This window comes from Ornithorhynchus anatinus, chromosome 8, assembly GCF_004115215.2.
Source record: "Ornithorhynchus anatinus isolate Pmale09 chromosome 8, mOrnAna1.pri.v4, whole genome shotgun sequence".
Taxonomy (NCBI): Eukaryota; Metazoa; Chordata; class Mammalia; order Monotremata; family Ornithorhynchidae; genus Ornithorhynchus; species Ornithorhynchus anatinus.
The window spans coordinates 56547732-56619820 of record NC_041735.1 but is presented as its reverse complement, the minus strand read 5'-3'; the positions used below and the strand labels follow the sequence as shown (position 1 = coordinate 56619820).

Here is a 72089-nt window from a genome sequence, read left to right as displayed (position 1 = left end):
TTCATATGAGGAGAAAAAAAATTGATGAAGCAAGATAAACTCTACTGGCTTTTCTCTGGGACAGTCTACAGATGGCTTAGCTGTGACTGGTATTTTACTTCTCCCCTTTCTCAACCTCCCCCTAAATCATGGAATTCCTAAAATTTAGAGTAATTGGAAAAAGGAAAAATAACATCCCTACAAAATCTTTACTTTGAGGAAAAATAAAATGTCAAAAATTGCTCACTAAAAAGAAGAGAGGGTCCCAATTGGCAGGTATAATGATGGTTTCTCTAGGCAGGATTATCCATGACGATAATAATGTCAAAACATGCCCCAGAGAGTAATGTTTCAGTCAAATGTGGCCAACAAACAAGCACAGAATGTAATTATGTTATTTTTCTCCTCAGAAACCCCTCACTCACATTGGGTCTCCTTTCCAAGACTCCTTCTGGGAAGCACCAACTCATTTCAGAAGGCAATCCATATATCAGAGACTTGAGGGTTGAGTTTTGCAGGACTTTTGGATCTGTCTGTACCTTTCAGCCCAGCAGCAGTTGAATAGCTATGCCTGGATTTTGCCCTGAGCTGAAAGATGCCACCTCTAATATACAGCACTGTCATGAATTTGCTTTTTGTCATAAATGAAGCATGGGGCTGGACTTTAATTTTCCTCACTGCCCTCCGTCAGGTAATAACCATAAATATTGTCCTGAATCATTAAGTCACAACCTGAAATGTGATCTTGCCCAGCTCCCAATCAGATGGCCATCTGGAAGATGAAAGAAGTCTATTTTAGTTTCAGAATGAACCAGACTCTAATTTGTAGTAACGGTCTTAACAAGCTGTTTCAGAGACATTAAACAGAGACGGGTCTCAGTTACTCAAGGAAGGCACAGTGTACACGATCTTAAGCGTTAGCTGCGAGGTGAATTTTGGACTGTGGGTGCTCAAAACTGCCAGCCTCAGGGGCTTTCAATCAAATGCCCCCTTCTTACATGGGCTTAGAGATTCTACCCAAAGGCAAATGATAGAGTTCATCCACGACATCATATCAACAAATATTACCTGTGTCATAAGAAGAGTAAACACTTCGGGAGAGGAAAAACAAATTGTGACTTCTACAAGCTAACAACAACTCTAAATGATATATGCCATTTTTCATATACCCCGAGGTTACTTTCACAGAAAAAATAAACAGATTGAGTCTCCCTAACCGAAGTCAATAAGTTCTATCGTAAAGGGGAAAATTCTGTATTCCAATAGAAGGACTGTATGCTTCACAGAAAATAATTATGTGATTGGTCAAGAAAATGGTTTGTTAGGTGATTCTCTTTCATTATTCTCTTTGCAGGCCAAATAAATTCAATCTGAATCACAAACTTGATCCATGCCAGGGAAAACAATTGAGCAGAGGAAAAAAGATAATGGAGGCATATGAGTTTCTGAGAAAAATATATCATAATTCACAGAAGTGACACCTGATCTTGGGCTGACGAGTATTTAAAATGTATTTCTGCTCAGGGTCCACTAAGAAAGGCAAAAAGGATCTCACCCAGTCACATGGTTTGAAACCCTGCAGATCCTAAATTAACAACCACCCCTGCCACCTCCCTGAATGGATGTAGCCTCATCTCCTTCTTAACAAACTTCAAGAAAGGAAATTGAACAAACCTTGAAAGTTGTCTGTACTCCTCTCTTGTGACTTGCACACACATTTCCACTCTTTCAAAAACCCCAGTTGATATCCAGTCTTTCAAGCAGAAATTCCAGATGCTTGCAAAGCTTCCTTTAAAAAAAAAAGGTATTTGTTATGTGCTTACTATATGTCGAGCAATATTCTAATCGCTGGGGTAGATTCAAGCTAATTCGGTTGGACAGTCACTGTCCCACATAGGGTGGGGGGACACAGTCTTAATCCATTTTACAGATGAGATAACTGAGGCTCATAGAAGTGAAGTGATTTACCCACGGTCACAGTGCAGATAAGTGGGAGAGCCAGTCTTAGAACCCAGGTCCTTCTGGCTCACAGGTCCGTGATCTATCCACTAGGCCAAGCTGCTTATCTCCCACACAAATCAGTCAAACTACAGCTCTCTTCATCTTCAAAGCCCTTTTAAAATCTTGTATCTTCTCAAAGATCTTCTCCATGAATTCTCTCTTCCCCAAAGATTACGTCCCCCAAACTACACCTCAGAACTTCTGAACTTCTGGACCAACTACATACTCTCTTGTTCACTCAGCCACCTCTGGCACAAGTTGTATTATAAATTATTTATTTAGATTATTTTATAATCTTGTTGTCGATAGGGAACGTGTCTGACAAATCTGTTATAGTCTACTTGCCCAAGCGCTTAGTACCGTGCTCTGCTCATAGTGTGTTCAATAAATATCACCGAAAATATTATTATTATTATTAATAATAATAATGATGGTATTTGTTAAGTGCTTACTATGTGCCAAGTACTACTCTAAGTACTTAAAAGTGCCTAGGACAGTGCTCTCCACATAGTAAGTGCTCAATAAATATGATTGATTGATTCACTGCGGAAGACAAGAGACTGCTAGATTATTTTGGCAAATGTTTCAGAGACAAGCTCCAATTAAGCCACAAACCCCCACCTGCCCCCCGGCCTCAGTTCCCAGCAGATCCCAACTCCACCCTGGTCAGCTTGCCCTTTGCCCTGTTTTTCCCTGGGCCTCCTTCCCCTTTGCATACCTCACCCAGCCTCAAACTCCACTCCAGCAATAATCAATTCATCACTGGTCTAAGAGCTTGGGTGAGTACAATAGAGCTGGTAGACACGATCCCTCCTCTCAAGGAGTTTACAGTCTAGACAACTTGCCTTTACTGACCGCTTGGGACCAGCCTTGACGGCGATCAGAAACAAAGGGTCAAGAGGCTGACCTCTCATGACCCGTTTTTATCCCCCTCTTAATTCCTCTTATTCATCTTATTCAGAGGAGCAGCGTGGCTCGGTGGAAAGAGCATGGGCTTGGGAGTTAGAAATCATGGGTTCTAATCCCAGCTCCATCATTTGTCAGCTGTGTGACTTTGGGCAAGCCACTTAACTTCTCTGTGCCTCAGTTCCCTCATCTGTAACATGGGGATTGAGACTGTGAACCCCACATGGGACAACCTGATTACCTTGTCTCTCCCTCAGTGCTTAGAACAGTGCTTGGCACATAGTAAGCGCTAACAAATACTATCATCATCTCTTTTCTGTCTTCCGTCTGCATTTCCTCACCACCTAAGTAAGCACTAAATCATTTAATGTCTTTCTTCCCCTCTAGACTACAAGCTCGTTGTGGGCAGGGAATGTGTCTACCAACTCTGTTATGTTACATTCTCCCAAGCATTTAGTAATCGTTCACTAAGAGCCACTGGTGATGATGACGATGTTGAAGTACTCAGGACCCATCGTAGCACTTGGGCTCATATCTTATATACTCTAGAACTTCATCTATCAGCAGTCAATCAATGGTATTTATTGAGCGCTTACTCTGTGCGGAGCCCTGAACTAAGCACTTGCGAGAGTACAAAACAAAATTAGCAGGTACGTTCCCTGCCCTTAATGAGTTTTCTGTATTATAGTTTAGCGTCTGTCTCCCCTGCCAGACTGTCAGGTTCTTGAGGACAGGGATCATATCTGCTAACTCCGCTATTCTCTCCCAAATGCTCAGAATGGAGCTCAGTAAATACTACGGATGGATGGATTTTGTGGTAATGCAGTGATAGCTGCCTGTTTGGACAGAGTGAAGCTCTCCCTTGAAAAGCTGGGTAGCAGACAGGCAATTAGCGTTGAATCTGCATGATCATTTGGACAGATTCTGATGTTCTAGAATTTCCTGTCTTTGAATGTCCCATCTTTGTTCTCTAACAGTAAGGGCCCAATGCACCTGAGAGACAATCTTCCGAGGATTGAGCAAATCTAAGGAAATATGATTGCTTCAAAAGAACTGCGATCAAAACATCCAACTGCCTCTGAAAATACTTCTAACAAGGATGACCTGGGACTATTATTTCACACTGAAGAACTTTCCCATCCTCAAATGGGCCTGGCAACGCAGGAATAAGCACACTATGACTGTCACTTCACTACCTCTAACTCAGGATCTCTTTCCAATCCCCCTCAGCTGCTGCTGTTGTTGCTCTTCCTCCAAAACTCTGTTACTCTGTTTTAAACAACCAGTGTTCTTTTTTCAAAGGTCCCTTTCGCTTGGCTTGCCGGACACGAGCAAATCATATATTTTTGTGAAAAGCAAACATCAACACGTCAAAGAACAGTCTTTATGGGTGCCCGGTGGGATTGCAAATCCACATCGTGCCTTTTCAGGCACAAACACACATAAACAGGTGAATTTCTTAGTCTTTGAGAGGTGTGTGTGTCCATGTGTGTGTGTGTTTACATGGGTTCACTGCTACTTCCCGAACTTTACTTCACCTGAAAGTATCCAAAATATACATTTGGTTTGCAATTAAATTTCTGGAATTAGAAACAACTTCTGGTGTTTAAAATTAATTCCTGCCCAGGTATAGTGGTTTTCTTGACACGGTTGTATTACAAGCACCCAGCTCTTTAAAAGTTAGGGTTGGGGTAGATGGACATGCCAAAAAAGCTCATTCCTGATGAAGACTAGTAAAATGAACTGCTCTAAACCTCGACCTCCTTAATGGGAGCTTAAACTTTTTAGTGCTGACACAGCTTTGATTTTCAACAGCTTGGGAAGGTATTGAAGAGATGTCTACAACTGGGTTTACCCGGCAATCAATCAATTGTATTTATTGAGTGCTAATTGTGTGCTGAGCACTGTACTAAGCACTTGGGAGAGTACAACATAGAGTTGGAATACATATTCCCTGTCCACAATGAGCTTATATTCTAGAGTCTAGCAGCAAAGTTAAATCATCTGGAATGGGGATCTTTAGGATCATAGGGAATATGGTTCAGTTACCTGAAAAGTCAATAAAAATAAAGTAACAAGAAACACATACGACAACATGCTGAATGACACCAAGTGATTAAACAAAAGTCTGGTATCAAGATATTGGCTTCCCCTTTCCAAGTCCTAGAGGGTAATAGTTTGAAGCAGCATGGCCCAGTGGAAAAACCATGGTCCTGAGAGTCAGAGGACCTTGGTTCTAATCCTGCCTCTGCCACTTGCATGCTGGGTGCCTTTGAGCAAGTCAGTGAACTTCTCTGTGCCTCAGTTTCTTCAATTGTAAAATGGGGATTCAATGCCTGATCTCCCTCTTAGACTGTGAGGCCCATGTGGGACAGGGACTGTGTCTGACCTGATTAACTATCTACTCCAGCACTTAGAATAGTTCTTGACATATAAAAAGTACTTAATAAATACCAGAATTACTCTAATTAGCAGATAAAGGATGTTCTTGTCCATAAATTGACACGCTGGTAGCAAAATCTATTGACATCCCCCTTGGACCTTGACTTTTCTAAATCAGCATCCAGAGATGTTGTTATAATGACTGCTTATCAGAGGAGATGCAAAATAACTGATGAAAATCATCTTAGTTGCTGCTGCCACTCCACATGGGCACGTAATAGTGGGGTTTTATGTTGTCCATGCTAAGAGAAAATGATTATTAACTTGTTGAGGGCAGGGACCATGTCTACCAACTCTATTGCACTGTATTCTTCCAAATGCATAGTACAGTGCTCTGTACACAGTTAGTGCTCAATTAATACCATTAATCCATTGATTGGTGTTTGGGTAGGCTTTTGTGGACAGCAAGCTGAAATTAAAAGTCAAACTGTCCACACAGTTTTTACTCTGGTTCCCCAGCACGTGATCTGAACTGATATCTTCTTCAGGAAAAACAAAATATCATGTTCTGCCAGAAGAGGGGAAAGGGAGCACATGTTCATTAGTTGAGGCAGCTATTTGAATAGTTGACCTAAAATAACCTGCTTTCAAGGAAAAAGAAGGGACTTGGACAGGGTGATTTAGATTGGACTTACCCAAATAATTGGTTAAACTCTCTTCTTTGTCTGTATGGACCCACAGGTTTAAAATAAACACTTGGGAGATTTAATATAACATGCATTCCAACTTTTTCAGACATCTGCCATCTATCTAAAAATCACCATGGAAATCTTAAGAAAAAGTAAAGCTTATGCTTGTTCTAGTCTTAACTGCTTCCCATGATACCAGGCCTACAAGGAGGACAGACCTGCTCCCTTGCTTTTGCTTCAGTGAACCAGAGTTGTGTCAGATCTGAGAAGAGTTGAGATGCTTTAAAAAACACTAAAATATTCTTACATCTTGGTCAAAGTTTGTTTGAACTCTGTGTGAAGTTTCAGGTCAATTCAGTTTCACCCGAGCTAATGTACCCAGTCTTCTATTTTTCTTACTTCGGTTTCTGCTCTAACAGAGCTGTAGCCCTAAATCCCTATGACCCTATGCTGTGAATGTGTGGCATTTTTTGATAGAAATTCTTATATTACTGTTATGTTCACCCCTATTAGAATGCTTTATTCCTTAGCCAGTCCTTATTATAAAACCTGCAAAATAATACAAACCCAAACAAATGAAAAAATCTATTTGGAACAGTACAGTAAAAGTGTGGAGAATCTGCGAAACTTAGCAGCATCACACTTTGACCGACACCACAACATGTGCCCAACCATTTCTTCCTATACCAAATATACCAAATCTTGTGCCAGTTTGTGGACTGTGTTATAGTGGGACCGACTCATGTTATAGGACTCCCATTCCCTAGTTTTTCCATGGCATTATATCCAAATCATGTAATGAAAATCTATGATATAGCAGAACTGATTGTGTTTTCTGGCCAGGGTCTGGGCCCCAGAACCTAAGCCTTCAGATAGCGAGGTGCCGTGGTCAAGAAGATAATCTGGACTCACATCTGAGAGCAGCCAGTGAAAGAATTCATCTTAGGGGTTCTCCAACTCAACTCCTGCTTTAATGGCCTGCCATCCTCCGTAGACCTCCAGCACTTATGAACATATCGGCAAATTTATGTAAAGATTTTATGCTGCTTTGCCTCCCAATTTAGACAATATGACACCAAGCTGAAAGGCTATAAAGCTATAGTGGTGGTTGCTAACAATTCTATGGACTTGAGACTGAAGCTATTGCAGAAGACACAGCCAGCTTCTCTATTTCACCCTTATCTGTGAGCTGTATTCAACACCACTTGACAAGACAAGACACTGACACGGAGGTCTTGGAAGATAGTCAACACACCTTGACAAGACAAGACAAGGCACTGACACCGAGGTCTTGGAAGATAGTCAACACACCTGCATTGAAGTAGGTTCCCTAGGGAGAGAATGGGTGATAGCAGGATACGCGAGCAGCTATGGTCAGCTGCCTTTGGGCAGGAAGTGTATCTGCTTATTGTTACGTTGTACTCTCCCAAGAGCTTAGTACAGTGCTCTGCACACAGTGAGAGCTCCATAAATACAGCTGATTGACTGACTGACTGAAGTTTCCTGAAACAGGGCAACCAGGGACAGGAATGACAGAACCAACGGAATCTCTGCCTCAAATGATGTGAGACTTTGCTTTACTATTTTATAAGTACTCTCAGCACCTATTGTAGACTGTTGCTCTCAGAGAGGTGCTAAGTAGTTCCCCACTATTTCCAACCCCTACTCACCTCTTGTTACACTGTTTTCGCTCCACCCAAGGATATGAGAATGATGAGGAGGAGGAGGAGGACGAAGAGGAGGAGGAGGATGAAGTCTCCTGCCCAGAATGATGACTGAGCTTTGGCCCTGAAACTTAAAGACGGAGAACCTGAATGAAAAAGGTGACTACAGTATTAGAGATTTGTAGAATGCCTTTTGTGATCTCTTATCCTTGTAAACTGGTTTACATTGAGATACAGAATATAACCGATGAGAAGGCTCTGCCAGTTGTTTGCTGTGCAAGTTACTTAACGTGTCCAAGCCTCAGTTACCTCATCTGTAAAAAGGAGACTAAGGCTGTGACCTTCACGTGGGACAACCTGATTGCCTTGTATCTACCCCAGCACTTAGAACGGTGCTTGGCACATAGTAAGTGCTTAACAAATACCATAATTATTATTATTACTAAGGTGAGCCAGGGAGTGGCACATTGAAAAACTCATGAACAGATTTAGTATATTCAAGATCTAATGTATGTTGGAGGAGGCTGCAGTTTTGCTATAATATGGCGTAGTTTCGGAAGGAAGTAGCCCCTGAGCGGCCTTGGTAGCCACCCATATCAACAAGTTATTTTTAAGGATCCTGTTGGATCTGTCCACCTCACTGTAGCACAGAGTCAAAAAACTTCACCACTGCAGACATTACCCTATTTGAAGAACTAGGTCTAGTTGGAACCCTGGACTCAAGAGTCCCTCAAGGGACCCCCAGCACAGAATAGTTGGAAAGATATAAGCTTTCCAACAACATCTTAGAGGCTCAGCGTTAGTTTCCCCGAAGTGCTGCTTTTCAGTGACAACTCTCGTTACAACATTTCCAAAACACTGTAAACTTGGAAATTGTTTCAGAAAAATGGTTGGGGGCCAAAGGCAAAAAGGAGAGAGCCCGAATAATTTCACAGGAAATCAGACTCTGAAGCCCATTTCTATAATCTTACAGACATCTGTTTGGGGTTCTCCTGGAGAACAAAAGAATCTTCACCGTTCAAAATGAGCAGATTTTAATCCCTACTATTTACTCAGCATCCTGGGGATCTTGGCAATACAGCAGGGCTGCTCCATTGAGCTATATAATTTCAACTGCTCTATAGGATTAATAACACTTCACACTGGGATTGATAGTGCTTCTCATTTATCAGTCACAAAGGCCTCAGATGAGTAGTGATCATTTCCATTCGAGTGATGAGGAGTTGGCTTTCCCAGCTACAGAAACATAGTCACCACAGAATCCAGGAGCCCCCAAACTCCACCCATTAGAAAATATGGTCCAAATATCTATTTTAAAACCAGATCTTCAGTCAAAGAGACAGTCTCATTGACTTCAATAATTTCCAGTCTCAGGAATGACTTTCTAGAATACTTTATATATTCCCCATGGGTGAAATACTTTGAGTGTCTGAAACGCAGTCTGTCCCAACCCTAGTATTCTAAGATGATGACAGAATTCCGATCTTATCCCACACGATGCACACAGTCCAAGGAGAACTGAGAGATCAGTGTGGAAAGAGTTTCTTTAATCATCGTGTCTTGCAAATGGAAATCCAACTCCCAAGGTTGAATTTCTTCTTGCCGATAAACCGTACAAATTCCCACGATGCCTGGACACTCAGCAGAGTTTCAGGTGGAGCCGTGCTTTCCAGAAATTGGTGACAGTGCTGAGTACAGTGCCCGGCACATAGTAAGCACTTAACAAATACCGTCATTATTACGTCACCTGGGGACTTGTTTTAATATGGACCAGTGACATTAGAGGCTAAGTGTAGGGGGTGACTCTTCAGCCAGTGGGTACTCCACTACCAGATCCCACAAATTTATCCCTTGTGAATTACTCTCCTCCAGACTCAGAGTTCCTCAGTTTATAATTCTCCCATCCCCAAATTGTTCTGTGCTTTTCTGGGTTGAGGGTTTAATCCATCTTCCCTATTGTAGCTGTAGGAGTTGCTGTTTCATATGCTTGTATTCACCTGCCTGACTGAGAAAGTGTAAACGGCATAGTCTTGCTGAACACAACTAGAAAGGATAAAGTCAATGATAACCAAAACTGAGAGTCAAACAGCTCTATGCTTTAAAAAATATCAATTTTTATCTCAGGCCATCCCAGCCCCACAGCACTTATGTACATACCTGTCATTTATTCATTTATTTATATTCATGTCTGCCTCCCCCTCTAGACTGTAAGATTATGAGCAGGGAATACGTGTTTATTGTTATAGTACTCTCCCAAGTGTTTAGTACAGTGCTCTGCACAAAGTAAGCACTCAATAAATATGATTGACTGACTGACCACTAAAATTTGAAAATAAGAATGCTCATTTCCCATTGCCCTCTATGGTAGTTTTCACAGAGATTTCCCTTAGAGAATGCCTGAACTAGTCTTCTTGAGATGACTGTATTTTCTCGTCTAACTCTGGGAACTCTGCTTGCATTCTTCAAAGGAAAAAGGTTTTACAAGAGCACGATTTGGGCAAACTGCAGTTGTGATGATGGTGGGGTTGGGGGAGAGAGAAGGTGGGTGGAGGAGGGAGCTCTCTGGCTCTCTCCATACTCTTCTGCCATAATAATGAAGGCATTAAATTACTAGGTCAGAGGCCCCATTTCACAAAGAAATAATATCAGTTTATTATTTCTAATCTTATTAAGTTAGAAAATAGTCTTGAGATGTAATGTCAACCTGGAAATGGCTGAAGTATTGATTGTATGAACCCAGTGCTCATGGATAATTCAAGGAGTCTGATTTCATTTAATTTCTGTAATTTTTAAAACAGCCCAACGATATTTCTGTGTAGCAAATAATCCTAAATTATTCTTATAAATAATGTAGATGTATTATCTGATTTGCCCACACTTTGCATTATGAGTTGGAGAAAAACATTATTTTTAATCCTTTTTACTTAATCCCCAGTGTCTTGGAGGCAAATAAGCCTCTTTTAAAAAATTGCATTGCAATTTAAAAAATAAATATGGAAGTTATCAATATCCCGAGTCTGGGTCTAGTCAGTTGCTGCTGTCATTTCCTTGTTCACAATTGTATTATGTCCATCTCTGGAACAGCATCATAATGGGATGTGAGATTGTATGAGATACCAGAAGAACTCAACCGAGGTATACATTTACTACTATTAATGCATGCCGATTTCGTATACTAGGCTGATTTTTTTTCTAAACTAATTTCTGAAAACCTTTCTAGGCCAGACTCCCTCTCCCCTCCAGTCCTTTATTTGCATTTTTTATGCTGAAAATGGAAGCCTTCAGTCTTTTTAGTCCTGATTTCTTCAGGTAAAAAGCACAGCACAAGAACTAAATTAACACGACAAGTTACTGACAAAATAGAGGCTCACACCTTCAGAGATCTTTCCTATAAGAATATTTATTAGTTCAGAAGACATGTGTGGGCAGACCACATTATTTAGTGACCTGCAATGCCCAAATAATGATCACAATAAATCAGACCTCGTTATTATGTGAAGGAGGGCTGGATGGAGCAACTGGCTGGATAATGAGGTCTAATTTAGAGGCCGGGAATGATTCTACGCATGTTGGGTGGGAAATGAGGGGAAGGCCCAGGAATGAGGGCCTGGGTTCTAATCCCAGCTCTGCTAATAGCTTGTTGTGTGACCTTGGGCAAGTCACTTAGCTTCTCTGTGCCTCAGTTTCCTTAATTATAAAATAAAGAGTAAATACCTGAATTCATTCATTTATTCATTCAATTGTATTTATTGAGCACTTACTATGTGCAGAGCACTGTACTGAGCACTTGAAAAGCACAATTAGGCAACAAATAGAGACAATCCCTGCCCACAGTGGGCTCACAGTCTAGAAGGGGGGAGACAGACGTCAAAGCAATTTAAGAGGCATCAGTAACATCAATATAAATAAATAGAATTATTAATATATACACAACATTAATATAAATAAACAAATGAACCTGTAATTAGACTGTGAGTGCCATGGGGGGGACAGGGACTGAGTCTAACCAAATAAAGTGGTGCTTAGTACAATGTTAAATGCTTAGAATGGGCTTAATAAATACCGCAAAAAAGGCTGCATTGATTTTGGTTCTTCAGTGACTTCAGTGTGATGTTAAGGGTCAGACAGTCAGTTTGGTTGGCAACACTTGGTCACTCAAAGTGAGTTACAATCAAACACTGCAGATCCTCTAACACCAGGCTAAACAGGAAGAGCTGATAGCCATGATCAAGGATAATGAGCGTCAGAGGAAATGCCGCCGACTGGAAACTATTTCAGAGACATGAAACAGAAAAAGGAAACCACATCCTGACTGACAGTGTCCAAAGCCCTTTACAATGTAATGACATTGATGGAGAGGTAGTCCACTGATGGATTTTTGAAAATCCGTGATCGGTCTTCCTCAAGAAGTTGTTTTATCACTGATGGAGGAAAATTCTATCAAGAAAGGAAGCTGCATTCTAGTATTTGGAGGGCACAGCCACGATGGGCCAATGTCTTGCCATTCAGAGCTCCATCACTATTTGTGGTTTTAATTCTTCATGCACAGCTTTTTCCATTAATCACCTAACGTCATTAGTTTTGGTCATTCCATCCAAAAGTCAGTGGAGAGATCAATTTTAGCCATATAGAATTGTTTATCTTCCTCTCTCCAAATCATAAATTTTTGACCACCTTTGTTGTCTAGGAGACTCTTCATGTGGTTTTTGGGTAGCTCAATGGGGCAGTGCCCCCTTCCCCACAAAGGGAGACCACCTTGGAGACCGCAGTTTGGTCATTTATCTGGTCCTCAGAGAGGGCCATTACCCAGCAAAAGTGTAATAAAGATTCAACTATTTCTTCACCAAGACCATCAGTTTACACTGGGGATTTTCAGAGTTTTTCAGGTAGAAATCCCTCTGAGGTTCTCTCTTGACTCCTCCCCATCCATTTGCCCCCATCAAAACACACTTCAGGCAACAAGCAGGGAAAGAATCAGTCAATCGATTTAATGTATTGAACACTTACTGTGTGCAGAACAACATACTAATTGCTTGGGAGAGTTCAATGCAGAATTGGTAGATACAAGCCCTGCCCACGCAGAGCTCACAGTCTAAAGGAGGAGATGGATGTTAACATAATTAAATGACAGATATGTACATAAGTACTGTGGGGCTGTTCCTCTCAGAGTCACACCTGCAGAGTTCCCAGCACGCTACCAGTCTCAACTACAGGAAGGAGAATGAGGCAGAGGCATAACCATTTCATTCCTACCTTGGGCAGTGGCTAGTGAGTGGAAGACAATCTGCTACAAGTCAAAATTCACCTGCGCTGGGCAGCAGTGGTGTGGGAGAGAATCAAGGGTGAAGACTCAAGTTTACTGTGTGGAAGGAGTCAATGGTAAATGCTTCCATATTTTCTTTGGAAACACTACCAGAATGATTGCAGATGGAGGGGCCGGGCGTTCTGGGAGAGATGTGTCCATGACGTCTCTATGGGTCGAAGACACCTTGGCGACATAAGACAAGACTATGGGGCTGAGGTAGAGGTGAATAAAGGGAGCAGATCAGGTTGATGCAGAAAGAGTGGGGGAAAAGGAAACGAGGGTTTAGTTAGATAAGGCTTCTTGGGGAATATGTGCCTTCAATAAGGCTTTGTAGATGGTCAGAGTAATTGCCAAAAAGGAAGAAGGAGGGCATTCCAGGCCAGAGGAAGTTTGTGGGTGAGAGGTCGGCGCAAGATAGACGAGATCAAGGTAGAGTAAGTGGGCTGGCATTAGAGGAGCAAAATGTGTGGACTGGGTTGTAATAGGAGAGCAGTGAGGAAAGATAAGTGGGGGCAAGGAGATTGAGTGCCTTAAAGCTGAAGTTAAGGAGCTTCTCCTTGATGAGGAGGTGGATGGGTAACCACTGGAGGTTCTTGAGGAGTGGGGAAACATGGACTGAACGTTTTTGTAGAAAATGGATCTGGTGAGCAGAGTGAAGTATGGACTGGAGAGGGGAGAGACAGGAGGCAGGGATGTCAGCAAGGAGGCTGTTACAGTCATCAAGATGGGATAGGATAAGTGCTTGGATTAACATGGTAGCAGTTTGGATAGACAGGAAAGGGTGGATTTTAACGATATCGTGAAGGTTGAACAGACAGGATTCAGTGATAGATTGAATATGTGGGTTAATTGAGAGAGGAGAGCCAAGGAGAATGCCATGTTCATGGGCTTGCGAGACGGGAAAGATGGTGGTACAGTCTACAGTGACAGGAAAATCAGGGGGAGACAGGGTCTGGGTGGGAAGATGAGTTCTGTTTTGAACCTGTTAAATTTGAGGTGAAGGTGGGAGATCCAAGTAAAGTTGTCTTGAAGGCAAGAGGAAATGGGAGGCTGCCGAGCGGGATAGAGACCAGAGCTGGAAATGTAGGTTTGCGCATCATTCATACATTCAGTAATATTTATTGAGCGCTTACTGTGTGAAGAGCACTGTACTAAGTGCTTGGAAAGTACAATTCAGCCAAAAATAGAGACAATCTTTACCCAACAACTGGCTCACAGTCTAGAATCATCTGCATCGAGGTGATAGTTGAAGCCATGGGAGCGAATGAGTTCTACAAGAGAGTGGGTGTAGATGAAGAATAGAAGGGAACCCAGAACTGATCCCAGAGGGACTTCCTCAGTTAAAGAATGGAAGACAGGAGGAGAATGCAGGATGGTGGTGGAGGGAAACAGAAGATTAAAAAGGTGGACTTGCTCTATTCCTGTACACCCTGGTTTTCTGCAGCTAAGGCCAAATGGGAGTTGATAGCTCTAAAGCAACAAACTCAATCTTCCCTCTTGGAATTCTTCCATCATCCTCTTGGGCCTCATAACCATTATTTAACACCAGAATCCCCTCTCAACTGGAACTCCCAATGAGGTTTATGAGAAGCAGTGTGACCTAGTGAAAAGATCATGGGCCTGGGATTCAGAGGACCTGGATCCTAATCCCAGCTCTACCTCTGGTCTCCTGTGTGACCTGTACTTCACCTGGGTAACTGTACTTCAGGTACCTCACCTGTAAAATGAGACTGTGAGCCCTATGTGAGACAAGGATTGTATCCAACCTGATTATCTTGTATAGAGTTCAGTGCACATAGTAAGTACATAACAAACACCACAAAAAATGGAATTGAATTTGAGGTGCCTGTGATCATTACCTGGAACCTCGGGTCGGGGGGGAGGGGGGCATTCATTACGCTGCAATCTGAAAAATCAACAAAATATACAATAGCTTTTCCAGCTATGTACAACCCAACATCAATCAGGAACTCAACTGCTACTCAACCCAAATGAACAGCCTCTATTTCCCTTTGCTTGTCTTTATGTGTTCAGTCTTTCCTCATGTGTCCCACTGTCTACCTATGAGCAATTCCTTCTATAGTGTGAGCCCCCTGGCAGATTTCCCACTTAATGCATTGCTTTGCACACAGTAGCCACTCAGAAAATAACAATGAATCAATTAATTATTTAATTAATGGAAATTTTCAAGATCCAGCTTCTCCTCTGTTAGGTTGTATGTTCCTTGTGGTCGGGAAATAAATCTGCTGGTCTGCTATACTTTTTCAAGTGCATAATACAGCACATCTCATTCAGTAGGTGCTCAATAAAACTATTACTCTGACGACCCTTACTTCTACTACTATTACAATTGATTCTCCTTGTGTGTAAATAGCCCACTTCCTAGAAGTAAGAGTATGGCTTTTGGAAAACATATGAATTCTTTTAGACCCCTAGGGTAACCAGCCAAATTGCTCTTTCAGTGTCCCGACTCCCTCCTAAATTCTAGGTTAGATTGGGGTTTAATCCTTCTTTTCTGTAGACAGAGAACAGAGGGAGGCATAGAGATCGACACTCGACTCATTAGTGGTATGCTTCCAGGGCATGGAAGTCAGGCAGTGCATGACGAACCAGAAATCTGAGCATGGGGAAGTATACTGTACAATAGAATATCTGTAATAGCGTAGCATGCATTCATTATGCTTATTTGCCTTGGGCAAGAGTAGTTACGAAGGTGCTGCCTTGCCTCAAGTAATGCTGTGTGCCTTCAGTAGCTTCCAACTTCTTTTTTAATAGTATTCCTTAAGCGCTTACTATGTGCCAGGTAATATACTAAGCGCTGGGCACTGTGCTGTACTGTACTAAACACAGTAACACTAACACCTCTCCACACATGCCCAATCCCATTCGCTCTTTCTCTCTCTCTGCCTCTCTTTCTCTGTCTCTCCCTCATCACTCCATCCTTCTCCTTCATTACGTCAGCCTTGGGTCCTGATACTTACCAGTTGATGTTTCCAATCTTCATATAGTTGTCCTCCTCCTTCTTCTGACGAGGAGAGTCACCGATGGGTGCCTATATGGCAGAAAAGATTGAAGCAACATGGCCTAGTGGAAAGTACACGGGCCTGGGAGTCAGAGGACCTGAGTTCTGATCCCAGCTCCGCCACTTGTCTGCTGTGTGACCTTGGGCAGTTCACTTCACTTCTCTGTGCCTGTTACCTCATCTATAAATTGGGGAATAAGATTGCGAGTCCCATGTGGGACAAGGACTCTGTCTTCCCTCTAGACTGTAAGCTGGGCAGGGAATGTATCTGTTTACTGTTGTACTGGACTCTCCCAAGCACTTAATACAGTGCTTTACGCACACTAAATGCTGATTAAATACAATTGAATGAATGAACGAATACCCCAGGGCTTAGAACAGTGCCTGGCACATAGTAAACGCTTAGTCAATACCATTAAAAAAATGTATAGGCTCCTCAGTTCTGGCCACAGCGTGAAAGGGTTAAATGTTCCTGTTATATTGATATTAGCCCTGGATCTCCCATCTGAGGTAGGAGCACACATGACATACGGAGTGGCAGATAGAGGATCAAGATGGACTTGTGAACTTCCATGGTTCTTCTACAGCAGGGTTTAGTCTATTGACTTTGGTTGGTTTTATTTCCCTCTGGGGTGCTGAAGAGACTGTTGGAAGATAGATTTACAGCCTTCTCTTTATTCCAGGTCTCCCTCTTCTCCTATCTCCCACGTTTCCTCACCCTGTCTCCTTGCAGATGCACCGAGTTTTATGGCGCTTTGGATATCTTCTCACTGGCAGGAAGGGAGTCTGGGGTGGGAGAGCTGTTGGTATTATGCCTGGGACTGATCATTCTTTATTTCTTGGCTCGTTGGAAGGTGGACTCCTGCTACTGTCCATGGGGAGGCACCTCTACAAAAAGAGAAGAAAAATGACAAAATTCATTTCGGCAAAGTCGTAATTTCTTGTGATTTTAAACGTAACTCATGAAGTTAGAATTCATTAAGCAGATGCTGCAGAAAGTTTGGTGCTCAATGTGGGGAAATCATGGAAGGCACCAATGAATGACTCCTTTGTTATTTCAGTATCTCAAAGTACACTCCCTAGCACACAACTGATAATGGTGCTTTTTGAAGGTAGAATTCTCTTTCTCCCCTGTCCCTCTTTCTCTTTCTCTCTCTCTCTCTCTGATACCTCTGTCTCTCCCTCTCCCTCTTTCTCTTGTCTTTCTCACTATATCTCCCTCCTTACCCCACCCCCCCCCCGACTCTCTGTCTCTCTCCCTTTCTCTGTGGGTCTCCCAGAACCTCCCTCTCTTTTCTCCCTCTCTAACCCTCTCTCCCTCTTTCTGAATCTCTCTGTCTCTCTCTTTCTCTCTGCATTCTCCTCCCTTTCTCTTGCCCTCTCTCTCTCCTTTCTGCTTTTTTATGATACATATTAAGTGCTTACTGTGTATCAAACACTATTTTAAGCACTGGGGTTAGTTCATGGGGGCTCACAGTTTAAGTACGAGGGAAACAGGTATGTCATTCCCACTTTACAGTTGAGGAAACTGAGAAACAGAGAATCAATCAGTCATATTTATTCAGCACTCACCGTGCACCGGGCAGGGCACTAAGCACTTGGGAGAGTACAGCTCAACAATATAACAGACACATTCCCTGCCCACAATGAGCTTACAACCTAGAGAAGTTAAGTGACTTGTCCGGGGTCACACAGCAAATGCAGCAAGCAATTGGCAGAGCCGGGACTAGAACTCAGGTCCTGTGACTTCCTGGCCCATGCTCTTTCCACTAGTCCATGCCAGTTCTCAGCTACCCACTTCCTTCCATTCAGCATCAGAAGAATGCTCTTGTTGGAGTTAGGTTTTTCTGGCTGGAAGAACCGCCTAGGAGGTGTCACCCCCTTATTGACAAGCTGCAGTAATAATAATAATAATGCTGGTATTTGTTAAGCACTTACAACGTGCCAAGCACTGTTCTAAACACTGGGGTAGATACAAGGTAATTTGGTTGTCCACATGGGGCTCACAGTCTTAATCTCCATTTCCCAGATGAGGAACTGAGGCACAGAGAAGTTAAGTGACTTGCCCAAAGTCACACAGCTGATAAGTGGAGTCAAGATTAGAATCCATGACCTCTGGTTCCCAAGCCCATGCTCTTTCCGCTAAGCCATGCTGCTTCTTTACTTAATGACGGTACAGGTGGTACCTGCCTGGTTAAATAGAGAAAACTAACAGCAGGACATCCAAAAAGATTCTTTCTTGGGATGAATGTGCATGACATTTGCAGCTGTTAGAGACTGCAGACTCAGGAGTAATTTGATTTTCTACATGAGAAGGGTCGAGAGGCAGTCCTACAATCAGTCAATCAATAAACTAATCATCAGTATTTATTCATTCATTCAATAGTATTTATTGAGCGCTTACTATGTGCAGAGCACTGTACTAAGCACTTGGAATGTACAATTCGGCAACAGATAGAGACAATCCCTGCCCAATGATGGGCTCACATGAGTGTTTACTGTGTGTAGAACCCTGAACTAAGCACTTGGGAGGGTATTAGTATTATTATTGTTACTAATCATATTTATTGAGCACTTACTGTGTGCTAAGCACTGTAGTAAGCACTTGGAGGAGTACAACATAACATCAGACAGATTCCCTGCCCACAACGAGCTCACAGTCTAGAGGGGGAGACAGACAATAAAATCAATTATGAATAGGTAGAGAAGTGCTGTAGGGCTGAAGACCGGGGGAAATATCAAGTGCCTCTTAGGGGAGGTGTGATTTTAATAAGGCTTGAAAGATAGGAAGAGTGTTGGGGGAGCGGGGGTGGTCTGCTATATATGAAGGGAGACGAAGTTCCAGGCATGAGGGAGGACATGGGCGAAGGGAGAATGCAAAAAGAATGAGAGGCAGAGAGGCCTGGGTCCCAGTTCTGATCCTGCCACTTGCTTCCTGTGTGACTTTAGGTGAATCATTTCATTTATCTGGGCCTAAATTCCTTCATCTGTACAATGGGAATAAAATCCTATTTTCCCTCCCTTTTAGACTGTAAGCCCCATGCGGGTCAAGGACTCTGTCTGATCTGATTATCTTGTCTCTACCCCAACCCTAGAGCTTGCCACATAGTAAGAGAATAATAAGTACCGTTGAATAGAAAGAGATCATTTCTTGCAAACTTTATGCCTTTATGGCCCCAGTGGCATCAAAGTACGTGTTGCTCCGTCAGTGGTGGCTAAAGGTGGGGGAGCTATGTTTGCAGTAGTGATGATGGTTTAGTCTGAGCTTGCCATAATAAACTTCATAATTAGAATGACCATAAGTATTGACTTCACAGTTCAGAAGTCTGACCTAGGAATCCCCAAATCATCCCTAAAAGTCTTTAAATGTACCCTGGATTCCAAAGATCAAGAAAGTATTTGGGAGGGGTATAGCTCTAGAAACCCAAATTTCTCCTCCGCTTTATGTTTCTGGTATTTTAACTCCCACAAACACTAGGGGCATTTGGTGCTTCTCCTTATGATTTCTGAGTGGTCTGAATTCCAGGAGTCCGAATTAACATCCAAGACCAGTGTGACACAGCCACAGTGGGATCTCCTTCCCTTCCATGCGAGGGTGTCGAGGAGCTGGAGCAGCCGGGAGGTCTAAAATTCCAAAGAATTCCCCTTTCCAACTTCCTGAGGAGGCGGAAGTGATGAATTGGGAGTTAGGGCCTAGGCTGGGATGTAAGAGCCGGAAAATTCTCAAGACATCTCCTATCTTGGAGAGGATTCTGATTTGAGCTCTCCAAACTGTGGTTGTATATCCACAGTGTAGCCACAGAGGAAAGGAAAGAAGAATATTATTTTTGTTTCTGGTCCCAAATCAGGAATATTTTCTGAATGGTTCAGTGCTAACACCCTGGCTCTAATACACCCGAAATGCTGCCAAGGAGGTTCTTGTGATACAAAGGAAATACTGCAGTCAGTTTTCAGTCATTCAGGATAGACTTTTCCCTTTTCAGTGATCTAGATCTTTGATCGCTTTTCCTCATCTTTCGCTCATTTACCTCTCATTTGCATCTCCACCAGCAGGTTCATTCATTTATTCAATCATATTTACTGAGCGCTTACTGTGTGCAGAGCACTGAACTAAGCGGTTGGGAGAGCACAGGCTTTGTGACACTCAGAGGTCATGAGTTCGAATCCCAGCTCTGCCACTTGTCTGCTGTGTGACCTTGGGCAAGTCACTTCACTTCTCTGTGCCTCAGTTCCCTCATCTGTAAAATAGGGATGAAGACTGTGAGCCCCACGTGGGACAACCTGATTCCCATGTGTCTAGCCCAGCGCTTAGAACAGTGCTCTGCAGATAGTGAACGCTTAACAAATACCAACATTATTATAAACTTAACCAGTGTATTGGGTTCCTTTAGAGCAAGATCTGAGGGGACTCTGGGACAAAATCAAATTCTTAGAATTGCTGTAGATTTCAGCTAGAGCTGCTCTTCCGGCCCCATATTCCCCTGGTTAGCTGTCCCACGCATGCAAAACTCTTCTAGATCAATGGTTCTGACCTCTGCCCATAAAATCAAGGACATGTGGGGCCTTCATTTTGGCAAGGAAATTTGAGGTTGTGACAGATGGATGAAGTTTCTACTCTTCAAGATGGTCCCTGATGATCCTCATGAATACCAAACAAGGAGACTCGGGTGACATTACCTGTATTACACAGAACATACAGCATAATGTGATGACATCATTTTTTAATGATATTTGTTAAATGCTTACTATACAAACAAATGCTTACAATGTACCTGGTACTGTTCCAAACTCTGGGGCAGACACAAATTACTCGGTTTGGACGTAGACCATGATCCACATGGGACTCATAGTCTCAATTCGCATTTTGCAGATAAGGTAACTGAAGCACGGAGATGTTAAGTGACTTGCCCAAGGTCACCCTGCAGACCCGTGGCAGAGCCGGGATTAGAGTCCAGGTCTTTCTGACTTCCAGGCCCGTGCTCTATCCATTAGGTCATGCTGCTTCTATGGAACATCATGATATGGAATGTTTTACAGAAACTTCCCAAAACTAGAATGTGTCTCCAAGGGGAACTCTGTGTCCCACTTCCTCCAGAGCCCTGGCATTCTCCTCCCTGATCCATGCAAACATGGACACTACTTCCGAGATTCAGGACTCAGAAGTGGACTCAAGGTGTAGAGAGACTAGATGCTAAAAATAAAAAATAACGGACATGAAAGGATCCACTGTCATTATATGCACTTGACTGTCTATGTGTGCTATGTCTGAATGCTTCATCACTCCTGGTTTATCTCCAATCCCTTCTCCCTGCTTAAACCTTTAGATTGAGAGCCTCCGAGGAATGGGAATTCTGATTTTTTTGTAAATGGCATTTATTTTAAGCACCTACTATGTGCCACACACTGAACTAAATGATACGATAGACACAGACTAATAAGGTTGAACACTGTTCCTGTCCCACATGGGGTTCCCAGTCTTTGTCCCTATTTTACATATGAGGTACCTGAGGCACAGAGAACCTGAGTGACTTCCCCAGGGTCACACAACACTAGACTGTAAGCTCTTTGTGGGCAGGGAATGTGACTGTTTATTGTTACACTGTACTTTCCTAAGCTCTTAGTACAGTGCTCTACACAGAGCAAGCGCTCAGTAAATACAACTGAATGAATGAATGAACAAACAAGTGGGGGAGCAAGGATTAGAACCCAAGTCCTCTGAGTCCCAGGCCTGGGCTCTATCCACAACTCCACTCTGCTTCTCAATACTTAATTCCCACCAGTGTTTTCTCTCCCAGCACTCAGTAAAGTGCTCAGTACAGTAAGTGCTTATTATTAATAATAATAATAATGGTATTTGTTAAGTGCTTACTACATGCCAAGCACTGTTCTAAACACAGGTCGTTACAAGGTAATCAGGTTGTCCCATGTGGGGCTCACAGTCTTAATCCCCATTTTCCAGATGAGGTAACTGAGGCACAGAGAAGTGAAGTGACTTGCCCAAGGTCACACAGCAGACAAGTGGCAAAGCCGGGATTAGAACCCACATGCTCTGACTCCCAAGCCCGTGCTCTTGCCACTAGGCCATAATACTCCTACTACTGGAAATGGACAGATTAGCTGAAAATCCAGTTGTTCAGTGTAAAACTGGATGATTGTCCCCCAACCCACTAGGTAATTTTGCTGCTTTGAAATTCAGTGTTGCCTCTTTCATAATTAGAAAAATAGCAATATTGGTTAAGCCCTCCTCATGTGTCAGTATATGCACATTAGACCAGTCAATTATAGAGTTCACAGTCTAGGCAGGGGGAGAACAGGTATCTAATCCTCATCTGTATCAGATGAAGAATCTGATACACTTATCATTTAAGTGATTTGCCCAAGTTTACGCAGCGGGTAAGTGGCGGCGCCGGATTTAGAACCCAGGCCCCCTGAATCCAAGGCCTGTGCTTGTTCCACTAGGCCATGCTGCTTCTCGGGTAGAATTGGTAGAAAATCTGCTATGAAAGGGCTACGTAGTGGCAATTGTTTTCGGGTTGAAAAATATTCCGTAACCTTGGAATTGTTCAATTAGCTGACTAGTTGAGTTTTTGGCTGCCTGGTGGTCAGTCTATGTTTGGTAAATTTCTAATCTGCAACAGTATATTGGCCTTTACATACCCTCCCCTTATGGCCCACTGCCGGGGAATCTCAACTATCGTCAGGCCACGTGACTGAATTGTTCATCTCGTCAAGCGACCTTATGATGAAGCATCATGACAGTGGTCCTCATCCATTCATTCAATATTTGGTAATGAGCACTTACTGTGTGTGGTTAAAGTATGATCACGGGAGTCAGAGACCCGGAGTTCTGATCTCAGCTCCCCCAGTTGTCTGCTGCGTGACCTTGGACAAGTCACTTTACTTCTCTGGGTCTCGGTTAACTCATCTGTAATATGGGGATTGAGAATCTGAGCCCCATGGGGGTGAAGGACTGCATCCAACCTGATTAGCTTGCATTCATTCATTCAATCAGTCGTATTTATTGAGCGTTTACTGTGTGCAGAGCACTGTATTAAGTGCTTGGAAAGTACAATTCAGCAACAAATACATACAATCCCTGCCCAACCATGGGCTCACAGTCTCGAAGGGTGAGGAGACAGACAACAAAACAAGTAAGCAGGCATCAGTGGCATCATTATAAACAAATAAAATTAAATCTATCTCAGTGCTGAGTAGAGTGCCTGGCACATAGTAAGTGCTTAACAAATACCTTTAAAAAAATACTACTGAGCAGGAGATTTAAAGAACAGCTGGGTGGTAAAAATATTTCCATCGTCCAATTTAGAAGGCAAGAGTGAACATTAGGTAGAAACCCCCTTCTCCCATATATTCATCTTACATAATTTATGATTTTACATTTCTGGAACCCGTGATTTACTGCTCCTAAACACATAATCAAACTCCACCTGTCCAAGATGGGTAACGGGTGTGAGTCTACTACTGAAGCCTGCCTCACTTTTGTTCACTTTAAAATTGTTTATTATGGGTCCCACAAAAAAACCTCCAAACAAAATCAGGAGTAAGCGGAAGCAACTCTAGGGAGCGGGCAGAGACAGAGAAAGGTGACGGCTTCTCGCCGCCGTTAGCATGCAACAAATTGAGATATTGTAGTTTTATCTCTTAACAGAAAAATCTAGGGAAAAAAAAAAAGAAAGAAAAGGGGGGAAAAAAAGCAGGAGCCCCACCGTCTCATTTTTAACAAGGACCAGCTGAAAAATGAAGGCAAGCAGCACACAAACCATCTTATGTCTGCCAATTCATTTCCTGGCCCCAAGGAAAAAAAAAAAAAAAACAACCCTCTTGTTTCCTCTCTTGCAGGCTAAACATGGCAGAGCACCAAGGGAATTCTGAATGGAATCAATTGCACTTGTTACTAACTGAGTTTTCTTTTATTCTTATATTACCAAGGGCTGGATACTCAGCTGCAAGCAATTATAATGAAGAGTTACTGAGTAATGGTTTCCAGATTGCTCCATGATGGGGCATTAATTGAAAGGGACAATTTAAGAGCTTAGGCCATGTAAATGCATTTCTTATTCTGTCAAATGGAGAAATTTCTGGATGCAAAAGGCTGAATTGCTCAGTACTGATAAAGACTTAATAGGGTGCACTGAAACCTGCATTTTAAAAACCGTTTTCACGTTCAAAGAACTGAGGATAATTAAAATAAAATGTCTGGGCAATGGTTCTATCGTTAATATAAAATCAGTATAAAAGTATGTTAATATATTCCCATATCATATAAAACACTTGGGAAAGAACACTATCTGAGCAGGCATTGACCGTGTGTGTCACTTAAGGTTTGTGGTTACAAATTTCAATTTTTTAAACCATTTAATTCTCTTGTAAGAATATCCCAAGTAGGCTGTATACCTTTTATGACAAGAGACCCTACAGAATAAGACTCAGGTGAATCAAACTCAAACAAAGGTTCAGCTCAAAGTTGCAAGTCTTCTAAAATTTTGCAGGCTGCGATGATTTGGGCTTTTTTTCAGTGCTCTGACACACTTTAAAATTGGCTTGAATCTCTCTGCATTCAACACCAGATTTCTAGGAAGAAATCCACTGATACACTAATGCTTGAATACATGCTACTTGAAATTCGAAATGAAGCTGAGTAATGGATAGTCTTAGAAAAATATTTCACTCTATCGATAGTGAGGGTTTAATTCATGTGTGGATAAAAAGATCAATGTGCCAACGGCATTTTACATCCTGCTTAGAGAAGCTGGAAGGCAATCTCCAAGACCTAAAATTTTGCTATTTGTAATCTTACGGTTACAAAATTGTCACTGTTTAGAAGCTGGGTTCAGCCATGCGGTCTGATAAGTGAAAGAGTGAGCTGATGTTTATAAGCTGGTGGTTGGTGCATGAAGTGAGGAGGAAAGGACTGAAAGACTATTAATAACAATGACGATATTATCAATAATAATCATATTGGTTGAATTTAACTTTCCAATCCCGCCGATCCAATGATCGTCTTCCACAATTCATCATCATGGCTTCTTTCTGCACGGAAATCTTCAGTGAAAATAAGCTCATCAGAAGTTGGTGCTGTCACAGTGAGTATATTCAGATCCTTGTAGAAGCTTGCTTTGTCCTCATCTATGTCTGATATGGAAGGGAGTGACATTCAATCCCGATTTCTAATCTCTGTTTTAATCCAGGCTCCGATTAAAGTTCAAATTCTATTTAGGAAATAGAATTACACTTATTTAGAATTACACTACACTTAAAAATTTGGTGACAAATCTTTATCCAAAATGGTCACTCCTAGGCTTTCACATTTGATCAGAACCAGGTTTATAGGGGTACCTATGTTCACTCACAGAACCGAGAAACTTCTGCTTGTTTTCCTCCTCGGCATTAGGTTCTTATTCCAATAAGAAACAGGAAGTTCAGCCAATTGTGATTTAGTAAGCAAAGTGTACGAGGTCATCAGTGAAATAGTCCGGTGGTCTTTCAGCTCATATTGAAGCAAAGTCCAATCCTCATCAAAAACTCTCAGCCCGCAGAGTAGCTATGACAAAAATGCCTGGGGTAGAAAACCAAAACACCTTGCAAGTGGGTGGTTATTTAGGGTCAGGGTCAGGGACCCTCACAGGCAATAAATTCATCAAAATTAATTCTTCAAAAGGAGCTTTGCAAAAAACCAGAATGAATTGGAGCAGACATTGTTGGATAAAAACAGAGGAGGTCCTAGAGGCATGTTTCCTCTGACTCGTGTCAACATCGGGGGTGGATCCAAGTTGCCAGCAGCTAGTAAGGGCTCTGATATCTAAGACTGTCACTAATATAAACCAAAAAAACCAATTACTTTTACGCTCTTTGTTTTACTTTCCCTATACAGTGCAGAAAGCTGATTCTAAACAAAATCATTAAAATCCAAAAGTGTCAGATCACAGTTCCAAGCTTCTGTCTCTGTTGCTAGGATATGAAAAAAAAAAAATGTGGATATTTGATTCCCTAGCTGAATTGAATAAAATATATGCCATGGAAGATCTCGTACTAGGCAGATTGGACTAGTTGCAAGAGCATAGGCCTGAGAATCAGAGGACCTGTGTTCTAATCCCAGGTTTTTCACTTTTTTTGAATTTTATGGTATTTGTTAAGTGCTTATTATGTGCCAGGCACTGTTCTAAGTGCTGGGGTAGATACAAAGTAATCAGGTTGGGCATAGTCCATGTCCTACATGGGGCTCACAGTCTTAATCCTCATTTTGCAGATGAAGGAACTGAAGCACAGAGGAGCTAAGTGACTTACCCGAGGTCACACAACAGAGAAGTGACAGAGCTGGGGTTAGAACCCAGGTCCTTCTGACTTCCAGGCCCATACTCTATCCTCTAAGCCTTGTTGCTTCTCTCCTGCTTGCCTGCTATGTTACCTTGGGCAAGTCACTTCACTTCTCTGTGCCTCAGTTTCCTCTTCTGAAGCAAACAGGAATTCAATACCTATTGTCCCTCCAATTTAGACTGTGGGGTCCACTGGGACAGGAACTGTGACCAGCCTGACTTGTAGCAACCCCATCACTTAGAACAATGATTGACACAATATTATAATTCTCATAATTGTATCTTCTAAGTTTCCTCTTTTTAATAATGGATTATCTCAAATTATAGCCTTACTCTGAGAAATGGGAAGGACCGGTGATGATTCTGGATTTGGGGTTTGTTTCACTGTAAAGTATACCTGCACAAATGCAGTGAACCCCTGATCAATGATTGGATATTGGGTACGGACAAGACGGATCAACAAGAAATGCTTCCGTCTTCCAAATATACCCTGTATATTTGAGGTTCTTTGCTTTCAACCATGTACCATACGTTTGAAAAAAGAGCATAACTGTGTGCTTCCACATCCAATTTTGAAAGTGCCTGATATGAAAAACATAAGGAAAAATTTACACCTGAGAGTTGATCTGTACTGTATGGGGAGTCTGGGGTGTACGAGTTCCTATATTATTTTTTTTATATATAATTTCAAGGCATTAGGGTTACAGCTGCTGCATCTTAAAGGGTTGCTCAGAGGACCTGTGAACGTTTGGAATTTGTTATCCTTGTAAGATCTGCATGCCAGGAAATGAAAGTGCCAATAATTTTACGATATTGGTACCAAGAGAAAATACCCCTCGACACAGGTTCACAGTAACCACTTAAAAGAAGCAGCACTATTTTAGGGAGATTAACAAACTACCAAAACCCAAAAAATACATGTTCATAAAGGGGGTGGGATTTCTCCTTGGTCCAGTTTACGCCAAACATAATGGGACCCAGACTTATGTCCAACAACCTTCTAAATGCCAAATGGCGGGAAGGGTTTTCTATGGGATCACTCCCTTAAGTAAAACAAAGGTTTGTTTACTGCTACAATTTAATTAAGGACTTTTGAAAGAGGGATTTTCTGCAAGCTGAGGATTTCATGTGTGTTTGGAGGGAGAGGGGAGGGGGGCCTGTTGTTTGTTTATTGGTATAATTTTCCCTGAAGTTAAAATACACTTTGAAATGTAACATGTCATTATGTAATTTGTAGTTACAAAGTGCAGACACTTGCCCATGACAGTAAGCAGGGCTGCTCTAGCTAACAGAACATACTACAGTCCTCACACCCTCTCCCCAACCCCCACAAAACCCCACCCCACCCACCCTCTAAATCTGATTAACAGCCAGTGTAAACATGCAGCCAACTAGAACATTGTCCAACACACGGTTTGGTCAACTCTAAGGCTGCCAATAACATACAGAAGCAAGAGTTTCCACCAAATTCTTCATTGAGGAAAAAATGAATCCAACTCTATACTAAATGAATTTGATAACCATGCGGGAGTGACCTGAGATTATCATTAATCACATACACACTGGGGTGGAGGATGCTACTGAGGGAGAAATGTTTAATAATGGCGGTGAGAAATGCAAAGAGGAGCCAGAGGGCAAATAAGATTCTAATGCTCAAAGGAAAAGAGAGAGAAAAAACGGGGCATTTGAGGAAATTTTACAGTAAGTCATAGGAGTGGTTGAAAGAGTCACTGTTCTTGGAGGTCCAATATGGCTCCTCCTTCTCCATGCAGTATAAATATTTTTCTGTTTGTGTAGGACAAGCTAATGTGTGTCCAGAGAGTGTGGAAATTAATAGACTACACACAAAGAAGTGTTTTGTATTTTCCAAACGTTGCATTTCTTTTGGCAAAAAATCTCAGGCTCATCACATAATGGAAAGTTTGAGGTCTTCCACATATATCAAATGATTAAAAAGAGAAGTCCTTATAAATTTCTGTAAAAAGATACCCTCACAAGGTGATTCCTTGTTTTTTCTGGCTTGGGTCAACATTATACGGTTGGTTTGGGATGGAGTCTGGACCATGAGAAAGCCACCTTTACTTATTGTTTGTTTTTTGCCCTTCTTTAAAAAATAGTGAGCTAACAATTTCAACCCCAAGTAAATAGGCCTCAGTTGGATTCCACTTCCTGCCTCTGGCCTGAATGCCTTCTACCCTCAAATCTGACAACAATTATTCTCCTCCACTTCAAAGCCTTATTGAAGGCACCTCTCCTCCAAGAAGCCTTCCCAGACTAATCCCCACTTTTCTTCATCTCCTATTCCCTTTGGTGTTGCCTTGTCTTGCTCCCTTTGCTCGTCCCCCCTCCCAGCCTCACAGCACTTACGTACACATCTGTAATTTTATTTGTATTGATGTCTGTCTCCCCCCCGTTGCCCTCCCCCAGACTGTAAATTCATTGTGGGCAGAGAATGTGACTGTCTCTAGTCATATTGTAGTTTCCCAAGTGCTTAATACAATGCTCTACACATGGTAAGCAGTCATTAAATATGAATGAATGACTGAATTAATTAATTCCCTGCCCAAACTGACACCATGAAATGTTGGTTACAGTCCGCTGCAGGTAAGAGGGAGGATGTGCAGGCTGGGCACCAGAGAAAGAGGGCATGACGTGGGTGGGGAGGGGCAGAGTGGGCAGAGCAGAGCCTCTTCCAACTTTGCACCAAAAGATTTCCTTTGGGTTTCTCTCTACAAACTTCCCATGGGATTCCCTCCCCCTTTTTATCGGACTGATCACCACTCTCCCTATATTCAAAGCCTTACATCTCCAAGAAGCCTACCCTGACTAATTTCTCATCTCCCCATCCTATTTTCCCTCCCTAATGCATCACCTTACACACTTGACTCTATATCCCCAAAGATTTAGGTACTCACCCCATCCCCTCACCCCACAGAACTTACGTATATAGCCTCATTTTCAGTTCCATCCCCTTCCTATAATTTATTTTGATTGTCTCCCCTGCTAAATTGTAAACTCCTTGAGGGCAGGGATGGAGTCTATGTACTCTAGTGAATGCTCCCAAGCACTTAGTACAGCGTTCTGAACACCGTAAGAGCTCAATAAATAAATACCTTTGATTGATCGACTGACAGAAGAGGGGCTTTATATATGGCTAGATGCCTGCAGGCTTTTGGGAATAAACTACAAGTCTCAGGACAGGCTATCAATCAATCAATCACTTGTATTTATTGAGTACTTACTGTGTGTAGAGCACTGTACTAAGTGCTAGGAGGAGTAAAATATAACAGAATTAGTAGACTTGTTTCCTGTACACAAGGAACCGATGGTCTAGAGGAAAGTTACATCTTCTGAACCTCAATCCATCATATTTACTGAGCACTCACTGTATGCAGAGCACTGTATTAAGAGCTTGGGAGAGCACAATATAACGGAGGCGGTAGACATGGTCCCTGCCTATAAAGAGCTTACACTTGGCTAAAATCAGGTGCTACCTCTCCTTCTGTGTCCTTTACTCACTCAATTCCAAACTACCACTGACTATGGAAAGCAGACTGTACCCCTAAATAGGGAGTTGAGGAATGAGTTCCTTCAAAGACTGTAAATAAATACATTATTACATTTGCACAGCTCACAATGGTTTCTAGAACTGAGACCAAACAAAAATCAGAAGCAATCTCCAAAATGCTCTGTTTCTCTCAAATCCAACTATTCACTGCATTTTTTTCTTGCCTCTCCCCCTGGTGACCTCTTGATCCCTCCCCCCCACTGCCTGAAATTCCCTCCCTTTTTCTAACCAGCAGACCACTGCTCTCCCCATGTTCAAAGCCCTTCGGAAATCATATCTCTTCCACGAGCCTGTCTCGCCTGCCCACCTCAAGCTCTCAAATAATAATAATAATAATAATAATACTGCACTTCACCAATTTTGTGTCCCTAAGCACTTGGAGAGTCACACCCCACCCTCATATCCTGTCTTTATTCTCTATGCCTTACTTGGAGAAGCAGCGTGGCTCAGTGGAAAGAGCCTGGGCTTCAGAGTCAGAAGTCATGAGTTCGACTCCCGGCTCTGCCACTTGTCAGCTGTGTGACGGTGGGCAAGTCACTTAATTTCTCTGTGCCTCAGTTCCCTCATCTGTAAAATGGGGATTAAAAGTGTGTGAGCCCCACGTGGGACAACCTGATTACCCTGCATCTCCCCCAGCGCTTAGAACAGTGCTCGGCACCTAGTAAGCGCTTAACAAATACCAACATTATTATTATTACTTTCCCCTTCTAGTAATTTATTGCAGTGTCCGTTTCCCTCCCTCCAGAATGTAAGCTCCTTGAGGGTAGGGATCATTTCTACTATACTGTACTCTCCTAGGCATTCAAACAGTGCTCTGTACACAGCAAGCACTCAATAAATGCCATTTACTGATTATAAGAGTGGTACATTTTACATACCCTGCCAGAAGCACTTTGTTATGCCCAGACATTTCACACTGGCACAAGGACTTACACTGAAAAGACAAACTCCATGCTGGTCCCACTCTTTGCCTGTAGAACAGAACTTAGGCTGGGTGTTCTTCCTCCTAGCTTATGAAGTGCACTGGAAGGTCAACGAAATGCCGAGGCACATGTCATCACTTGTTAGGAGTTCATTCTTCGCCCTGAACCAAACTACAAGCCTGGCCTACGATCTCCTAGAATGAAATGTCTTTTCTAGAACACAGGCTACTGTAAGAGAGATATGTCACCAAATTGGGTCCACCAGAATGTGTCTAATGCGCACAGTAAGTGCTCAATAAATACAATTGATTGATTGATGTCACCCAGACCACTGTTTACACTCCAGTGTAGTGATGATTGGCAGCAGGTGATCTCCATTCCATTAGACGAGGTGAGAGATTTGTCCACAAGGGCTACTGTCAAGAGCGGCGAATATGGGGGGCGATGGCAGATTTTCAGAAAAAGAGGAAAAACCTTTCTATGGATAAGCATGATGGAGTCTCCCACCGAGAATGTCAGACAAGCCTCCCTGGTGAGACTTCAGGATCGAGAACCTGTGCGAAAGAATGGATTGTAGTGATAATTGTTAGTGCTGTGCCCTTCACAGTCTCTCATCCATACTAGTTGTGCCCTCACTGGGGCACAAAATGCAATAGAATAAGTATAAACACAATACTGGATTCGTTCATGAAATACAAGCAGAGGTTCTATATGCGTAGGACCCGTTTACAGCTGAAGTGTTGTATCGACACTGAGTTGAACCTCGGAAACCTGTTTTCTTTAAAGGGTATTTGTGAAGCACTTACTCTGTGTCAAACACTGTTCCATAAGGCAATCATCTTGACAGTTGCTGCAATCTTGGTTGCCTGTGTTGGACAGCTATTTTTCATTCATTCAATCATATTTACTGAGTGCTTACTGTGTGCAGAGCACTGTACTAAGTGCTTCGGAGAGGACAGTACAACAGTAAACAGACACATTCCCTGCCCACAAAGAATTCACAGTCTAGAGGGGGAGACAGGCATTAATAGAAATCAATAAATGAATTCAGGATCCAGGCTGCCCGGTCCAGCTCATAAAATGGTGACATAAACCCGCAAGAAATTCCCCTTCCGGTAGAGTCGGGGCTGAAACCCAGGTTCCCTCATTCTCAAAACCACGCTGGATCACTACACCGCCCACTGGTAGCAGTACTTATTTTTATAAAATTGCAAGTAGCACCGTAAAATTTAACAAGCCAATTGCAACGGAGTAGCCAAAATGGCGAAATTCCTTCTATGAAACCAGCAGCCTCAAATATAGCTCGGTCTGGGAGCCGTACATGTCCCTACATGAAGGAATTATTTTGTTTCGAATACAGTGGTTTGAAAGAGAAAAGTTGAGTTAAGAATCTAAAAGTAAAGAGTGATAGAAAAAGATGCATTTTCATGGAATTATTGTTGTCAATAGACAAAATTATTAATGCTTTTGTTGAAAGGGAAACGAGGCTTTGGGTGTGTGCATCTTGAGGTAAATTCATAATGTAATAAGCATGAACTTATAATTATTTAAACTTATAATTAAAAAATGAAGGGTCTGTGACTACTGACAACAAAGACAAATATTTTCTCCCTTGAGAAGTTCATTCATCCATTCAGTACTATTTATTGGGCATTTATTGTCTGTAAAACATTGTATTTAATACTTAAAGGAATACAATAGAAGAAAAAGACAAGAGTTACTGCCCTGGAGATGCTGAATTTTTTCTATCTAGAAAAGTGGTTCTCAAACTTTTTTTTACTCTGGCAGCATATGGATTGTGTAGGCCTAATTTTTTTTTTTTAAAGGGGGCTAATTCTTAGAATCCTGATGAACAAATACAGTATTTTAAAATATACTCACAGTCAGTTCGAGTTTTTAGGTTTAAACAGTTTCATAATCTTGATGAAGAAACACAATATTTTAAAATATATTCACAATCAGTCAATTTGGGGATCTATCTCACCCTTCCTTTGCCCCTCATTCTTACTGTCTTGTTCTCTCTCTCTAGATGTCTCGGTCTATTTTTTTACATCAGCCCCTCTGTCTGCACCCAAATTTGTCACTCTATCTTCCTCTTTGTGCCCAAGTTTTTTTTCCTTCTGCACATTTCTGTGACTGCATGGGAATCTACTATCAGCTATGTCTTCCATTAGAATGCAAGCTCAGTGTGGTCAGGGAATGCATCATTTTTTGTTTTGTATACCCCAAGTGCTTAATACAGGGAATCGCTTTCAGTGCATACTCAATTAATATTACTATTACAACACTTAATAAGACTTCAGGCTCCATGCTTGAGAACCCCAATCCAACTTGAATATATTTTTGTGAGCTGAAAGAGAAGAACCGTCTTTTCGAATTAGGATTTACAAACTAGGGGTGGTTAATCTGGGTCAAAATTGCATTCCTCGGTTCCAATCAACAATACCTGTTGCCTCTGTTCCAGTGGCTGGCAGATCTAATACGAATGATAACATTTGATAAGCGCTATGTGTCAAGCACTGCTCTAAGTGCTGGGGTAGATGCTAGTTTATCAGGTTGAATGCAATCCTTGTCCCGCATGGGGCTCACAGTCTTTACCCCCATTTTACAGTTGAGGTAACTGAGGCACAGAGAAGTTAAGTGACTTATCTGAGGTCACACAGCAGACATATGGCAGAGTCAGTATTAGAACTCAGGTCCTTCTGACTCCCAGGTCTGTGCTCTTTCCACTAGGTCAAGCTGCTTCTCTAGCAGGATTGAGAAAGTAGGAAGCACCTGGACAACATACCCATGGTCAACATCTTCTGCCAAAGCCTCCAATTCTTCTCCCCTCCTCCCTTCTGACATTCGAAAGAAATGCCCAAAGGGGAAAACAAGTCCCCAGTGTTTCGCATACCTAACTGTTCGAGAAAAGGAAAGGAAAAGGACGAATCTGGACAGCTTCCCAAACGAAACATCTGCAGGCCGAGAAAGGACAACTAAATGCATTAACACTGGTGAAAGGCTTCATTCCTTCTCCTCTAGAAACATCTGGAGTGTTATCCTCCCTTTCCTCCATTTTCTCCTCCCCCTCCCACATCTGATTTTTGGCCGACAGCTATCAGAGATAAAGCGAAACACCTGTAGCCCAGATATATAAAACACTGAATGGGAGGGGCAGATGATCTTTCAGGAAAATGTCATTCGAATATTTTTACCGGTGGTGGTGGGTTTTTTGCTTTTTTGTTGGGTGGGGTAACATGAGAGCAGGATTCAATCTGTGACAATGAATTTAAATAAAAGATTAGAAACACCCTTTAAACGTTTTTTAGGATCAAGGAATAGAATGGGATCTCATGAATACAATAGAACAGTTCAATTAATCGATATCGATATTAATCAACAAATCCAATAAATCAGTAAATAAATGTAAATAGCTTTAAAGCAAGTCAAGCACTCAGTTTGCTCTAGGGACTTCCATTTTGGTCCGAAGTTAGATGGCACATGGGAGACTTCTGGCTTTGGCACCGAAGTGACTTGTTGGCCTTCTTGGTTATTTCGTCCGGGCCTTATTTGATGCACAGTGTGCTGCTTAGATAGTAGACTCTCAAGATGTCTTTAGTTATGCGTTGTTAATGGAGATTATTCTTTGGTCTACAGTTTGCTAGGCCAGAGTGGGACACAACCTCAGCTTTTTTGAGGCTAATCATGGGTCCACAGCACTTTACTATTGCTGAGAAGTGATTCTTTATCATTTGACTGACTTCTAGAGCATGTCTGGCGTGAGAGCTCAGTCATTAGTGTCAAGGAAGTCCTGTGAAACAGATTCAATGATTTTTGATGCTGCTCTTAATAATCACAATAATAATAACAACCATAGTAAGAATAGTATCTGTTGAGTGTTTACTTTGTGCCAAAGCCCTGTACGAAGTGCTGGGGTAGATGGAAGATGATCTGGTTAGACGTAGTTTCTGAGTTGGAAGAGTTCAGTCAGGGATGAAAATCATAGTCTTAAAATCAGCTTCCAGGCCTTTTCTGGTGTGGCTCTGTCAATTTGTTGAACAAAGTTGAAACTAAAACATTACCTTGCTTTGCTCCATAGAGGTTTGGGCAAATGTTGGACACCATCATCATCACCATCAATGGTATTTATTGAGCACTTCTTATGTGCGGAGCACTGTACCAAGTTCATTCAATAGTATTTATTGAGCGCTTACTATGTGCAGGGCACTGTACTAAGGGTTTGGAATGTACAATTCGGCAACAGATAGAGACAATTCCTGCCTAGGCTTACAGTCTTGGGAGAGTACAATACAACAGAGTTGGTAGACATGTTCCCTGCCCGCAGTGAGCTTATAGAACAGAGGATACGCTCCCTTCAGTTTTAGCGTAGCCGACCACATCTTCATGGGGTTTCCTTGGAATCCTGATAAGCTTTTCAGGAGGCAGATTGGTTTAGTAGTTTCTAGAGAAGCAGTCAGGCTCAGTGGAAAGAGCATGGGCGTGGGAGTCAGAGGTCGTGGGTTCTAATCTGAGCTCCGTCACTGGTCAGCTGTGTGACTTTGGGCAAGTCACTTAACTTCTCGGTGCCTCAGTTACCTCATCTGTAAAATGGGGATTAAGACTGTGAGCCCCACGTGGGACAACCTGATCCCCCCTCTGTCTAGCCCAGCGCTTAGAACAGTGCTCGGCACATAGTAAGCGCTTAACAAATACCAACATTATTATTAGAGTCCAGGTCTGCTGATGGGGTCATATTTTTTGTAAGTTCAACAGACGCTGCTTAGTAATCTTAATATTCCTGCACTACTGTGCCTGCAGCAAACATCAATTGCTGCACCTGTCAGGGTCAAGGGACAAATTCTAGTTCTGTAAGAGGCAGGTTAGTGATGTTTTTTCGTATCATTTATTAGTAGTTCAGGGAGATGCTTCTTAAGATCTCATCCTTAACAGAGATTACACAATTATTTCCACAGTGAGCTTTCTCTTCCTTCGGCAAGCAGATGGCACTGGCAGTGACTCCTGACTATATCTGAAATCCTGTGGCCTCTCCTCAGGATCCTACATTTTGAGTAAAGGACTCTGCAGACATCTGAGCATCATGGCTCAGGGGTCAGAGCACAGACCTGGGAGTCAGAAGGTCATGGGTTCTAATTCCAACTCTGCCACTTGTCTGCTGTGTGACCTTGGGCAAGTCACTTCATTTCTCTATGCCTCTATGCATCTGTAAAATGGGAATTGAGACTGTGACCCCATGTGGGACAGGGACTGTGTCCAACCTAATTTGCTTCTAACCACGCCAGCAATTCGTATAGTGACACATATTAAGTGCTTAATAATACCGTAATCATTATTATTTTTACATCAATCAATCCATCCATCCATCATATTTATTGAGCACTGAATGTCTGCACAGTACTGAACTAAATGCTTGGGAGAGTACAGTATAACAGAGTTGGTAGACACATTCCCTGATTTGTAAATGTCATATCCGGTATCATCAGATTTGGAAGTTTTTTAATCTTCTGGTCTATAACTGCAGTCCTATTTTATTTAAAAGTTGGAACAATGACCATATCTTTCTATATTGGTTAGTTCACTGTTCTTTCTAAGATCTCATCCTAAAGAACCAAGAGTGTGTTCAGAAGATCAAGCAAAGTGACATCTTCACCTATTTAGGATTTCTTCCTCACCTGATATGGTCTTAAAATGCCTCCTCTCTCCAGCAATAATAACAATAATAATAATGACGGTATTTGTTGGTATTTACTATGTGTTAGGCACTGTTCTAAGTGCTGGGGTAGATTCAAGGTAATCAGGTTGTCCCATGAGGGGCTGGCAGTCTTAATCCTCGTTTTACAGATGAGGTAACTGAGGCACAGAGAAGTTAATTGACTTGCTCAAAGTCACAGAGCAGATAAGTGGTGGAACTAGGAATAGAACCCATGACTTCTGCCTCCCAAGCCTGTGCTCTATCCACTACACCATGCCCATGCCAGGTGCGCTGGGCCATTGAGTGAGCAGTAAAGACCAGGGGGTGGGGTGGGTGTGAGTGCGTGTTTGCGTGTGCGTGAGACACACACACGCCAGGGGTGGGCACCGTCGGCAGGGTGGCACCGTGGCCCGGGCAGTGGATGCAGTACTAGTCTGCAGAGGTCTAGTAGATTAGGGTTGGGCGATATTCTTGGCCCACACAGACCTTTTTCATAAGCATCCATGGGCTGACAGGGAAGACCTGGAGTGCTGGAAAGAGTTGAGAGTATAGAAGTAATAGTAATAACAATTACAGAATTTCTTAAGCGTGTAGTTACCTCCATCTGATTTAATACCAACCATGGATTATTTCACAACACATGGCTATTCTTGCACTCATCAGGGCAAACAAGGTATCTAAGAAAGACCCACCGTGGTAGAACCGGCCTACGAGCTGTACTGTGTCCACCCCTGATATAGATTCCTTAAGGATATCCTTGGCGTGGATTAGCTCTGGGTAGCACTGAATCCCTTCGGCCTTGGGTCACCACTTGACAGACACGTTTCTTAACCATGGCGTGGGCTCTCACCCCCAGGAGTAGCTACAAGATGACAGTGATGCATTATTTGCTTTGACCTTTGATCTTCGAGTCATCCTCATATCATTAAGACCCCACTGTTTCGATCTGGGATGCAGCCAAGGTATCTTTCTTCTCTTCATTAGCTAGAAGATTTTGTTGGTGTTCGCAAGCTGCTGTTTGGGAGGCTCCTTGAACAAGAATAAAGATATTGCTCTTTAGTTTCCAAATTTTTTCCACCCAGCAATTGTATTTATTGAGTGCTTACTTTGTGCAGAGCACTGTACTAAGCACTTGGGAGAGTACGATAAAACATATCTGGTAGATATAATCTCTGCCCACAGTTACCTTACAGTCTAGAGGGGAGGCAGACGTTAAAATAAATTACTGATACATACATGGGGCTGAGGTTTGGGTGAAGAAAGGGTATAGTAATAATAATGATAATAATAATGGTGTTTGTTAAGCACTTATGATGTGCCAGACCTTATATTCATTCAATTCAATAGTATTTATTGAGCACTTACTATATGCAGAGCACCGTACTAAGCGCTTGGAATGCACAAATCGGTAACGGATAGGAACAGTCCCTGCCCTGGGGTGGATACCAGCAAATCTAGTTGGACACAGTCCCTGTCCCATATCAGGCTCACAGTTTCAATCCCCATTTTTCAGATGAGGTCACTGAGACCCAGAGAAATGAAGTGACTTGCCCCAGGTCACACAGCAGACAAGTGGCAGAAGTGAGATTAGAACCCATGACTTTTTGACTCCTATGCCCGTGTTCTATCTCACGCCCATGCTCTATCCACTATGCCACGATGCTTCTCCAAATCCACGTGCAGAAAGGAGAGGGAATAGGTAGCCTACTGATTTTTTTCCAGCTTTCAGTACTACTGCCTTCAGTGGGTTGAAATCTTCCATGAAGAATGACCTCTTGGAACTGGTAAAGCTGTAATGAGTAGTTTCATATTGCAATCGAACCTTTTCGCTCCTTATCAGTGATCACTGCAACAGAAACCAGTGCCAGGTCTATGGGGAACTTCTTCGGAAGGCTGATTCCAGGGGTCAGAGCTGGACTCATAGTCAAAGAGCAGCAAGTTCTGGAATACTGAGTTCTGGAATAGTTACTCAGAAGTCATAAATTTACCTTGGACTTAGTTTTTAGGGATAGAGAAGCAGTGTGACCTAGTGGATAGAGCACAGGTCTGGGAGTCAGAAGGATCTGGGTTCTAATCCTCACTGCTGTGTTTATGTGACTTTGGGCAAGTTGCTTAACTTCTCTGTGCCTCATTTACCTCATCTGTAAAATGGGATTAAGACTGTGGGCTCCATGTGGGACATGGACTGTGAACTAACCCGATTAGCTTGTATCCGTCTCAGGGCTTAGTATGGTGCCTGGCATGTAGTAAGCACTTGACAAATACCACTAAAACAAACCCGACAAACAAAATATACCCATCCTCTGTACCTCAGTTTCCTCATTTGGGAAGCAGTATGGCCTTTTGGAAAGATCCTGGATCTGAGAGTCAGATGACCTGTTTTCTAATCCCAGCTCTGCCATCTTCCTACTGCGTGACCTTGGGCTAGTCACTTAATTACTCTGTGCTTCAGTTTCCTCATTTGTGAAATGGAGATTAAATACCTGTTCTCCCTCCAATTTAGACCGTGAGCCCAGCGAGAGACAGGGACTATATCCAAAGTGATTATTTCGGTATCTAACCCAGCACTTGGTAAGGGACTAATATTATATTCTTCTTCTTATTAATAACAAGAATATTGGTATTATTAAAGCTCCACTGGGAGACAGTCGAGGGCGGAGACCCGTTTACTGCGCAGAAGGAGGCAGTGGTAAGCCATTTCCATATTTTTACCAAGACAACTCTACGGGTACACTGCCAGAACGATTGCAGATGGAAGTGGGGCGTTCCGGGAGAGATGTGTCTGTGGCGTCGCTACGGGTCGGACACGACTCGACAGCATAAGACAACAAGGAATGCTTCTCTTGTTCCCCTTGACAGCATGGTCAATGAAATTCTGAAGAGTGAATCTGTCCCTTTACAGAGCCCAATCTATAGTTCTTATTGAGAGGCTATGGCCACCTGGGCCAGCCTCCTGCTGCTACTCCTGAGCCTAAGCCTCATGCTTTTTTATTCCTGGACTGACAGAGGCTTGACGGTATCGTGGAATGCAGGAAGGGAAGAGGAGAGGCCAAGTGCTTCCCATCAGTCAACGGTAAGCTGACAGCAGATGAAGGAGTTGTGTAGTCAGGTCCTGAATGTGATCCCAGCTTTCTAGGTTAAGTCAGATGGGGCCTACCAGGCCTGGAGAGGGAGGTTGAAAGACAGAAGAAAAGACAGGCCACTTCGGGGGTTGGGATGTCTGGAGTCGAACGGCAATTTACACGGCTTTTTTTTCCTCCCGTGTAGTGAAGGCGATTGACCAAACATATACACTCGTACCCCAAGGGAAATTTTATATTATCCCTGATTCTTAGGGAATGCCAAGAGCTGAGGTTGCAGATGGTCCTTGGATTTGCACCCTTTATTCCCCCCCCTCCCTCAGCCCCATAGCACTTACGCACATATCTGTAATCCCTTTATTTTTATTATTTTTATTAGTGTCTGTCTCTCCCTCTAGCCTATGAGCTCACTGAGGGCAGGGAATGTGAAGCAGCGTGGCTTAATGGATAGAACACAGACCTGGGAGACAAAAGGACCTGGGTTCTACTCACGGCTCTGCCACTTATCTTCTGTGTGACTTTGAGCCAGTCACTTTACTTCTCCATGCCTCAGTAACTTTAACTGTAAAATGTGGATTAAGACTGGAGCTCCGTGTGCAACCCAATTTCCTTGTATCTACCCCAGCGTTTACTGCAGTGCCTGACACGTAATAAGCACTTAACAAATACCATTATCGTTATTATTATTACCGACTCTGTTATACTCTCCCAAGTGCTTAGTACAGAGCTCTCACAGCATAAGCACTCGATAAATATGATTGATTGGTCCTGCCAGAAAGAGACCATCATAGAGCAGTGGGAAAATGAGGATGGGGGCGATGGGTGGCTCAGGGCTCAATCCCTAAATCATCCAGGTGAATACAGAGCAAACTTGTGGGAATGTGTCTGTTATACTGTTGGGTTGGACTCTCCCAAATGCTTAGTACAGTGCTCTCCACACAGTGAGAGCTCAATAAATATGACTGCCTGAAATGGCGACCCTTCTGCCCTGATGCCCGGAATAACTCCTCATTCACTGATTGGCCTCACCTCCCCCTTCCAACATTATTGCAAAAAGAAAAAGTACAAACTGTGGTATTTGTTAAGCACTTACTATATATCAATCAGTCAGTGGAATTTATTCAGCACTTATGTGCAGAGCACTGTACTAAGCACTTGGGAGAGTAATAATAATGATTACGGTAGTCGTTAAGCACCTATTATGTGTCAGACCCTGTGCTAAGCTCTAAGTGGATACAAGCTCATCAGGTTGGACGCAGTCCCTGTACCACATGGGGCTTACAGTCAAGCACTGTTCTAAACACTGGAGTAGATACAATATAATCAGGTCTCACACGGATCTTAGTCTAAGAAGGAGGGAAAACAGGAATCCCCATTTTGCAGACGAATGAACTGAGGCACAGAGAAGTTAAGCGACTTGCCCGAGTTCATAAAGCGGACAAGTGGCAGAGGTGGAATTAGAACTCAGGACCTCTGACTTACCAGATTTTTCCACTAGGTTATGCTGCCTTAGATGTCTTTGGGAGGAGACCACCACACTGATTTCCTAGCTTCCTCCTGTTACATCTCCCTCCGTTGGAGCTGAGCATCGGAAGTTATACTATCACCCAGGAACTTCCTGGTGGATCGGTCATCCCTGAAAGGTTATGGCTATTGCCGCTGCGGTCCTTCACAAGTAAGAAACGCCCACCGGAGCCTGAAAGCCTTGGGGGGGGGGGCTGGCCTCATGTGTCTGCCTGTGTCTGCCCAAACGTTCTGTATAAACGGACTCCTTCTGCAGTCAATGGGAGCTTTGTGTGGCAAACAACGGACATATCCGGGCAGGGAAGGCAAATAAATACATTCAGACAAAGTTAGATTTTAGTGCGTGTAACTCAGGAAATTCAATTATGGTCTCCACAGCAACCAAAACTCAACCACAATGTATGTATACAGTTCCTTTCCTCTTGTATATGGTGTTGACTTTCTTGCCTTAATATCTATCTCCGTGAGTGCAGTCTGGCACTTACAATCACTGTTGGAAGCCTAACTTGTCCTGACTTTAGTACATTACAAATAGAATTCCACTCAAAAAAAACCTTTATTCAAGGGTCTAAGAGGGGGAAGAAAATGTATTACACGAACCAAACCCCAAACCAACTTAAATTTGCCCGTCATCGAGACACAGCACAGTGATGTACTCAAATTCATGAAGTTAACTTTCTTGATACGTGACTCTATGGTTTTAGCTGAAATTTTAAGCGTTATTGAAGGCACATCTCCAAGAGATCTTCCCTGATTTCCTCTTTTCCAATTCCCTTCAGCGTCGCTCCGATTCCCTCCCTTTATTCACCCCTTCCTCAGCCCCACGGCACTTATGTACATCCTATAACATATATTTATATTAGTGTCTGTCTTCCCCTCTAGACTGTGAGCTCATTGTGAGCTGGGAATGTGTCTACCAACACTGTTATATTGGACTGTCCCAAGCTCTTAGTACAGCGTTCTGCACCCAGTAAGCACTCAATAAATATGATTGATGGACTGTCTGATTGAAAATACCTGAGTTGGAGCGGTGTAGATTTGGGGATATGAAAATCCCTTGCTTAAGAGTGGTAGACTGCCTGGATATTAACCTCAGAATCTTACCTTTAAAAACAGGGGTATGGTTACTTTCATAATACAGTGCACTTCGGGGAACTTGTCTACCAATTCTGTTGTGTCGTACTTTCCCAAGTGCTTGGACAGTGCTCCGCACTCCGTAGGTGTTGAATAAATACAACTGGGTTTTTACATGGCAGCATTTTCAAATGACCACATTCAGCCATTTTGAAAGAGTGAGGTTGATCCAATCCCAGACTGGGGCTTGTCACACATAGAATGCTGCCTTTGATCTGCTGTTTTTATTTTCTTAGCTGACCTATTTTTTTTCCACGGCTCATTTCTCTATGAACTTTAATTAAGCCTCTCTTGGCTAGAGAGTAAGGAGAGGGTTTTGAATTTTTTTAAAAAAGAAAAACCTTACCAACCTGCTCAGTGACTAGTTTTTCCTTAATTTGACAGTTCCAGTTCAACTTGTGCCCTAAATTTACAGGGCAGTTTTAAACCACTGTCATTTCTCAGTCAAGCCATACGAGTTGGAAACATGTGAGGAAAAAAAACAGTACCAGAGGAGATGCACAGGCAAGCAGTTCAAATTTTGACGTGGAAAAAGCCAGTAAATCTATGTCTGTCATTATCATCATATCGTCAAAGTTATTTACTGACCCCTTACCAAATGCAGAGCACTGTACCACATGCATGGGAGAGTATAATACAGCACAGTTGGTAGACACCTTTCCTGCCTGCAATGAGCTTACAGTCTAGGGGTGGTGACAAACAGCAGTATAAATAATTTGTAATATATAATGCCCTTCACTCTTCCCCCACCCTCCACCCAAATTCCACCACACACATATATTGACTTTAATTCTAAATTCCCACTGTTTCACCCTTCACCTGCAGTCCTGGGGCAGGAGGATTAGAGGGGAAAATATGGACCGAAGACCCGGTGGATTTAATAATTTAATTGCCCAAGCGCTTAGGAGTTTAGGATTAATTCAACATTCAGTATGTTTGCTTCTTTTTCATTAGCAGAAGCCTGCTTCAAATAATTCATTTGAGTAAAATGCTAATTGAGACTCTTAAGAGTCTTATGCCTGCATAGTGGATTTTTTTTTTTCTCCTTCAGTTCTATTTGACTAGGCAGAGGGCATTAACCTGAAACTGGCATTTCACACCAGTCTGCCATTTGGGCATAAAGCAGTTTTCAGCGGCCACTTTCTGCATTTCGTTCTCAAAGTTGTCTTGGTCAATTAGTGCAGTGTCACAGCCGTATGTAGTTATTGTAACTCCAGCTGTGAGCTGTTAATAATAAAGTTACCCACAGGACCTTCCTGCCATATGGTTGATGGTCAATCCCGGCTAAAATATGCATTTGAAAAAAATGCTCTGTCAACAGCACCTGGGCATAGGTCATGAGATTTGAAACTGGCATGTAACAAACCACCGAGTTTGTGATAGGGAGAATTTACCTCCACATCCTCGACTTTCCCAACTTTGACATGTTTCTCCTGGGGTAGATTGGAGCGATAGCTAAAATGACACAGCTGGAATTGGAAGACAACCAGACAAAACACGGTGAAAATTAGAAGCAGAGTGGCCTAATGGGTAGAGCTCAGGCCTGGGTTTTAATCCCAGCTCGGCCACTTGTCTGCTGTGTGACCTTGGGTGAGTCACTTTACTTCTCTGGCCCTCAGTTGGCTCATCTGTAAAATAGGGATTAAGATTGTGAGTTCCACGTGGAACAAGGAATTGTGTCCAACCTGATTAGCTTCTATCTACCCCAGCACGTAGAACAGCGCCTGGCATATTATAAATTCTTAACAAATGCCATTTAAAAAAAAAAAGAAAAGTAGAATGTGGGTTGGCGAAGGGGGTTAAAAACAAGTCTGCTTGGATTTTTTTTATAGAAGGAGACAGAAATACATTTCGGTCATGGGAAATACTACATGACACATTTTATTCATGGTGGTTAGAGAGACAAATAAAAAGAAACCTGTTGATGGCACATGCCAGGTGAGTGAAGTACGGAAGATTAACCCACTTGGGTTTATCCAGTTAACATTCTACCCTAGATCTCATCTTTGGTCCTGGCAAGTAGCTGAACTTTGACTTCTGTTCCAGACTGTAGCCTCTCTCGGCGCGTGAATGACTATGCCGCTAAATTGCTTGCTCTATTGGAAAACGAAGGCTGACAGCACTTGCATCACTTTCGTCCGAACTACAAAGAGCCACAGCAGAAAAAGCATCAGTAAATAAAGAACTAAATCAAAGATGACACTGGTGTGTGTTTGGAGTTGAATAGGCCAAGGTCGGCCCACAGGGAGGCAGAGCGATTGCTGTCTCTGGGATCACTGGATAAGCCACCGTGGGCAGGGTAAGATTGGGTGATATGCGATCCAAGCAGCCCGGGCTGCTGATGCAGGAGGGGATGTAGCCCCCTCAGATTCCTCTGTGAAGCCACAGGGAAACAGAAGAGGAGCCTGAATGAGGAAATGGGATCTTGGCTGTTCCCCCTTCCTCCTCCTCTGGACTCCCGGAAGAGGGTGACTTCTGCTACAGGCCCTCAACTTGAAGAGTTTGGGAAGCCCCCTTCTAAACTCTGAGCAAACAAAGTCCCATACCCCCTTCCTCAAACTTTCACTCTACCTCTTAAGCGAATCCCTGCCGTGAACATTCGGCCCAATTAAACCAGCTCTGCGACTCTGATTAAAGAAGTACATTCATCTTCTCTCCTAGTTTCAGATAACCCCCAGTTCCTCCCAGAAATTACCTTTCATCTCCCAGAACATGCAAAGGGATAGCTTTGGTACGCAGAGAATGAAGCATGATTTCTCTAAACTGAAAACAGAGAGGCTGCTAATTGCCGCTCAAAGAGCAATCGTGCAGTGAGGGCTTTATTTATTAAAAGGACCTAAATCCTGTTTGCAGGGAGTAGAACCTGATTAGATTAGCTGATAATTAGAAGCACAGTGCTCATGATAGAGTTGAAGCTAGATTACCTGAAGCTGTGGGCCCTCAGAGAGTTTTCTGATACCAGAGGGACATTTCTGGGGAAAACACTTTTGCCATGGAGATAAACTGCTTTAGTTCCCTTCAATCATTCAATTCTGTTTATTAAGCACTTGCTCTTGCCAAAACACCGGTCTAAGAGCTAGGGAGAGTACAACAGAATTGCTAGACATGATCCCTGCTTTCAAGAAGTCCAGTCCCATGGTTTTTCCAAAAGGCCACTTTACCTCATGAATAGAATCTGCACTGCCCAGTTTCAATCCCACTTCTCCAATCCACTTTTCCCATTTCACGTAATGTTTCTCCTTTGTTACACAAAGTTGGTGACAAAACGTGTGTCAAAACTACGCTGTCAGCTCGTTGTGGGCAGGGAATGTGTCTGTTTAATGTTGTATTATACTCTCCCAAGCACTTAGTACGGTGTTCTGAACGCACAAAGTGCTCGATAAATACAAGTAGATGAATGTATAGACTAAGAGCTGACTCTGTAATCCATTTTGATGTCTCTCTCCCCCCAAAGACTGTAAGCTCCTAGTGGGCAGGGAGTACTGTCTACTGACTCCAATGTAGTGTACTTTCCCACGTGTTTAACACAGTACTCTGCCCACAGTCAGTGCTCAATGAATACCACTGATTGATTGATCGATTGAGTATAGAAATATCTCCCGTTTCCTCATCCTGAGGACCCGGATAGCATTGTGATAACCAAAATGCCAGCGGCCTGAAGGCAAAGGAGAAAAAACCCAGGACTTGGAAAATCTACACTCTAGATATTTAACCTAGAATAGTAGGGGGGTTACCTCAATAGCAAAGCCAACCACAGACTCACCGATATCCCTTCAGTTTTAAAGGGTTACCAGAAGTTGGAATCTTGCCGAAGATTTCTCTGGACAAATATATTTTTGCTGAAGCCTACATGACTCAAGAGGATAGAGTTTTTATAAAGCACACAAAGCATAGGCAAAAGGGCACGGCCCTGCTAATCAGGAGACCTGGATATGCTCCACAGCCTCACCACTGATCTACCGTGTGACATTGGACAAGTCACTTTACTTCTCAGGACCTCAGTTTCCTCATCTGTAAAATGGGGATAAAATAGATCATGAACCCTGTGTGGCAGAGGGATTGGGACTGTGTCCAATCTCATAAAATTGTATCCACCCCAGAGTTTAGCACAGAGCGGGAGTCTCTTCTTCACCGCCTTTCTCATTCCATTATTGAGGCACCACAAGGAGTCCCTTCCTGATCTATGCTGCTTCTTTCGAACAGAAAGATGGAAAAAGGATGCAATACCAGCTTTTGTGGATACATCACTCTTTCCTCTAGTATTTCTTCAAATAATAATAATAAAAATTATGGTATTTGTTGAGTGCTTACTATGTGCCAAGCACTGTTCTTCGCAGTGGGGTAGATGCAAGGTAGGCAGGTTGTCCCACATGGGGCTCACAGTCTTAATCCCCATTTTACAGATGAGGAAACTGAGGCCCAGAGAAGTTAAGGGGCTTGCCCAAGGTCACACAGAAGAGTAGTGGTGGAGCTGGAATTGGAACCCATGACCTCTGCCTCCCAAGCCCGCGCTCTTTCCACTAAGGCATACTGCTTCTCTGACTTAGCTTCTGTCCCGTGTGCCCTTAATAATAATGATAATGTTGGCATCTGTTAAGCGCTTACTATGTGCTGAGCACTGTTCTAAGCACTGGGGTAGATACAGAGTAATTAAGTTGTCCCACGTGGGACTCACACTCTTAATCCCCATTTTACAGATGAGGGAACTGAGGCACCGAGAAGCGAAGTGACTTGCCCGAAGGTGGCAAGTGACAGGTGGCAGAGCCGGGATCAGAACCCATGACCTCTGACTCCTAAACCCGTGCTCTTTCCTCTGAGCCCCGCTGCTTCTCCTTTTTTCAGGAAAAGGGATGATGAAATATAGTTCAATCAGTGGGGTTCAATCAGTGGTATTTATTGAGCGTGTGCTGTGTTGAGAACCCTGTGCTAAGCCCTTGGGAAAATACAACAGTAGATACGATCCCTGCCCACAAGAAGCACACACTCTATAGTGGGGAGTCAGACACTGAAATAGACTAGCGACTGGGGTAATAGTAATCACTCAATCGTGCTTACTGAGCACTTACTGTGTGCAGAGCACTGTACTAAATGCTAGTAGAGTATGGGCTGCAGCAGAGCTATGGACCCTCCTTCTGCCGAGCATTAATCTCACTGAGGAAGCAACAATAAATCGGGGGAGTTCGTGACGATGACGATGATGGTATTTGTAAGCGCTGACTACGTGCCGAGCACTGTTCTAAGCACTGGGTAGATACCAGCTAATCAGGTTGGACACAGTCCCTGTCCCACACGGGGTTGACATTCCTAATCCCCATTATACAGATAAGCCAGCTGAGCCCCAGAGAAGTGAAGCGACTTGCCCAAAGTCACACAGCGGACAAGCGGCGGATCCGGGATTAGAACCCGGGTCCTTCTCACGCCCCAGGCTCCTGCTCTATTCAATAATAATAATGTCGATATTCGTTAAGCGCTTACCATGTGCCGAGCACTGTTCTAAGCGCTGGGGTAGACGCAGGGGAATCAGGTTGTCCCACGTGTCTTAACAGTCTTAATCCCCATTTGACAGATGAGGTAACTGAGGCACCGAGAAGTGAAGTGACCTGTCCAAAGTCACCCAGCTGACAAGTGGCCGATGCGGGATTCGAACCCATGACCTCCGACTCCAAAGCCCGGGCTCTTTCCACTGAGCCACGCTGCTTCTCTAGTTCAAGTTGGAAGGGATTTCCCTCTTACCTGCGCTGTGAACCAGAAAACTGGGGAACACAAATCTGTGCCAGATGGGGTCCTCTCTGGCAGCTCAGATTGGAGATGGAGATGTAGTCTTTGGGTCACCAGCTCTTAGTGTCCCCTCACCTTCCCAGTGTCACACGATGTCAACTCGCAATCTGGTTTGTCTTCTTTTCTGATTCCCCAAACTCCTTCACCAAATCCTGACTTCTGCAAACAATACATCCAATATTTCTTTCGGGGCTAATTATTTTGGAGCGGGACAGAAACCAGCACCCAGAAAAATCCGTTGACATGAAAGGAGTCGACGTGAAATTTAAAACGGAGACACTCCCGCCCCCAGCTCCGGAGCTAAGGCACGGAGCCGCCTGACGGAAAGTTGGCATCCGTCCGTCCTGACGCGGCTGAAGTGACAAGCTGGCTGGCAGGGCTCAAGAGTGCTTACGGGGTGGACTAATATTTACAGGCTAAAGGAGGTCTCTGGCTTTGTTGAAATAACACCACTTGCTTCACTTGACTGCTGCCCCGTCGCAGCCCTTCAGAAACGGCTACCAAGGGAGGAGGGAAGGGGTTGTGAGCTCTCGTCGGAGGTTCGGATCTACCTCGAACCAAAAAAAAGAGAAAAAGAAGTCACAGTTATGTTGACCAGATTTCAGCAGGCCAAGTGTAAATAATGAGATCATTCTTCAGGAATACCGTGTGCTGAAAACGAAAAACTAAATGCTGAACTAGGCCAAAACTAAAGAAAATAGATGAGGAATATTTGGAGAATTCAAGAAGAGAAAGGTTTCTTCTAGATGTGGGTATTCTACGGGCACACATAAATGTGCGCATACTGAATTCTAAAGACGTACATGCAAAACATTCCAGACAAGCATTGCTTTCTCCTTTTGTTTCCCTCCGCAGCCCTTGGCTGAAAAGTCCTGGAATTTTTGCCTTCCAGCAGGGAGAGCAGAAAGCAGTAGGGTGACCGCATAATTTCTCCAAAGGTTCTGGGACTCGTCCTCGTGACATTAGGTAGGTTCATCTGACTAATGCATGCGAATCTCAAATTGTCGCTGCTCAACGGGGACATAATGATAATAATTTTAATATTATCATCATGTTTATTAAGTGCTTACTCTATGCCGGCCACTAAGCACTGGGGTGGATGCAAGCAAAATTGGGTTGGCCACAGTCCCTGTCCCACGTGGGGCTCACAGTCTCAATCCCCACTTTCCGGATGAGGGAACTGAGGCCCAGAGAAGTGAAGCGACTTGCCCGAGGTCACCCAGCAGACACGAGGCGGAGCCGGGATTAGAACTCATACAGCCCAGCCGTTTGCCCAGTGGGAAGAGCACCGTCTGCTGCGGCTGGGCCCTCAGGGTCGAGATTTGTGACCACAGAGCAAACCAGGGGTGCTCTCTGAAGGGGGCAGACCCAGCGGGAATTCAGGAATTCCCAAAATAGCTGGCTAATGTGGGTGGAGAAGACAGCGCTGACTACCACTGGGTGCCTGGCACATAGTAAGCAGCGTGGCTCAGTGGAAAGAGCCTGGGCTTAGGAGTCAGAGGTCATGGGTTCTAATGGGTTCGACTCCCGGCTCCGCCACTTGTCAGCTGTGTGACTGTGGGCGAGTCACTTCGCTTCTCTGTGCCTCAGCGACCTCATCTGTAAAATGGGGATTAACTGTGAGCCTCACGTGGGACAACCTCATTACCCTGCATCTCCCCCAGCGCTTAAAACAGTGTTCTGCACATAGTAAGCGCTTAACAAATGCGAATATCATTATCCCAGCTCCGCCACGTGTCAGCTGTGTGACTCAGGGCGAGTCACTTAATTTCTCGGCGCCTCAGTTACCTCATCTGTAAAATGGGGATTAAGACTGTGAGCCTCTCCCTCTCCCTTCCCCTCCCCTCAGCACCGTGCTCATTTGTCTATATTTTTATTACCCTATTTATTTTGTTAATGAGATGTACATCTCCTCGATTCTATTTACCGCTATTGTTTTGCCCGTCTCCCCCGATTAGACTGTGCGCCCGTCAATGGGCAGGGATCGTCTCTATCTGTTGCCGAACTGTACATCCCAAGCGCTTAGTACAGTGCTCTGCACATAGTAAGCGCTCAATAAATACTATTGAATGAATGAATGAACATGGGACAACCCGATTATCCTGTATCTCCCCCGGCGCTTAGAACAGTGCACAGCACATTGTAAGCGCTTGACAAATACCAGCATTATTATCATCATTAACGATTTTCATCATTATTATTACCAGAGTTCCCGCCTGCAGGTTCACGAGCACAGCAGTGGCATTATGCAATGGCCACTTTATCTGTAAACGTGTCACGCGTGTACAGTGCGTCACATGTGTACGACGCATCGCGTGCGTACAGTGCGCCACGTGTGTAAAAAGTCCCTCGTAAAGCCACGGTGTACTGCACAGTGTGACTCATCCCTACACTCCTGGTTGCTCATTGCGCTTCTTGCCTGAGGAGGAACGTGACTGGCAGGGATGAGAGAGTATAAGTGATGCCAACTCAAACCACTATCAATCCGTTTTAGAGAAGCAGCATGGCCTGGGAGTCAGAAGGATCTGGGTTCTAATCCCAGCCCCGCCCTTTGCTTTGTGACCTTGGGCAAAGCCACTTCACTTCTCTGTGCCTCAGTTCCCTCAGCTGTAAAATGGGGATTAAGTCTGCGAGGCCCCATGTGGGACAGGGACTGTGTCCAACCTGATTTGCTTGTATCCACTTCAGAATTTAGTACAGTGCCTGGCACTTATCAAATGCCACAATTATTATCATTACTATTAATAAAAAGAATTTACCGTCTTCAGAATAATAATAATAGTATTTGTTTAGCACTTACTATATGCCAAACACTGTTGGAAGCACTGGGGTAGATACAAGGAAATCAGGGTGTCGCACGTGGGGCTCACAGTCTTAATCCCCATTTTACAGAGAAGGAAACTGAGGCACAGAGATGTTAAGTGGTTTGCCCAAAATCGCACAGCAGACAAGTGGCAGAGCGGGGATTAGAACTCAGGACCTCTGACTCCCAAGCCCAGGCTCTTTCCACTAAGCCACACAGCTTCTCTAATACCGTACTAAGCACTTGGGAGAGTACAGTATAACAGAGTCGGTAGACTTGTTTCCTGCCCAGGATGAGCCCTCAGGTTAGAGGAGGAGACAGGCACTGAAATAATGTCTAGCACTATAATCTCTAATCTCTCACTAATAAACTCCTTGCAGTTTCTTCATCCCGGCATTTCGGACATCATCCCCGAAAGAGACTGTCGCACCCCCTACATTAATTGTTCTCCTTTTTATCATGATTTAAAAATCTCATTTAAGAAACCAACTAGCACTGAAGCTGCCGCGAGAAGCAGCACGGCCTACTGGAAAGAGCACAGTGTGGGAGTCAGAGGAGTCGAGTTCTAATCCGGTGACCGTCACTCGTCTTCTGTGTGACCTTGGGCAAGTCACTCGTGGCTCAGTGGAAAGAGCACGGGCCTGGGAGTCGGAGGTCCTTGGTTCGAATCCCGGCTCTGCCATTTGTCAGCTGTGTGACTGTGGGCAAGTCACTTCACTTCTCTGTGCCTCAGTTACCTCATCTGTAAAATGGGGATTAACTGTGAGCCTCACGTGGGACTACCTGTATCTACCCCAGCGCTTAGAACAGTGCTCTGCACATAGTAAGCGCTTAACAAATACCAACATCATTACCTTCCCTGTACCTCTTCTGTAAAATGGGGATTAAACTGTCCTCCCTCTGACTTCAACTGGGAATCCTCTGTGGGATAGGGACTGTGTCCACCATTCATTCATTCATTCAATATTCATTCATTCAAGCACTTAGTTCAGTGCTCTGCACATAGTAAGCGCTCCATAAATACTATTGAATGAATGAATGAACATGGGACAACCCGATTATCCTGTATCTATCCCAGAGCTTAGAACAGTGCACAGCACATTGTAAGTGCTTAACAAATACCAGCATTATTATTATCATTAACAAATTTCATTATTATTATTATTATTAATAAGAGCTTCCTATGTGCAGAGCACTGTACTAAGCGCTTGGAATATACAATTCAGCAACAGATAGAGACAATCCCTGCCCATGATTAACTTGTATCTACCCCAGCGTTTAGAACGTAGTAAACACTTAACAAATATATATTTTTTTTAAATGGTCTAAATGAAATGAAATCATTTTAAAACAAAGTGACATTTCAGAACTTTCTGATTTCAAATTGTTTAAAAGAAAAATATTGCTAACTCAAATAATATCCTGTTGCCATTTTCCTTGGTGCAGCAAAGTAAGAAGCATTTACCGCTGTTAAAGTGAAATGTCTAAAAAAATGAAAAGATGCCATCAGTGGGTAGATCACCAAAAAATTCTCTCCACACTATAGAAGAGTCAAAAACTTCTCAATGAGGATTCCAGACTGTAAGGCATAAATGGTGATATTGTCTTCCTGGCTTTTAGTCACAGCCAGTTAGACTTCAAGCTCCATGTATTCACAAGTTTTTTTCTTTGTTTTCTTTTTTTCAAATTCAAGACTAGGTTTTAATACCTTCTCTGTTGGGGAAAATCCTGAAGTTAGAAAGGATGTGGTCTAAAGTGTTGAAGCATTTATCCACATGCAAAAATATATAGTACTGGGGAATGAAATAACACATTTATCCCTACTACCGAGGAGAGATTCATAAAATGTCAGATTATAAATATATATATATATACATGTATACATATGTATGTATGTGTGTTTTATATATACATATATGTATATACATATATGGAGAGAGAGAGAGAGAGAGAGAGAGAGAGAGACTCATTTGATCATATTGACTATGACTTACTGAACTTCCATCTTCCAGGAGAATGTGATTTTATTATTGTTCTCAATATCACACAGGAGCCAATAACCTTGGCAACTCTCATTAATATCTTTGGAAATCTGTTTATTTGCTTGTCCCCTTTATCAGTGTTTTAGCATCATGAATCCCAATAAATGTCAGCCTTGACTTAATTATATATTCATGAATCTTCTGGTTTTCTCTCTACTAGTTTCCCACTGCCTTTGTCCATACTGTCATCTAAAATGAAACAGACTTTTGTCCACGGAGCATCTTTGGGAAGAATTCGTTAGGGCAGTCCAAAGGGACTGGAAAAAAGTGAGAACAATTCCCTCCTGGCAAGGACAAACACTACATTTGAACTCCACCATTTCTCCGTTTTCAATTCTAGTTCCTAAGGCGTCAAACCATCTACTTGACAATCATTTATCTCTCATTGTTCAAGGTGACACTGCCGATGTGCAATCCTAAGCATGTATGTGGTTGTGGCTGAACAGATCACCGTACGAGCAACCACGCATTCCAGCACATTCCATGCGCTGCTGCATTTTTTATTTGCAGAGCAATAGTTGTCAGAGTATTTATTCAGTGTTTACTTTATGTCAAGTAATGCACTGAATCCTGGAAATGAACATACGAGTTGGTCTGTCTCTGTTTTCTACTCTGTCTCTTGCATTCCAATTTATGCCCACCCTCTGCTCAAGGAGAAGAATCCCTCTCCTAATTGCTGTCCTCCAGGCTTGCCTATTTGCTGAAGAGTTCTCCCATCAGTCCACAGCTATTTCACACAAGCCAGAAGAAACAGATTAAATAGCAGCCTACGCCAAGCATATTGTCCGTCGTCCTGTTCTGACTTGGGAACAAGGGCCACGTTCGTCACAAATAGGGAACGCAAGAACATTCAAATTGAAGAGGTGGCTCGTCGAAGCATGGAAAGCCAACCAACTGTGAAGCTGTGTCTTTAACCAAAATGATGAGAAAAGCACCCGGAATCCAGGTATCTACTAATAATGGTGGTATTTGTTAAGCGCTTACTGTGTGCAAAGCACTGTTCTAAGCACTGGGGGGATACAAGGTGATCAGGTTGTCCGACGTGGGGCTCACAGTTTTAATCCTCATTTTACAGATGAGGTAACTGAGGCACAGAGAAGTTAAGTGACTTGCCTAAAGTCACACATCTGGCAAGCGGCTGAGCAGGGATTAGAACCCATGATCTCCGACTCCCAAGCCCGGAGTCTTTCCACTGAGCCTTGTTTCTCCTCTAACAGTAGAAAAATGGTGTAGTAAATGGACAGAGGATGGTGCTGGAGTCAGAGGATCTGGTTCTAATCATGGCTCTGCCCCTTACCTGATGCATGACCTTGGGCAAGTCACTTAACTTCTCTCTGCCTCAGTTTCCTCATCTGTAAAATGGGGATAAAATATCTCTTCTCTCTTCCCTATTAGCCTGTGAGCCCCTTGTGCCCGATCTGTCTTTTAGGCTATGAGCCCGTTGTTGGGCGAGGACTGTTTCTATCTGATGCCCAAATTGTACTTAGTATAGTGCTCTGCACATAGTAAGCACTCAGTAAATACGACTGAATGAACGATAGCTTTAGTACAGTGTTTTGCACATAATTAGAGTTTAGCAAATACCTCAGTTGATAATAATCTACAAGTAAGGAGGGAAGCTGGTCATCTAGTGGGGGAAGACAAGGGGCATGAATAGCTGATATAAAAGAGTTGAAGGAGTAAAGGTATGAGTATAAATGATCAAAGTCAGTAAATGAATAAAGAAGGGATCAACAGAGATGCACGTGAGTTTTCAAGTAGCTTTTGGGGTGAAATCACCGGGAAATGAAGGTCCGATTAGTGGCACAAGTCCAGACCTTGTAGAAAAGATGACATTTCAGGACAGCTCTCAAGGTGATTTGGCAGATTTGAGATGAGAGGGACATCAATGAGGGCATAAAGGCACTGGGTCTTTCTAAATTTCATACATCCATGTTTCCCCATGATGCAGTGTCTCCCTTTATGGACTTTTTTAATATAATTTTTTTTGGGGGGGGGGGCATTTACCCTCTCAGAATCACACCTGGAGAGTTTCCAACATCCTACCAGTCTCAGCTATGGAAAGGTGAGTCAACAGAGGCATACCCATTCCATTCCTAGCTTGGGCAATGGTTAATAATGTTGGTATTTGTTAAGTGCTTACTATATTCAGACCACTGTTCTAAGCACTGGGGGAGATACAGGGTCATCAGGTTGTCCCATGTGAGGCTCACAGTTAATCCCCATTTTACAGATGAGGTCACTGAGGCACAGAGAAGTTAAGTGACTTGCTCACAGTCACACAGCTGACAAGTGGCAGAGCTGGAAGTCGAACCCATGACCTCTGACTCCGAAGCTCAGGCTCTTTCCACTGAGCCACGGTTAGTGAGTGAAAGGCAATCTGCTTCAAGTCAAAACTCCCCTGGCCTGGGCAGCAGCGTCACGGGAAAGAGTCGAGGGCGGAGACTCAAGTTAACTGCGCGGAAGAAGGCTATGGTAAACCACTTCCATATTTTTACCAAGAAAACTCTATGGATACACTACCGGAACGATTGCAGATGGAGCTGAGGCATTCTGGAAGAGATGTGTCCACGGAATCGCTATAGGTCGGAGACGACTCGACAGCACAAGACAACAAGGCAGGTTTAGCGCTTACTGTGTCAGCCACTGTATTAAGCTTTGGGGTAGATAAAATTTAATCAGATTGGACACAGTCCCTGTCCCACGCAGGGCTCATAGTCTTAATGCCCAATTTACAGATGAGGGAACTGAGGCACAGAGAAGTTAAATGACTTGCCTAAAGTCACGCAGCTGACAAGTGGCAGAGCTGGGATTAGAACCCAGGTCCTTCTCTATCCATTAGGCCACGCTGCTCTTCAACAATCAAACTTTATAGCAACAATCAAACTTCGTATCTCTTTCATCCTGGAAGGACATCTTTAGCTTGTTCACACACATTTGGTTTGAGGATCCCAGCTTTAGTATTCATGGGCTCCCTGTCTCTCACCAAGATGTTAAGTAACTTAGACTGGTACACTGTTTCTTTTCTTGAATCCTAATCTTAGCCTCAGCACCATTTGCTTTCTCAGCTACTCCATCAAATCTTGACACCAAGCAGCAACTTGCAGTAGCACTATATCAAATTTGTCATCAGTAAGTGTCATTGCAGAATCCATTGTATTAAGCCTGCTATTACTATAGATCACTTTCAATATCTTTGAGAGTTCTATCTGCCCGGAAGAAAATCATGGCACAAAAATGAGTGGAACAAAGGGAATGCTTTAGAGAATGTCACCTCTTGTCCTGTGCATCAGAGGCTAACTTGGTTCTGGTCAAGCCCTAGGGATGTGGGTTCCGATCCAGGTGGGAACTTTGACTGGAGAGCCTTCTTAAACACAGTCATTCATTCATTCAATCGTATTTATTGAGCCCTTACTGTGTGCAAAGCACTGTACTAAGCTCTTAGGAGAGTACAATGTAACAACAAACAGACACGTTCCCTGCCCACAACGAGCTCGTAGTCTTAGCTTTGGAGAAGCTGAGGCGTTTAGCCCGCAAGGAAAGCTTCAGTAATCTGAGGTCATAAGGGAATGGTCTCTCAGAAGTCCTATCCTGGAAGCTCCAGCAGTAGCTTAGCACTGTGGAAATTTTTCTCTTCAGATTACTGGAGAAATCTGTTACAAATAATAATAATAATGGCATTTTCTAAGTGCTTACTATGCATCAATCATTGTTCTAAGCGCTGGGGTAGATACAAGCTAATGAGAGGCACAGTCCCTGTCTCTCATGGGGCTCACAGTCTTAATTCCCATTTTACAGATGAGGGAATTGAGGCACCGAGAAGTTCAGTAACTTGCCTGAGGTCACACAGCAGACAAGTGGCAGAGATAAGATTAGAACCTGGTCCTTCTGACTCCCAGGCCTATGCTCTATCCACTAAGCATGCTCTTTCCCATTTCTGGGTAAGAGAGACCTTAAATCCGTGGTCCCCCCATCCAGAGATGAATTCATTTTGTGACTCGCCGTACTGCTTTTGTGAAGTAACTTGCTTCTTGGGGATTTTTTTTCCCTGTGGAATCACCACCTGGGGAAAACCGGCATGAAATTTCTGAGGAAAATTGTATGACCGTCATTTCTCCCCGAGATTTTGCCATCCTAGGAATGCTGGAGTGCATCCCACTGTTCCCTTAACAGATTGGCTCCACTTCCACACAAATTCAGATCTGGTGTCTCCATGGAATCCTGGGATAGAAAGAGCTCTACAGATGAGCACAGAGCAGAGTTCCGTCTTCTAGTGGGTGGCCTCGGGTGGGAAAGGGAAAGGGAGAATGACACAACACAAAGTTACTAGCCTTACAATTTGTGTTTACTGTGTGTCAAGTGCTGTTCTAAGTGCTGGAGTAGATACAAGCTAATAGGTTAGACTCAGTCCCTGAATCTCATGGGGCTCACAGTCTTAATCATTCATTCATTCAATCATATTTATTGAGCGCTTACTGTGTGCAGAGCACTGTACTAAGTGCTTGGAAAATGCAATTCCCCTCCCTCAGGTTCCCCTCCCCTCCCCATCGCCCCGACTCACTCCCTTTGCTCTTCCCCACAACCACTCCACAGCAATTGTGTTTCTATGGACATATCTATGACTCTATACGTGTTTTGATGTGTATATATCTATAATTCTACTTATATCGATACTATTGGTGCCTGTTTATTTGTTTTGTTGTCTGTTTCCTCCCTTCTAGACTGTAAGCCTGTTGTGGGCAGGGATTGTCTCTAATGCTGAATCCAACTTTCCAAGCGCTTACTTCAGTGCTCTACACACAGTAAATTCTCAATAAACACGATTGAATGAATGACTGAATGAATGAATAATTGATTCCTTCATAAAGATTCTTGGTCCTGAAGAGTCTCAGGACTGAAGCTCTTCATCATTCCTGATGGGAGACTTCATCATCACTATTATTATGATTATTAATAAGGGGTGGGGTGGGATTGAATGGGGAAAGAGTAGTTCTGATAATGGAGTAAAAGAAAGAGGGCAAGGAGGAACAAATTAGAAAAAGATCGGGAAAGGCAAAAAAGCAATTGGGAGAAAGGAGCAAAAGACAAATACAGGAATGAGAGGAAAGAGAAAAATGAAAAAAAGGAGAAGAAAGGAGGAATTGATAAGGAAGATGAGCGATAAACAGAACAAAAAATGTACAAGATACAGAGCAATATGAAGAGTTCATGGGAAAAACCTGAGTCAAAAAGAACAAAAGGTAAGTTCAAACATAGTTGAGGGAGCAAGTGGAAAAGCAAGAGTTGGGAACATTTGGGAGAGCAACAAGTGGTGAGAGTGAAAGAACAAGAGCACTGAGTGGGTAAGAGAAGCCCACCAGGAAGAGGGAGGGCTAGGTCACATCACAGTCTTCCTCCCTGTGGATAGGAGTGAAATATGTGGGCTTTTCTAACATTTAGAACAATTCATTTATCCTCAGGTGATACTGTATTTTGGAATAACTCTTCTGAAGTCCCACCTTGGAAGTCTCACCCAATGACCTGACAGTAAATTTCTAAATATTTTTTTCCCCCAAAGGGAAAAAAAACAAGAAGTCATTAGCAGCTGGTTTTAGACTCAGACTAGGTTAGTGAATCAGACTCAGTTTAACACAGTATCAATTGCTTGGGCTGAAATTATGAGTGCTAATGTGTTAACATTATAACAACTTCATTAATACCAATTCAGTTCTTTGTGACTCTACTTATCCTTAAGTGCCCTTATGACCACAAACTTCCCCAGGTATGGGTGGATAGTAGGGGTTGTGGAAACTGATCTTTAATTTCTTTAAACTGGGAAACAAGATAAAATTGCAGACATAGTTCACACTTTTAGGGGATATAAATCCTACTCTTTATGTAAATGTGTCAGCACAGTGAACTCCTGAGTTCCAATTTTCAACAGCCCTAAATGTGCTAGTTCTGGGAGAGCCATAGTAGTCCTCTAGACTGTAAGCTACCTGTGGGCAAGGAACACGGCTACCAACTCTGTATATCGTTCTCTCCCAAGTACAGTGCTCTGCACACCATAAGTGCTCAATAAATATGAGTGATTTTTCCCTTTCACTGTAACATACATTAGACTGCCTGTCATTTTGCTACTGACAGAATGTGTGCAGTTGTGGTTGATTAGACTATTTGACTGTCAGTCCCTTTCCCCAGAACGTGTACAAAGATTGTCCCTTGCCATTCAGAGTGCCTGATGACATTTTTCATTTCTCCTCTGCTGACGCAATCATCTGAAAATTTGTTCTGCAACAGATTCATCCAAACTGGCGGTCTTCTGCTGTCTCCCATCTGTCCACTACTATACACATCATCTGAGATTTTGCTCCACTCTTTTTATGGTTTTAATGCCAGCTTGCCACAGAGCACCTGTTTATCTACGCTGTTGTATTCCATTCTCTTGATCTAACCGACCCAAGGAGATATGATGTAGAAGGGTACATTCCAGGACTTGATTGTCTTTGGATAATGTTACTGTTGTTGTCTTATGCTGTCATGTCCGACCCGTAGCAATGCCGTAGACACATCTCTCCCAGAATGCCCCACCTGCATCTGCAATGGTTCTGGTAGTGTATCATAGAGTTTTCTTGGTAAAAATACAGAAGTGGTTTACCATTGCCTCTTTCCACGCAGTAAACGAGTTTCTGCCCTCGACTCTCTCCCATGCCACTGCCATCCAGCACAGGTAAGTTTTGATTTGTAGCACACTGCCTTCCACTCACTAGCCCCTGGCCAGGCTAGGAATGGAATGGGTATGTCTCTGCTTGACTCTCCCTCCTGAAGCCGGTGACTGTAAGCCCGTCAAACGGCAGCGACTGTCTCTATCTGTTGCCGACTTGTTCATTCCAAGCACTTAGTAGAGTGCTCTGCACATAGTAAGCGCTCAATAAATACTATTGAATGAATGAATGAATGAGTACTAGAAACTCTCCAGAGGGGCTTTGGATATTAGACAGGCATAAAGATTCATGTTTATAGATCTGCTCTAGAAATCAGAAGGAATTTCAGTAATCGATCCAGATTTGTTTTGTTTTGATCTGAAATTTGTTGCCATGTTGGCCCCTCACTCAATCTCTCAAAAGACAAGGAGAAGGGATTAGATGATCATTTCAGGATTTCAAGTGGAAAGAGCATGGAGTCAGGAGACCTGGATTCCAGTCCCATCCCATTAGATGAGAGCAGATAGACAAATAACAATCTCTCTGTGTTTTAGTTTTCTCCTATATAGAATGGGGATGGTAGCATCTGTCTTTTTGAGTACACAATACAAGTGTGCAGTGGCTTACTACGTCTGATATCGCTGGGATCTGATATTTCTGGTCCCCTCTCAGGGTCACACCTGAAGAGTTTCCAGTACTCTACCAGTCTCGGCTACAGGAGGGACAGTCAAGCAGAGGCCTATCCATTCCATTCTTAGCTTGGACAGGGGCTAGCGAGTAGAAGGCAAACTGCTACAAGTCAAAACTCACCCATGCTGGGCAGCAGCGGCATGAGAGAGTTGAGGGTGGAGACTAGAGTTCACTGCGCGGAAGACGGCAGTGGTAAACCACTTCCGTATTTTTACCAAGAAAACTCTATGGATACACTACCAGGACGATTGTAGATGGAGACCAGGGTGTTCTTGGAGAGATGTGCCCACAGTGTGGCCATGGGTGGGAAATGACTCGCTGGCATGATCCAAGACAAGATATTGCTGGGGGCCCATCTCGGATCACCCGCCACACAGTTGAAGGGATTTATTTATGACACACTCATGAATAGTAGCCAGAATCTGATTGATTGGAAGATTTGCCAATCTCCTAATGTAATGAAAGCATAGTGGAAGACACAGACTGAGAGACAATGTTTCTGAAAAATCAAAATCAGTATCCTCTCTGGCCCCATCCATCATAGTGGGAACAGAGAGATCGAGGGAAAGAAAGAATGTTTCTGAAATAATAAAAATCAGTATCCTTTCTGATTCACAGTGCACCACCAGGCTCATCTCCTCTCAGCCGGGAGTGGAGAGGAAGCAGAGGGTGGACCGTAACACCATCACTACCCTCCCTCTGGGGGACAGAGAGAAGGCCGAGGGGTGCTTCTGCCATGTCATGTCACCCCTGCCGCTCTTGGGGAGAAAGGTTGCATAGAGGAACCATATCATAGATGTCCCTGTGCAACCAACTTCATGGTTAGGATCAACCATCCAACAGCCCTAACTTTTAATCATCACGCATGCACTATTGTCCAAGCTATGATGTTATAGCCATCGCATCCCACTAGATCTTAAACTCCCTGTGGGCAGGGAATCACATCTACCAATTACGTTGTACTCTCCCAACCGCCGCACACACTAAGCACTCAATAAAGAGCCTAGACTCACTCACCAATAAAGATCTATTAAGATGATGCATTCTCAGTAAGGAAGGAGAATTTCACTTCCTGCACTTACAGTCTTTGGTGGCCTCAGTCGTTTGTGCCTACAAAATAATTTCCAATGCTGCAGTAACACACCATCAGTCTTGCACCGAGCAAAAGAGATGGAAATGGAGGTAAAGAGTCCAATTAGTTGAGATGAGAAATTGAACCTGTCCCATCCGTCCAAACACAAAATACAAAGTATTACCCGTCTCCGCCTACTGTACTTGGGAAGGATATAGATCACACACATAAACATATATATACACACACACAATAATATACATACATAAACCCTTCAATTCAAATGGCTGGAAAACATATACCTGCTCCTTTTTTATCCACAAAGTACCATCCTTGATGCTTGTGTAATAAGAACAATTTCCCAATCCCAAAAGGGCCAGGCATGGGGCAAAGGTGTCAAATTTATTTCTGTTAAACTTTTTATCCTGAAAATTGAAATATCTAAATGTACAAAAGCTTTCTGTTTGGTGTTCTTTACTGGAAACATTAGTCTATGTTTATGGAAAGTCTTTTAATGGTCTAAAAGTCAAAATGCAAAATGATTTATTTTTGAGTGATCTAGAAACCTCACCCTCATTCTAATAAAATTTTCAATACTAGCTATAATGTAAATTTTAATACTATGTGCCCTCTGAGATCTAGTGATCAGAACTCCTTTGGTAAATGTCTCTTAGAGTTAAGGTTAATGCACCAAAGAGCTGTAAGTCACTGACATGGAATTCAAGAAGATAGAATAGGAAAATTCTACAGGAGATGTTCCAGTACGAGTCTCTCTGAAGCTTTGAAGTTAAGCAGGAATTTGAACAATCCACATTCCTATAACTTGGGATCAATATGGCATCGAACGACAGAAGGAGATACATTAAAAACAAAACAACCTCTTCAATGAACGCCACAAAGTTTATATATTTCCAAACCTGTCCTCTTGGTCTAATGGAACGCTCGGAGTCAGGCACTCAGGTTCAAATCCTAGCTCCACTAAAATGGGCTGCTGTGTGCACCTTGGCAAGTCATGCAACCTTTCCGGGCCTCATTTAACTCATCTATAAAATGGGGATAAAGATGGATTGTGAGTCCAATCTCATAACCTTGGTTCTATCCTGGATCTGAGCAAATAGTAAGTGCTTAATAAATGCCGCAATTATTATCAGGATCAAGAAGGTTTATAAATCGGGTAGTGACAATGCTCCCACTCTTGCCCTATATCCTATATTGCTACATACTTTAGTTGACATTTTCTCACACCCACTGCCTCCCCTTTCTCTCCCCAACTCATTCCTTGACCTTCTACAGTCCAGCTTCTGATACTGAAATTGTTCTCTCCCACATCACCAATGACCACCTCACAAGATCTAATGGACTCTACTCCATCCTAATCATCCTTGAACTCTTGACAGCCTTTGACACTATGGGCCAAACCCTTCAGGAAACACTGTCTAACCTTGGTTTCTCTGACATAATCCTCTTCTGGTTCTCTTCATATCTCTCCGACCACTCCTTCTCAGTCTCTTTCACTGACTCTTCCTTTGCCTCTACCCCCTTAACATTGGGGATCCCTTAGCGTTAAGATCTGGGTCCCTTTCCCAATTTATTTTACTCTCACTCCCTTGGGGAACTCATCTGCTACCAAGGCTTCAACTACCACCTCTACACAGATAACTCCCAAATCTATCTCACTAATCCCAACCTCCTCCCTTCTGAGAAATTTCACATCTCCTCCTACCTCCTGTTGAATTTTTCCTCCTGGAATAAAATCTTAAAAACACCTTTGTAAATTATGCGTTAGCCTGGGATTGATGATGGACATAAATTTGAGAATTTAGGTATTGAGGGCCTCTTCTTATAGCTGTTTAATTCCTCAAACATTCTAATGCAAAAGATGGCTAAGCAGAACTTTATAAAACCACATTTCCAAATTCATTAATACGGCTACCTTGATGAACTAAAGTCCAAGACCAACCCTTGGCTATCTGTGGCCACGGACAATCAAGAATAACTGAAACTGGCAGAGAGTTAAAAGGACTGTTTTAGTTTATATATACAGTCTCCTTCTCCAATAAATTTTTACCAGAGTGTGGAGCACAGTACAAAATTGACTGGATTGAGTTGCATTGCATTAATTTCTCTCCTCCTTAAGAGGATCTATATCTTTGGGAGAGAAATACTCTGGAAATTCACAGAAAGTCTGTGATAACCAGCTTCAGAACTAGAGAACAGAGTCAGAGGCAGCTCGAACTTATAATTGGTTAAATACTATAAAAAATGTGTTGATATTTTGAGGGAGGAAAAATAAATAAAGCAGGACACTTTCTGTGTCACTTGGTCCATCCCCTGAAGCACTTTGATACTCATATTACTCCCAATCCCACAGCACTTATATACATATCATTCATTCAATTGTATTTATTGAGCACTTAGTGTGTGCAGAGCACTGTACTAAGTGCTTGGAAAGTACAATTCAGCACATAGCCTTATACTTTGCTACTTCCTGCATCTGTAATTTATTTTAATGTACATCTCTCCTTCTAGTTTGTAAACTCCTTGAGGGTAGAGATCATACCTACCAATTCTATTGCAATGAAGTACTTAGGACAGAACTCTGCACACAGAAAGCACTCGATAAATATCATTTATTGATTTATTACTTTAAGGCAGTTAATAAGAGTTGGAAGATAATCTGACAGATTAATTGAGGTTGCTTAAATTGTTAGTGTGAATGTTAGGCTATTAATTATATTAATATTTATTACAAGAGTAAAGGTGAAGGGTAACTCCATATATTTAAGAGCAGCATGGCTTAGTGGAAGGAGCTTGGGCCAGGGAGTCAGAGGACCTGGGTTGTAATCCTAGCTTTGCCATGTACCTGCGGTGTAACCAAGGGCAAGCCACTAAACTTCTCTGGGCCTCAATTCCCTAATCTGTAAAATGGGGATTCAATATCTGTTCTCTCTCTTACTTCAACTGTGAACCTCGTGTGAAACCTGGTTATCTTATATTTACCCCAGCACTTAGTACACAATCATAATTATTACTATTATCACTGTTACTAATAATAAGAGGACTATTCCATACATAATAATAATAATGATAATGGTATTTGTTAAGTGCTTACTATGTGCAAAGCACTGTTCTAAGCGCTGGGGTTGATACAAGGTAATCAGGTTGTCCCACGTGGGGCTCACAGTCTTGATCTCCATTTTACAGATGGGGTAACTGAGGCACAGAGAGGTTAAGTGACTTGCCCAAAGTCACACAGCTGATAAAGTGGTGGAGTTGGGATTAGAACCCTTGGCCTCTGACTCCCATGAAGTCTATGAGAGTCAGCATGAGCAGCCAATAAGACAATGACTAGGTTCACTCGTAGACTGAAAGTTTATCCTCCAGATTGTAAACTCCTTGTGGGCAGAGAATATGTCTACCAGCTCTGTTATACTGAACTAATACTGTGCTCTGCACACAGTAAGCGCTCAATAAATACGCTCGATGGATTGACTGACTTGTAGAAGATAATTCCGTAAGGAAATCAGTGGTTTGTTCTTTCACAGAACATACGATGGCTTTTTTGTATGCTTGCTTGCTTTTCAATGAAGATACACCACATCCTGAAAGTTAATAAATAACCAATTTATAAATGGGACACAAAGGAGTCACAGACCTGAATAGGCTACTTATTTGGGGGTCAATAAATATCCCAGAATCCAATTCTTCTCAATTCACTGTATGAGTTTGAGTGGGTTCAGTGCCAAAATAAGGGCTTCTGTGATGCAGATCCAAAAAAAAAAAATGGATTCTGGACCTGCTCAGAATAGTAGTAGCAAGAGGAGGAAAAGGAGGAGTATTAATTGAACATCCACTTTAGTGTGGTCCATTGGAGTAGATGGTTGGAAAGCACATAATAAAGAAATGACATGTTTCCTTCCCAAAAGGAGCTTACCCTAAGTGGGAGAAACGAACAGAAATATTTGTAACACATAAGTTTGAACCTGATCAGAATTTGACTTCCAGAATCAGGTGAGTGTCAAAGGCCCATTTTCCCCTCTTCCTCCCACTTTTCAGGATGTGATGTTCAGGGTTGAGACAGGACTGGACCCTAGTGGAGAGAAGCAGCAGGGAGGCATAATTAGCACCAGGATCATCAGCCCCTGGAGAGTAGTAAGAAATATGGCACTGCCTTTATGCTTCTAAAAGAATGTTTTCATGCAGTACATTTTGTGTGGATAACCACTACAATGTACACAATCAATCCCCAGGGATCTGAAAGAGTTAATGCCCCACTCTAACATCTGTTTCAGAACCAAGGGAGTAACTTCAAACTATAGGAGAATCAGGTTCAATGAGTTTAACTAACAGTATAGGCTTTGTTTGTTTTGGGGGTTTTTATTTAAGGCTCTGCACGAATGACTCATTTGCATTTTTTATCATTTATCTCTGGTTTGGGAAACCCCATGCCATGACTTTCCCTTATTGCCCTGATTAATAAACATAAAGTAACTTCTTTCTATTCAAGATGACCTAATAGATTCTAAAAATCACCCAATAGATGATCATCTTTCCTGAGTGGAAAGAAACCAAAACTCACCTAAGAACAATGATTTTGGCCAAGGTCCTTTGTGAATTTTTGCAAGGTGCAGGGGGCTAATCGTAAGTTATTGTCATTATTAGTATTTTATAAATGGGACAAAAAGGAGTCACAGACCTCAATACGCTACTTATTTGCAATAAATATCCCAGAATCCAATTCTTCTCAATTCGATGTAGTATTTTAATAGTATTTTATTGCTATTGTTCTTGTCTGTCCATCTCCCCTGGTTAGACTGTAAGCCCGTCAAAGGGCAGGGACTGTCTCTATCTGTTACTGAGTTGTACATTCCAAGCACTTAGTACAGTGCTCTGCACATAGTAAGCACTCGATACTATTGAATGAATTATTAGTATTATCATTAGTGATAATAATAGTATCTGTTAAGCACTTACTATGTACCAAGCACCGTTCTAAGCACTGTTTAGTTTATCAGATTGGACCCAGTCCCTTCCCAATAAGGCTCACAGTCTTAATCCTCATTTTACAGATGAGGGGACTGAAGGCACAGAGAAGTGACGTGACTTTCCTGACATCATACAGCAGAGAAGTGGCAGAGATAGGATTAGAACCTAGGTCCTTCTGATTCCCAGGCTCCTGCTCTATCCGCTTATGCCATGCTGTTTGTCAGGGGGAGAATAAGGGGGAAGAAGGAATTTAGCCCTATAAGTAGAGACACTTATGTCTGCAGGAGGACCTACCTCCCTTCAAGCTAGTCACAGGCGTGAATATAACCCCCACACTCAGCTGTTCACAGGTCATGGCCTGTCACGTGTCAGCCAACCGCACCTAATCCAGAGCCAGGTTGGAGCCCCCATGATTGGGTCTGAATTAAAGTGATTCGTAGGCTAGAAATTCTGCCTGGCTAGAAATGTTATACATATGTGGATATACATATATAATAAAGCACATATATACTTGGTCTATGTATGGTTGTGTTTGTACAGATACAGATGTGTTCAATTTCCAACCAAATATGTATGTCTTAACACATGTGCTACTCTCCTCTGGTTCAAAGAAGAGAAATGAACGGTAGAATGAATGCATTTAGGGAAGCAGCATGGCCTAGTGAGAAGCAGTGCTGCCTAGTGGATAGAACATGGGTCTGGGAGTCAGAAGGACCTGGGTTCTCATCCCAGATCTGTCTCTTGTCTGTAGGTGAACTCGGGCAAGTCATTTCACTTCCCTGTGCCTCAGTTACCTCCTCTGTAAAATGGGGATTAAGACTATGAGCCCCACGTGGGACAGGGACTGTGTCCAACCTGAATCCAGCCTGTACCTACCCCATCACTTAGAAGAGTGCCTGGCATATAGTCAGTGCTTTAGAAATACCATTACAAAATAAATTAGAGACACCATTCACTTTGCTTGGGGAGATTCATATTTTCTCAAAAGGGCTCATTGATTTAAATCTACCAAACTTCTTAAACAAATGTTTACGACAAAACCAAAGCCAGATTTGGTTCTATTGAAAATTTCTGACAACTCAGTTAGGACTTATGAATCCAAAGGCAGTAGATTAAGGAAGAATGTTCAAATGCCTGAGGGATGCCAGGATGATGATTAAATCCTGAAAGTCAATTCTAACATGTAACTTAGAGGTGAATAGATTGAACAGGAAAGAGGTAAGGCAGATATCAGACAGAGAACAATAAAGGCTGAAGCATTCACCCTCAATCTTTGATTGCACTCACTACCGCTTCCATATTCTGGGAAGGAATACGAGGGATTTTTTTCCCCAAAGAGGATTCTATCTTCAGAATTCGTACTGAAGTCACTGTTATTTCTTTATTTGGAGTTATGACAGAACAAACGAAATTTGCCTTTTTAACAAATAAATTTAACTTTTGTTATTAAAATGGAGCATAGGCTATCACTCGCAAATACCAGGAGGGGCCGTGGGATTTGAAAGAGAGTTTTCACATTTCCCATATTTCAAGCTGAGTGTGAAAATAACAGACTGGAGTCCTGAAAGTTAGGCTGATAATTCCATAGTGACCACCCAAATCCTGGTTCCCATCATTAATTCAGATGCTAATAGACTTCCCAATGAAGCTTGGGAAAATAACAGCAGTAACCCAGCTGCCCCAGGAGGAAAAGTCTCATTTTTCCTTGGCAGATTCATTCCCAATCGCATAGCAGGGAACCATTATTAACATCTGGATATTCAAAAAGAGCCACTGAATTATTATCAAAATGTTTCAAATCATCAACCAAAAACTCACATGATCTACAATGGGTCAGGAAGAAAAATGGGAAAATTCCTTGTATTTCAACTTTCATTACACATTTGTTTTTAATATGGGAAAATTCACGTCTGTCTACTGTACCTCCCTATCAAAAACCTATATATCAGTTTTGGCTTCTGCTTTATCCCCTGTGAGTTTCCTTTGAGAACAGGAGGTTTTGGGGTGAGTTTTTTGCTTTTTTTTTTTTTTTGAGGGAAGGTGGTTGTGGAAGTTGATTTGTTCAAAATATCTCCTAGTAAGATACCAGCATTCGGTCAGAGTGTCTGCTTAAGCATTTAGGTGAAATAAAAAAGGCAGAATAACATTTCTACATATTGGTTACACTGCTCCTTTCTCCTGAGAATTCCAGGACTTCACAGGAGTTAAATGTGTGCGCCACCGACTTAGGCAAATTTTAGAGAAGCTCAGCAAAATATGTCCTAAATCTTAAAATAATTAGTATGTTCTCTAGGCAAGGGGTGATTTTCCAGGCTCATTTAGGCACAGCATATTTTCCATGGGAAGGACACCAGGCAGCCTATATTCTATAATGATAGTAGGCCACTTCTCAAACCATTTCTACCATCAGGGAGCAACTTGCATCCTGTTTCCACTGGGAATGCACTCAGAAGAGGTTAGGTAACTTGCCTATAACACTCCCAGGTCTTCTGACTTTCCTCAGGGATCAATCGGTCAATTGTATTTACTGAGCGCTCTTTACTAAGCACTAGAGAGAGTACAATATAACATGGTTGGTAGACATGTTCCCTGCCCGCAGTGAGCTTACACTCTAGAGGGATGTCTCCTAGGATAGGAAATAGCAGCTCTGGATAGGGTTATCTTGACAAATAGCTAACTTGAGTTTCTCTCCCCTGGCGTCCCTGATTTCAAAAGCAATCTGACCCTTTTTTAGTACTCTAGCATCTGGACAATTAGAACTGAAAATTTTTAAGAAGGTCAGCCAGTAATTCAAGCTTTGAAACGTTCATTTTTATCAGGGATAATGTTTGGCTAGGTGAGCCACATTCTGAGGAAATTGGGGAGAGGAGGAGTGACATCGCCATCTATTTCCATTACTATGCCATATCAAGAGAACATTTTGGCATGGAATAAATAGTTGCATATGGGAGAAGGCAGTGAAGTCTTACCTTCCAAAGTGGGCTTTCCTTGATGAAATATGTCACAAAGAATTTTCCTTCAAACCAGGGATTGTATCAAACCAAGGGAAGGTATACTGCCCAAATAATATCTGCCATAAGGTAGGCTGCCCAAGTCCATCATGGTTATGTGGGGTAATGGCAGACCTGAATGATTTGTCCTGAAATGTTCCAATTCTGTTTGGTTCTTGATGTGCAGACAACCTCAGTGGGACAGCAATGATCATTCAGGTTTACATAATGCCATTTTCAGGAAACATTTTCCTTGGCTAGGTACGGTTTATTGGTCTTGAAGTCCAAAGAGAAAATACACAGAATATCTTTCATCTTCACCCATATCCCTTAAACCAACCAAAACCAGGACGGTTGGCTCTTAGGAGAAGGAGCAAAGGGAGACTTGGAGCCACCTGTTTCTTTAGCCTAATATGAGCCTTGTTTTGCCAGAATTGAATGTCAACATTTTGGAAAAAAGATCTTCATCCATATTCTGTTATTTGGAGATGATCAAAATAAAAAATTTCCCTGGATTTTACCAGCCTCTCTTGAAGACGACAATAATCGATCCTGGAAGTTCCCCCTTTGACTAAGCTTGTTTTTCCTCCAAAACATCCAGGAAAAAAATTCCAGAACCTCCCCAAATGGAAAAGGTGGAAAACCCCTAGGAATTCAGTAAATGTCAACAATCAACAATGGGGCCTCATACATCTAGAGAAGTAATAGGTGAGTGGAGGGAGCAAGATTTTTTAAAACCTGCCACCCCCAAGCAACTAGTCAGAATCTCCAGGTCTGATCTCTGAGGTCAATGCAACTGTGGAACAGCCTTCCCCATCACTATTCTCCCTGCCTGACCTTTTCCATCCTTACAAATCTCCCGCTTCGATGTGGAACTGGAAGTTAACAGTTCCGTATTTCCAGAAGAATACAAAACACTACTTTTTGCATTATTTTCCCCCTGTAGACATGCTGATGGAAACATTCTCTGTTTCCTTTCCCCTTCCCTGAACCCAGTTATTTTTCCATGGAATTTCTTTAAGAGGGATGTTCCAAGAAGGATTTGAAGTTACAGATGGAGGTAAATAGCATTTTGTCATATATTCTGTAAATGATAATTTCATGTGACTGAAAAATATAGAGAGGAAGGTGAAGGGCAGGCCCCGGAGCCTGGTCAATTGTGCATTTTTAAAGTTGAGGGACCTAATAATGTTGAGAGGAGAATGGAAACTGCCATGTTTTCCCTTTCCTATAAATCATGTCCTCCCATAGGTTCTTTTTGGCTGCAACACAGCAAATAATTGGGTGATGCAGAAGTAAGGTAAGCAGGACTCTTGGGAAACTGGAAGAGAACGAGTTTGTGACTGATTTGGCCTTCTGCATGTGCTTTTGCTTCCCTAGAGGACCCAGCTTTTGGCTCTTTTTCCTCCCATCCCCTTCCTCTCTTGCCCCGGGGGCTTCCTTTCCATCTCCAGTTGGAGTCTACTGGCTGTATCGCAAGTAACACTACCATGAATGGGTAGCGTTCCAGGGAGAAGCAGAGGGAGGAAGCCAAGGGATATTTTTTAGCTCTCTCCCTTCAGCCCCACCTCCAATGGGGCTCAGGCAGAATGATTTCAGGAAGTAAAAAGCAGTTAAATTTCACTTGGTGCAAAGTTGAAGAAATTGTCCCATGTGAAAAGAATGTTTCTCAGTCACATACCATAGATGGCAATAAACAGGCAAATTTCCCTGGGTTTGATATATCTGCAGTAGCAACATATTTCACATAACTCAGGTTGATCTCATTTTAAAAAGTAGAATTTATGGGAGCAAGGACTGAAAAGTTCGTACTGACATGTTTAAAACCCTTTAAAAAAAGTAGCATGCGGCATCGTTCTATATGTGTTCACACCACAGACTGAAACCTAATCTGTTTACAAAGAAAACAGTGTTTTACAGCACTGTGAATAATTTCCCATTGAAAAAGAAAACAATGTATAGGTTTCCATGTTTTGTGAAACATCTAGACATTTTCCTCCAGTTCCTAAACCCATTAAGAATTTGCCTCTGCATTGAAATTACTGATATTAAATTTAATCCAGAGCAACTCCAGACTGAGGATTGAACTAAGGTAGTGCTTACTCCAAGAAGCAAGGAAAGGATCCTTTGGAGGACACAAGAAGCGCTTGCCCTTGCAAACCCCATGAAAGGTATCTGTTACATTACCTGGGAATGGTTAATAAAGACAATCTAAAACACAGTCTGCTCTGGGACCAAAACAAACAAAAACCCCACAACCTCTTTCCCATCCCTGATAAAATCTCCAGAATAATTCACTTCTCTAATTTTCAACTTCCCCCTCCCTTTGACAGACAGCAGCTGATTCTCTTGCTCACCTTGCTAAAATATTGCTCATTATGGAACATAACCTAACCCATTGGGGGTGAGGTCATTTCCTTACTTCCATTCCTGTCTCAACTCCTCTAACAGGTTGCAAACACACGCTGAGTTCACATCCTTTCCTCCCAACTCCCTTTTTGACCCACTCCAACCTGGTTTCCTTCCCCTGAACTCTCTTGAAACTGCATTTTCCATGGTCAGCAAGACTTTCTCCTTCCTGAGCCCCCCAGAACTCTCAGCTACCATTGACAATGGGGACCAACTTCCTTCCCTTAGAATTAGCTTCTGCTTCTCCGGCCTCCTCAGTGGCCTCTCCTAAGTCTCTCCCCACCTTGGGGCATTCTTCCATCCCCATGGCTTCAGCTACCACCACAAAGAAGGTGAATCCCCAATCTGTGACCTCTCATCTCTTCTGCTATCTTGCCTTTCCTCTCGACTCTAGGACATCGCCAAATGGATGGCCTGCCAGCACGTCAAGCTCAAT

General features: G+C 42.8%; 1 long non-coding RNA gene and 1 other non-coding gene across 2 annotated transcripts; both read left to right on the top strand.

Annotated features, from left to right (window-relative positions):
* The first annotated feature begins 41348 nt into the window (after nucleotides 1-41348).
* LOC114813862 lies at nucleotides 41349-44400 on the top strand. The gene is made up of 2 exons (XR_003761624.2): nucleotides 41349-41465; nucleotides 44247-44400. It is a non-coding gene; the product is annotated as an uncharacterized LOC114813862 (long non-coding RNA).
* A 15768-nt stretch (nucleotides 44401-60168) lies between these two features.
* Nucleotides 60169-60306, top strand: LOC114814076. Its single transcript, XR_003761818.1, has one exon. It is a non-coding gene; the product is annotated as a small nucleolar RNA SNORA7 (small nucleolar RNA).
* The last annotated feature ends 11783 nt before the right edge of the window (nucleotides 60307-72089 follow it).